The 62,751-nt window shown below is 34.1% G+C and overlaps 3 protein-coding genes across 4 annotated transcripts; 1 reads left to right on the top strand and 2 right to left on the bottom strand.

Annotated features, from left to right (window-relative positions):
- Nucleotides 1–7,189: 7,189 nt before the first annotated feature.
- On the bottom strand, nucleotides 7,190–9,493 carry LOC123886910. Its single transcript, XM_045936181.1, has 7 exons — nucleotides 9,398–9,493; nucleotides 8,215–8,376; nucleotides 8,037–8,132; nucleotides 7,704–7,853; nucleotides 7,544–7,624; nucleotides 7,308–7,457; nucleotides 7,190–7,225 (listed from the first exon to the last, which is right to left on the bottom strand). Exons 1-7 carry the CDS (start codon nucleotides 9,491–9,493, stop codon nucleotides 7,190–7,192), a joined length of 771 nt encoding a protein of 256 aa, XP_045792137.1.
- A 994-nt stretch (nucleotides 9,494–10,487) lies between these two features.
- On the bottom strand, nucleotides 10,488–50,928 carry LOC123883243 (midasin-like). Of its 2 annotated transcripts, XM_045931986.1 has the most exons (77): nucleotides 50,587–50,927; nucleotides 50,064–50,377; nucleotides 49,135–49,201; nucleotides 48,824–49,053; nucleotides 48,517–48,726; nucleotides 48,075–48,244; nucleotides 47,372–47,481; nucleotides 47,143–47,262; nucleotides 45,034–45,109; nucleotides 44,051–44,173; nucleotides 43,852–43,948; nucleotides 43,677–43,770; nucleotides 43,457–43,591; nucleotides 43,327–43,383; nucleotides 43,063–43,239; nucleotides 42,842–42,967; nucleotides 40,845–42,767; nucleotides 40,249–40,313; nucleotides 39,957–40,167; nucleotides 39,721–39,825; nucleotides 38,984–39,289; nucleotides 38,248–38,441; nucleotides 38,027–38,102; nucleotides 37,673–37,823; nucleotides 36,744–36,817; nucleotides 34,527–34,674; nucleotides 34,203–34,301; nucleotides 33,846–33,946; nucleotides 33,412–33,501; nucleotides 33,263–33,328; nucleotides 32,905–33,069; nucleotides 32,429–32,636; nucleotides 31,418–32,301; nucleotides 29,577–31,079; nucleotides 29,341–29,509; nucleotides 29,120–29,191; nucleotides 28,349–28,437; nucleotides 28,018–28,269; nucleotides 27,583–27,718; nucleotides 27,383–27,468; nucleotides 27,198–27,292; nucleotides 26,079–26,220; nucleotides 25,874–25,963; nucleotides 24,632–24,755; nucleotides 24,339–24,499; nucleotides 24,043–24,156; nucleotides 22,613–22,762; nucleotides 21,623–21,802; nucleotides 21,359–21,541; nucleotides 21,158–21,259; nucleotides 20,833–21,057; nucleotides 20,618–20,740; nucleotides 20,015–20,096; nucleotides 19,778–19,908; nucleotides 19,503–19,667; nucleotides 19,211–19,286; nucleotides 19,018–19,130; nucleotides 18,364–18,446; nucleotides 18,148–18,261; nucleotides 17,939–18,016; nucleotides 17,696–17,852; nucleotides 16,829–16,917; nucleotides 16,631–16,743; nucleotides 16,303–16,553; nucleotides 15,936–16,184; nucleotides 15,358–15,579; nucleotides 15,080–15,238; nucleotides 14,770–14,991; nucleotides 14,346–14,687; nucleotides 14,123–14,269; nucleotides 13,787–13,993; nucleotides 11,963–13,687; nucleotides 11,565–11,846; nucleotides 11,271–11,450; nucleotides 11,092–11,190; nucleotides 10,889–11,014; nucleotides 10,488–10,789 (listed from the first exon to the last, which is right to left on the bottom strand). In XM_045931986.1, the coding sequence occupies exons 1-77, from the start codon at nucleotides 50,689–50,691 to the stop codon at nucleotides 10,751–10,753; spliced, it is 16,524 nt and encodes a 5,507-aa protein (XP_045787942.1). In that variant the 5' UTR covers nucleotides 50,692–50,927; the 3' UTR covers nucleotides 10,488–10,750. The 2 variants fall into 2 exon arrangements, with proteins under 2 accessions (XP_045787942.1, XP_045787941.1); XM_045931985.1 differs by having other exon boundaries at nucleotides 11,271–11,846; nucleotides 50,587–50,928.
- A 3,038-nt stretch (nucleotides 50,929–53,966) lies between these two features.
- Nucleotides 53,967–56,756, top strand: LOC123883242 (non-specific phospholipase C4-like). Its single transcript, XM_045931983.1, has 4 exons — nucleotides 53,967–54,967; nucleotides 55,063–55,472; nucleotides 55,624–55,794; nucleotides 56,272–56,756. The coding sequence occupies exons 1-4, from the start codon at nucleotides 54,318–54,320 to the stop codon at nucleotides 56,607–56,609; spliced, it is 1,569 nt and encodes a 522-aa protein (XP_045787939.1). The 5' UTR covers nucleotides 53,967–54,317; the 3' UTR covers nucleotides 56,610–56,756.
- The last annotated feature ends 5,995 nt before the right edge of the window (nucleotides 56,757–62,751 follow it).

Raw genomic sequence — 62,751 nt, 5'->3', positions numbered from 1 at the left:
GAATGTGTATATATATACTTTTGATATATAATAGTGAACGAATATTTTGTTTCCTTCTTTTTTGTATAGTTACAAACTTACAATGTTTTCCGGTTTTATCATATATTTTTATTCATAATTATAGATTTTCTTATTTACTTCCCCCAAGTTTTTAACTCGTCGATACACACTATGGTACCGACCCATGAACAAACGTTTGCTTTGCAGGTTTGAGTTACCAGCATGACAAGCTCTTATTTTTGTTTGTTGATCACATGCCTTCTTTTTTTTAATCTATTTATGACTTTTTTAATCTTAGCTAGCCAAATGATTCAGGATAAGAAAATGTAAGTTTTTTTGTAAAATAATATATGGTAAACTAAAATTAATTTTATGGTTAAAATATCATACCCTATAATAATCTCTATTAATTAAAAAAGCTCCGTTAATCATAAATTAATTGTCTACCAGAACATTCCTTTGTATTTTTTCTACGATAATCTACAACGCTGAAAATTTTAATTCAATCAATCTGATAAACAATGTTATCAATCAAATAACCAAACTTATCATCCCTTTTATGTTCTTCAGAATAAGATTGAAAATAAATATTCTCTTGAATTCTAACCCATCAACCCCTTCTTTTCTTTATATTTTTAAATTTGTATACATTGTTTCATGTCACATGTAACTTACAAATATGGAAAATGGTATAATTAACAAATGAAATGCAACATTGTTTACAATTATTAGTTGCAAGGTATATAATGTCAAGTCTGCTATATATATGAAGTGAATCGATCTTGATTATTCAGGAGCACAAGATTTGTCATTCACAAGCTTAATTTGCATTGCTCAATATAAATATAGGGTATGATATATCACAAACTTAACATATAAAGGCAATTTACACTTAATGTCCTTGAGTTGTGATAATTATTAATTGAGCTACATTTTGAAGACAAGTTCTTTAATATTGCTAACAATGAATGCATTATCCAAAAGTGCTTAGATAAGGTTATGGGTTCAATCTATAGTTTGAACGTGCTTCAACGTTAAAATTCTCACATCTTTGATATTTCTTACATTTTCTTGTTATGTGTTGTTTCATCTTATAATGAGTTAGACATGGGAACGTATGTAATGTTGTCAATATTATGTTAATATTGGTGACATTATGCATTAATTTATTAGGAAGAAAAACTTTCTAATAAAATTGTTTCAATTTGTTCAATGAAAATATAATTGTGCTACTATTTGTTTGCTAGAACAAAAACCAAGGGTGAAAGACATAAGTCATGTGTGTATTACAAACAACATATACAACTTTAACATAACAAATGCATCATTTTAACAAAATACAAAAACAATCTCATCTAATTTTATGATGATTATAATAAAAATACAAAACAAATATTTTTATAAAATCATTGTGAATTTTGGCTTTTCAACAATAGACCGGCCTTTAGAATAAAAAACATAATAGATCGGCAATTTAAGTAACAGTTACTGATTAACAATTTGAATATCGACAATTTAATGTTTCGAACCTCTATACAAAAACTACTCCGTTAGTTTCGGTTTATTTTTTGTTTTGTTATTATATAACTGATATTGTTGATAAAAAAAATAAAATAAAATTGAAATTGATGCATATTTCATGAAGAAGATGAAGAAGTAACTAACAAAAGAAAACAAATTAGATATTTTAACGGCACAACTAATAACAACAGTAGTATGATTGGATTTAAAAAAAAAAAACATGTATGTTTAGAGGCGGCTGCTGCCATTAATGATTTCAGTGACCGAGATCTTGGGTTGTCGACCACCAAATTGAATCAGTTTCTTCATTATGATTATCTCCAACAGTTTATGTAGATCGTCCAGCAGGAGCTCTTGAAGGCAATCTCGCTTTAGAATTTGAGCCGCTTCAAATCTAATAAAAGAAAGATAAATAAAAAAGTTAAAAGTAACAATAGTAACTTAAGCTATATATGGACCTACGGAAAACAAGTAATAAACAAACCTGCTAATAGAGTTAAAAATTGTCATTCTTCCTGAAGTTGAAGCTAAGAATTAATCAATTCTAACCCAAATAGAGAGGGGGAAATGATTTGGAATCACATGATACACAGATTTCAATAGATTCTCATTCTCAAAAGTAGATGCGGTTAGCGAATTCCCACGATCGTGAGGACGACCACCGCAAAGTAAAGTATGTCAGTCCCATACAAATTTGGAATCACATGTACTACTGTTTGTTGTTATTAGTTGTGCTGTTAAAATATCTAATTTGTTTTCTTTTGTTAGTTACTTCTTCATTTTTTTCATGAAATATGCATCAATTTAATTTTTTTTATCAACAATATCAATTATATAATAACAAAACAAAAAAAAATTTAAACCAAAACTAACGGAGTAGTTTTCGTGTAGAGGTTACTAGTTAAGATTGAAACATTAAATTGTCGATATTCAAATTGTTAATCAGTAATTGTTACTTAAATTGCCGACCATACAACGCCCTCTTAAACTCTACCATTATATATATATATATATGGTTGAAGGAAAATTGAAAAACTATTTGAAGTTGCTATCATACATATACATGCAGGACTTCAACAACAAAAATATCATATGATTGGATTAAAAAAAAAAAAAAAACATGTATGTTCAGAGGCGGCCGCTGCCATCAATGATTTCAGTGACCGAGATTTTGGGCTGTCGACCACCAAATTGAATCAGTTTCTTCATTATGATTATCTCCAACAGTTTATGTAGATCGTCCAACTGGAGCTCTTGAAGGCAATCTCGCTTTAGAATTTGAGCCGCTTCAAATCGTAGAAAAGAAAGATAAATAAAAAAGTTAAAAGTAACATTAGTAACTTAAGCTATATATGGATCAATGGAAAACAATTAATGAACAAACCTGCTACTAGAGTTAAAAATGGTCATTCTTCCTGAAGTTGAAGTCAAGAATTCATCAATTCTAACCCAAACAGAGAGGGGGAAATGATTTGGAATCACATGATACACCGACTTCAATAGATTCTCATTCTCCAAAGTAGATGCGGTTAGCGAATTCCCACGGTCGTGAGGACGACCACCGCCAAGTAAAGTATGTCAGTCCCATACAAATTTGGAATCACATGTACTACTGTTTGTTGTTATTAGTTGTGCTGTTAAAATATCTAATTTGTTTTCTTTTGTTAGTTACTTCTTCATCTTCTTTCAATTTTTTTTTATATCAACAATATCAATTATATAATAACAAAACAAAAAATAAACCAAAACGAATGGAGTGGTTTTTGTAGAGGTTACTAGTAGTACTTAAATTATCAATATTCAAATTGTTAATCAGTAATTATTACTTAAATTAAGTGAGACTGAACAATCAAACTAAAAACAACTTTATTTTGTTATGTTGAGTTACATACATTATTATTTTAAATTTTTTGTAAAGGTTTAATTTTATTAAATTATTTATTAGGTTTGATTGATCATCAAAATCAAAATATTATTAACAAATAGTTTTATTTGTGGAGTTTTCGAGTCTATTTGTTGAGTTTTCGAGACTAAAAACAACTTTGTTTTGTAATGTTGAGTTACCTACATTATTATTTTATTTATTTATTTTAATTAATACACGCACGCCCACGCGAACGCACGCGCACACACGTCATGCATGTGTCTTCTATAAAAGGGAAGTAAGGATATAGGATAGGTCACAATATATCTTTATTTCTTCTTACTTCTCTAATTCTCTAAAACACAAACTTTTCAAAATGGCCGACAATGCAATGTTAAAGACACTCGAAGAATTTAATTTGAAGATCCAAGGAATTGATTCCTTAATTGATTGCAAGGGCAGAATGATAAATCAATTAAGGTTGGATGTTGTTAATCCCCCCAATAGGGAGGAAATTGAAGCTAGGATGACTACTGCAATAGAGGAGCTTGATGAACTGGTAAAACAGCGCAAAGTTCTTGTTGACAACAAACATGCTTTGGCAACCGCTCATATGAATAATTAATAATATATGAGCTTGAGATCCAGCAACCACAACAAACAATAGTAGACTATCTTTCTTTTTCTTTTTTTTTTCTTTTTTAGTTAGTAGACTATTTCATTTTGAGGCTAGTATCTAGTATTTCATTTTTTAACAACTAGGTACTTGATTACTACTAAATAACCTTGAATTGAAATAGTCTTTAATTTGTAATGTCTAGATTTAATCTAGTTTTTGTTTGTTGTTTGTCTTGATTTCAAATGTACTACCGTTTGTTGTTATAAGTTGTGGTATTAAAATATCTAATTTGTTTTCTTTTGTTAGTTACTTTTTCATCTTCTTCATGAAACATGCATCAATTTTTATCAACAATATCAGTTATATAATAACAAAACAAAAAATAAACCAAAATCAATGGAGTAGTTTTTGTGTAGAGGTTACTAGTTAAGATTGAAACATTAAATTGTCGATATTCAAATTGTTAATCAGTAATTATTACTTAAATTAAGTGAGACTGAACAATCAGACTAAAAATAACGTAACTTTGTTTTGTTATGTTGAATTATATACATTATTATTTTAAATTTTGTGTACGGGTTAAATTTTATAAATTATTTAGTAGGTTCGATCGATCATCAAGATCAAAATATTATTATTAACAAATCTAATGACTTTTTAAACCAAAAAAAATAAATTAAAAATGAGTCGAGTTAAACTCACTCGGACTTGACTCGATAAAATTTGGTTTACCTTAACACTCGGCTGCATTCGGCTCGTTAGGTTCAATTTATTTTCAAATCAAAATTCAACTCGAGAATTCGACGTAAACTTTTTTAGCTGGTATTCGACTTCATTTGAGTTCGCGGATAATTACATGTGTTATATTTCAAAAAGGATAAATATGAATTATAAGTATATATTTTTTTTTTGATAATGTATTATAAGTATATTTGAGTTACATTAAGTTTCGAGGCAGGGAATGTCCGTATTTATTATATATATACATGACTTAATACACGTCATGCATGTCTTCTATTATAAAAGGGACGTAAGGATATAGGATAGCTCACAATCTTTATTCTTCTTACTTCTCTAATTCTCTAAAACACAAACTTTTCAAAATGGCCGACAATGCAATGTTAAAGACACTCGAAGAATTTAATTTGAAGATCCAAGGAATTGATTCCTTAATTGATTGCAAGGGCAGAATGATAAATCAACTAAGGTTGGATGCTGTTAATCCCCTAATAGGGAGGAAATTGAAGCTAGGATGACTACTGCAATGGAGGAGCTTGATGAACTGGTAAAACAGCGCCAAGTTCTTGTCGACAACAAACATGCTTTGGCAACCTCTCATATGAATAATTAATAATTTATGAGCCTGCCACCACAACAAACAACAGTAGACTATCTTTCTTTTTTCTTTTTTTTTTTTAGTTAGTAGACTATTTCATTTTGAGGCTAGTATCTAGTATTTCATTTTTGAACTACTAGGTACTTGATTACTACTAAATAACCTTAAATTGAAATAGTCTTTAATTTGTAATGTCTAGATTTAATCTAGTCTTTGTTTGTTGTTTGTCTTGATTTCAAATGTACTACTGTTTCTTGTGAATTGCCACCTTACAAGTTGATTATATATCACGGATTGATATAAAAAATAAACAAATAGTAAGATTAAATTAATTGGTAACTGCATATAGTATGTGATGCAACATTTGAACATAAACTATTTCTATCATGCATTTATTATTTCAACATTATAATCATATAGTAACATAACATGGAAGGTCCATCACCATTGTTACCATCTCTAATGTTACTAGTCTTGGGAATGCTAATCTATGGTTCTAGTTTACTATCTCTTTTTGACATGTTAATATCTTTCTATCAAATGGCTTCTGAAGCTGAAGAGAAAAGTTTCACAACTTTAATCCTTGTGCTTCTTGTTCTTTTATTTTTTGTGGTTATTTACTTCCCTTATTCATTTTCTTTATTTAATTGGTCATCTTATGGTACAAAACGTAGTTATGTTAATAGCTCTAGCCATTTGGCTTGGGAACATTGCTCTTAGTTTTGCTCTTTATTATTTTGTATTATCTTTTATAAAGTGAAATTATACTTAAGGTTCGAACATAGGACCTCTCATTCATATTGTTATAAATGAAATGTACAAAATTTAGTGTGCAAGTGAGTTTACGTATATAATATTTTGAGGGCTGCTATTTGAACATAACAAGTAGTCTAATGACAAGACTCACACATTTAAATATGGAAAAACGTGGAATCCTGGGTTTGAATTCATGTCACTCCAATAATGTCACTAGTAGCTACCACTAACTGATAAGTATTTGTCGGATTATTAGATCATTTATGAGCAGCAAAATAGGCTAGCGATACAAAAAAAAAAGGGCTAGTGATGCAAAAATAAATAAATAAGGGGTTTAAAATGAAAAGACAGTATAATATATCAGTAAATAATAGAAAAGACATTGATTAGTATATCCCAACAAAAAACTAGTTTTCCAATTAAAATGCCATCAAACACAAGATCAATGCAGCAAAATAGCCTATTCCAACCAAAAAAACTAATTCCAATTCCAATGCCAAGAAATCAATGCATTAAATAGCTTATCCCAGCAAAAAACTAAATCCACATAGTCACTAAAAGCTAAAACCATTTCAGCTGCATCAAATATAATTTTGATTCAATTAGTAAACCAACAAAGAATATGGCATGAAATGAAGAAATGAAATAATGAATACTTGTTGACGAACACAAACCTCATCGGGAGTCTGATCTGCCTCGATGAGTCGTCCATTGAACAGAAAAGCATCTTCGTTGAAATCAAAACAATACCGACGGCAATACACATCCATAAGCATTTTCAACCGAGTGCTTCTATTGATCCTAAACAAACCTTCAAACTCAACCTACGGTATCTAAATTCCGCCATACCCAAATTAGCACAATACCTCTCATCATGGTTTCAAAATTTGAACCAAATCATGTGATACGTCCACAATATTAAAGTTGCAGAAGTGTCCACAACCGCGTTGGTAACTAGTGTCACAAATCAAACATGGAAATAACATGAACCAACTTTAGATGAAAAAAAGATAAAAAAATTTGTAGGAAAAGACTAACTTGTTGGCCTGTAACGTTGAGGATGATGCATCTGCTCTGACCATACAAGTAGCACCTATTTCATCTGATCATCTCCATCCTCCATTTGCATCTGAAACAAAACATATTTTCAAGGCATTAAGCAAATAACTAGTCTTGAAATAAACAATGAAAAGATGTTGGCTAACACGAACCTCGTCTGGAGACTGCTCTGCTGGTACGCGATGCTCATTATACAGAAAATCAATAGAGCTGAAATCTACGGAATGATGATCACAGTATGCATTCATGAGCTTTTTCAGTTGAGTGCTTTTGTTAATCGAAAAGAATATTTCATTCTCATCCTACAACATCAAGAAACCACAAATTAACATAACTAGCATACTAACATTCGACTATAAAAAAAAAAAAAATCAAGTATGTGACGAACCTGACACTTGACCTTCAGTTTCATGCGTGCAAGTTGATCATAGAAAACGACATCTATCTCATCGCCGTTCACCAATTGCAGCTACAAAAAAACATTTTAAGTCATAAACCAAGAATATAACGGTCATAAAAAGAATGAAAAAGTCTCAGCAAACACAAACCTCGTCAGGAGTCTGCTCAGCCCGGAGGAGACAGCCGTTAAAGAGAAAAGCAACTCCATCAATATCCAACCAATATCGACGACAATAATCATCCATAAGATTTTTCAATTGATTGCTTCTACGAACGTTGGAGAAATACTCATTCTCAATCTACATCATTCAAAATCCACAAATTATCTTATATATAGATAACATACCACTAAGTTTAAGTATACTGAGTTATAACGGTAACAAAGACTAATCGAATGACACTTTCTATTGAAAATTCAGTTCAGTTTGAAACTACTTTCTGTTGAATATAATAATCGAATGATTATTGATCTAAGAACAAACCTTGCCCTTGAAATTGAGGCTGACTTTGAGCTTGACGTAAGCATTCGGATCATAGAAGATGACATCTATTTCATCCCCATCATTCATATGCAGCTGCTACAAAATACATTTTGAAGTCATTAACCAATGATTAACAGAACAAAAGCAAAACAATGAGCAAATGTCGGTAAACACGAACCTCAGCGTGAGAATGATCTCCCTGGAGTTGATTCCCATCAAACCAGAAAGTAACCGAGTTAAGATCTACGGAATGATGATCACAGTAAGCCTTCACTAGCGTTTTCAATTGAGTGCTTCTGTCAATACAAACAAAAATACAAACAAAAATTGCTTTCCCATCCTACATTATCCAAAATCCATACATTAGTTGAAAACACCTTATAACATAAGCTATAAGTGTTGGATTTTATGGATTAACCTTAATCAACAATTAAAATAATAAATTATTATATCAACTATTTATTTATATTCTAATTATAATATTGCACTAAAGTTTATAATTAAATGGATATTTATTAATGGGCTGTGTTTAGGAACGGGCCGTGATGGGTTGGGCCGTTTCTCATAGTAAGCCTGTTGAGAGGTTCCTGCCTCCACTGATGAGTATATATGTTAACCATCCCATCAGGTTAAGATACACATTCTGATAACTACTCTATCTCATCGGTGAGAGGTAGAAGAGCTTTCAACCCCAGTTACTTCTCTCAATCAAAATCTCATACTACAATCTACACAATTCATTTCTTTGATCTATTTAATTGAAGTAGATATGCTATAATCATGTATCTATGATCTAAGACTAATTTGAAATCCTTCAATAAGTCCTTCCTTTAAACTATCTTGGAAAACTTATGAAAATAAGTTGAAAACAGCTTACCAAATGTCATAAATTGTTTTTTTTTTTATATATATATAAATTCTCTCATCTCACAAAAACATCTGATCAATCTATAAACTCAAATAAGTCATTGATACAAACCGGCTTACAATCATTAAATCGTCTAACAAAAACTAAGATTATACTAGTATTAACTAAGATTAATTAATTAGGAAGTGCAAACTCCAGCTGAAACTGCTGCATAATATTGCTAGAAAATAGAAGGTACATATATTATGCATTGATTAGCCAGCCTAGTACTCCAAAGTTAAACTAATTTCATCTAAAATGAAGCATGACAAGCATTTAATCATAACCACTAAACATGTCTTTTCATCGCCATCTTCAATTCCCAGCTGCATCAAATATAATTTGTAGCAGAAAACCAAGAATTATGACAATCAGACAATCATTATTATAAGAATATACCTAACATTTAAAATTTAAATGAAATAATAATGAACAGATGTTGACAAACACAAACCTCGTGTGGAGTCTGCTTGGCTTGGACGAAACGCCCATCAAACAAAAAACCAACTTGACTAACATCCAGATTATATTGATTGCAATATGGATCCATAAGATTTTTCAATGGACAGTTTCTTGGGAAGTTGTACCAAGCATCGTACCAAGTTCAGGTTTCCAAAGCTATGACAATAACTTGACCTTTTATCTTTAACCGGTTGAGACAACTTTCATATTTGTTACAAAGAATGTTTCACAACTCAGCACCACAAATAGACACTGGATGGATTAAGAACGAAAGTTCGTTCAAACGTGTAAACATTTTTAAAGATAAAGGACAAACTTGATACTGTTTTTCCTCTTTCAAAGACAAACAGAAGCTCATCTCCTTCCAAAAAACCTACTTTCGACAACGGAACTTCCAAGTTTTAAATTTCATCCAACCCCATGAATCCAGATTCAAAATAAACCATAAACAAAGCCTCCTAAGTCCTCAAACAACATTAACTTGCTCCGAGTAGATATGACTCAAATATCTTACAGTTAGTACTCGAATTTGAGCATTGTGGATGAAAAAACATGGATAGACCAAAGACCCTAGTAATGGTCTACACCACATTCTTTGTCGAAGAGATTAGCTATCGACAATCTCGGTGAATACTTGGCCTTTGTCAAAAGATTACTAATAAGAAAACATAGCCACCTCAAAATAATTTGCCGCTCATTTAGGTCTCACAAGACTCGATGAATTAGTTAAAGATCTCACTGTTACACGCAAATGATATCTGATTTACGTAAAAAATAAAAAAACTACTACTACTTACGCTAATATTATTGTTATACTATACTACGTACTAATGACGATAAAAAGTGGATGGAGCGGTTAGAAGTTTGCCTAGGAATAGACAATAAAATGTTTTTTTTTGGCTTACTAACGAATACATCTGAAATACTTTTTAAAAATGCTACCTAAAAATAATATTTATTAAAAAAGTTAAACAAACAATAAAATACACATAAGAAGATATTGTCTTGTCATTACGAGGACAAAGTTGAAGAGGCAGTAAAGTGAAGAGAAGTAACGATGGAGTGGAACTGGTAAGATTTCATTGAATGCAGCAAACATGATAATTGTTGGTAACAAATTGGTTACAACTGAATAATTGTTATTAATTGGAGTAGAATCAGTACATTGGATTGTACAACTGTGGAATTGTTATTAATTACTATACAATTTCGTGTACTTTTCATATACAAAAATATTTCAGACCCAAGTAACCCAATAACTTTTTCTAATCCCACTTCAATATAAATCTGCATTCTTGAACTCAAATGGATTTTTAATGTCTTCAATGAGTCTTCAAAACCACACTCAGTAATTTGAATTTGAATACTGCATAAGCTCCAACCACTGAAATAAACACAACAAAATATAACACATTATTTTAGTAATAATACTTTCTTTTCGACTTATTCTAACTCGAGAAAAGGCGGAAGAACTCAAACTTACCTGTCTCAGTAGGTTTGCAAGGGTCCTAGGCAGTGCTTCAATGTTCCTCAAAACAATATAATAGGGAAAGGGAAAGGAATCCATGTACTTAGAAAATTTCATCTTTCCGCCCTCAAAGGATGCTTCCTGTTGTGCAGAAAGTCAAGGTTAGGTAAAAGAAAAAGTATATATCATAAAAATTACTTGTGCCAGTGAATAAATACCATGAGATCCATTATTGAGTCCTGAGAGTTGTCAAGAAGCAAGAAAGCAACCATTCGATTACTGGCTATTGCATCTCGAACACACCGCTTTAAGTTTTCCTGAAAAAGATACAATTGAATAAAAGAGGGCAAAAGTTATGAATATATATAATGAGACAGCCAGATTGTTAATCATATACCTTTTCATGAAAACGACCATCTGCAATTATTAAAACAAGTTGCTGTAGGGGGTTATGTCCAGACGGAAGACGTGCTTTTACAACTGCAGCATCTAGCTTGTTGGTCAAAAATTTCAGCAGATCAACAACTGGTTCATCGGCAATGGTATTCTCTTGCTGGAACGTCAAATTGGAGATCATCTGTTCCTCAGTCAAAAACAAACAATCAGATACTTTCAACATAGTCAACAAATGAACACATATCAAGGTCAAAAAAGGGAGAAAAAAAATTAGACTTGTATAAATCCTGCTAACCTTAACCCCAGCCTCTCCAGTGAATGGCCTATCAAAATCATGCAGCAAATTTATGTTCCCTTTTGTTCCGAAGCTCGCAACGGCCAAGCTCCCCATTTCGAGTTGAGAAACAGCACGACATACTGTAACCAAAGCTTCAATTGCAACATCACCACAGCAGCTCTCCGACATGCTACGTGAATCATCAACAGCAATCACGACTTGGTAATCACGTTTGTTGGGTCTGGTCCGCCTAAGCCATATTAAATCCATACGGAAATAACTTGCTATGAATTGTATTACCTTGCATTTTTTAAAAGGTAAAGGAAGAGGGTAAGCACCAAGAATTCATCAACAGATGCATACTATTTATTATAAGGCTCATACATATTAATAAGAATTAAGAACACATCAGCTACCTTTTTCATATGTATCCTTCTTCCTGTTTTATAATACCCTTGGAGTTTGCTGGCCACCGTGGGCTCCAATACAAGACGCAACTGCTCAGCCAATTCCTGAGATAACTTTGTAGTGCTAAGTTCAAATCTTCTCCAGAGAGCAGCAGCAATATCTTTGACATGATCAGGAACGTCGCAAGGTTCATGGCAATTTCCCAATTCCTCATCATGCACACCATGTACAGAAAGTTGGCTTAATTTATGTGTGTTCTCACTCAAGTATGATCTACTGATAGAAACTACATCTTCCGAACGACTTTCAGGATCAATATTTGCACTAGCAAGAGGATTCACGTATCCATCATCTTGAGACTTCGCTGTGGCTGGCATATTCGATTGATCCCTTTTTTCATTTCTGGGGAGTAAGGAAGAATTACTTACAGAATCTATTTCTGATTTCTCCTTCTCAAACTGCAAATTTGCATCTTCTCCAACACGACCTTCAGTATCCAGCATATCACCATCAATGTTTCTATCAACCTGTTCCAACGTTGCAGGTCCCAAAGCCTGAGTTGTCCCCTTTTCAAATTCAGAAACATATCCATACTCATCGGCATTATCATCATCCATGTCACCATGATTCTCTAGGTTATCCTCAGGGAGATCGCCAGATACATTTATTCTTTCTTTCCTTAAATCAAGTGCATCCCCTGTACTTCGGGAAGGATTAGTTTGTTTTTCTTGAGAAAATGAATGATCGTGCTGTGGACGGTTTGATTTAGGTTGAGATTTACTATATCCCCCAGTATTTGAGGAGTCTGACATCTTAAGATCCATCTCAGACATATCGCTAGAAGGAAAGCCTCCCGTGAGAGCAGGGTTGTCAAAGTCATGATGGCTATTTGACCAATTTGACTCTGATGCTATATTTTCGGAACCAGATGTCTGCAAATCACTCTTGGACTGTGATGCTAAATCAACAGGAGAAACTTGTGCATTAACCACATCAGAAGATTCAGATGTATCTTTCTTTGGTTCCGCGGAATTCATGTCACCATTCTCTTGATTTTCCTGACCTAGATCATCTTTTTCAGAAGAAACATCAACTTCAGTACATGCTTCTTCCATAATCTCATCAGGTGGGCATGTCTCATTATCCTGGTTCTCATTCTCAGCTGAATCATTCTGCCCCCCTTCCGGATCTCCCTCTTCAACAGGATCCACATCTTCATTTGCATTCAAATCCATCTCCAGGTCAGAAGAATGATCTGGTTCATCTGGCTTCAATCCAGTAGCATCAGAATATGCTTCTTCTATGTCCATATTTACCTCTTCTGCATTTTCTTCATCATCAAATTCATTCTGGTTTACAGCTTCATCATTCTGAGCATCACCTTCATCACAACTATCGTCCCCAGCTTCATTGATGGTAGAGTCATCCTTGGCTCTTAACTCCTTGTTGCTTCCGTCTTTATCCTTAACTGAAGGTCCTGATTCAAACTTTTCTTTTGTATCTTTAGGAGCCTCATCTTCATTCTGATCCCAAATTTTCTCTCCAACTGCTTCACTATCTGGTCCCGTCGGACCCATTTCAGACTCAAGCTCCTCATTCTCACCATCACAGTCTTCATTTTCACTAGACTCCTCACTGAGGCTTACTGCATCAGCCTGAAAATCCTGATCCATCTCAATGCCTTCTTTATTGCTACTTGGCACTTCGTTGGAGTCCTCTTGCTTTTCCTTTTGCTGCAGCATTGACAAAAGAACGATGATACATGGCTTAAGAATCCATATTTGATAGGCAAAACTTACCAAATAATACAAAATAGAAGGCCCAAAACTAACCTGTTCACGTGTTCCCAGCAGCTGATCTTCATCAGTGATCTGATCACTGACATCATTTAATCCAACACCTTCCCCCATGCCAGTCCCAGTTGCATCTTCAGATGTATTGACGGTTCCATCTTCCTCATTGTTTTCTGCTGATGTTCCAAAACCTTTTGAAAATAAAGAAACTAGAACATTTGCAATCACATGAGTTGTTACTGCTACCTGCAAATCGATATACAGAATTAGATTATCCAACTCAAACAACAGTAAGTTACTAAAAAAGTTACATAATATGCCAATTACATAACATATTCATGCTATCGGAGAGAGGTAAATGAGTATTAAGCTTACTGATCTGTGCATAGCTAAGAAATTTTTCAAGAGCTCGTCACTGAATTTCAGTAATAGATCCACGAGCATATGAAGATTTTGAAAATGAACTCCTACTTTGCAAGAATGACTGCAAATTTTATTGTCACAACAATTCACCAGATCCTCCTACAAGCAAACATATCATCATTTTAGTCACCTAGCAAGGAAGAATTAAAATAACCTGCGATTTAACAAAACCTACCCCAAAAGTGATTGTTTTTAAAAGATCATCACATAGCATGTTGATGTCAAGATTTGAGGTAAACGATTCAAATGAGTCAAATAGCACTTTCCATGAACCGTCAAATAGCACTTTCCCTGAACCAATTTTTTTCATGGGCTCTTCAACACTAGGGATAGTGCATGGGGAACATAAATTCTGCAACACCGATGCAATGTGTTTATATGTGGACTCGAGGGCTTTATCAAACTTAGTATTAGGCTCCGCACACTGTCTTTTGCAAAAACGGTCCTTCTCAGATGAATCTACAGGACTAGAATTTGCCTTTATTGCAGTGGTAAATTCTTCCTCAATTATTTTTGCCTGAAAAGAATAATATTTATTAATCCCAGGTTTCTCATTCAAATTACTGGACTTCAGAAGGTTAAGTCCAAAGGTTAAATACCTTGTTAATTATTTCTTGAAAATGATGAATCAGAACATTTTTAACTGAGCTGCTATCTGTACCCTGCTCTTGTGGTACAAGAAAATCATTCTTAAAATCCTTTATCACCTTGAAATTTTCATATACCAGCTGCTCCATTTCTTGAGTAACAACAAAAAGACATGAAGAAGCAACTGCAGTGACAGCTTTCGACCCCCCAATTAGGTAACAATCCAAGGATTCCTGTAATTATGTTTTCCATAAATGTAAGGCCATATGTAAGTATTGCAAATTTAAAGCAGTTCACAACCAAAAACCATTATATATTCACCTTTGATTTACAGAACACTGGTAAGAATTCTTCAATGGAAGCAGTCATCTCACTCACTGAAGGTCTTGTTCTTTGACAAGTGTTTAAATGGCTATTTACTATTGTCCTTAGTAAGAGTAATTCTCCATTTGATACAGCACACAGACTATCAAATAATTGCTGCATAATAAAATATAAAATATATATATATATAAAATGTATAAATATAATTAACATCAGATGCTTAAAACACTATAGGAAATACAAGCATCCAAATAAAATTATAATCACAATTTTACCTTCTGTTGCCACATGCATTTGTAAGTAGCAAGCTGATTCGGAACAATAGAGCACATATAACTTGTATTGTTATTAGTGGGAGAGGAAAATGAAAACAACTTTCCCATAGTAGATGCACATTCTCTAAAGCATTTCAATTTCTCGCCAAATGCACTGGCATCCGCAAGTTGCTTCTTTTGTATCTGGACAAGCTGACTGACGAAAGAACTGGACCTATTAACCTACAGAGAACCAAGTTCACATTCAATATATCAAATGCACGACAATAAATAAAAAACACTCAGAAGGCACACAGAAAGAAGTGGGTCATGATATCCAGTCCTACGATTGAGATAATGATGAAAGCAATTAAATAGACATGAAAAATTCCATAGTTAAAGAACTAATCATTTACAATGCAAAGAAAAGTAGCACGGTGATGATATACAATGAAAAGAAGAAAATGTAGAACAATCTGGAAAAAATCAAAATGAAACTACCAAGGGAAAAGAATAAAGAAACTATTATGATGTTAAAAAATTTAAATGAAACAAATCAGAGACCTTGCTCTACCAATATTTAGGAAAAATATGTTTACCTGTTCAAGAGTTATATCTTTATGAGGATTTTGGCATGTCTCCTGCAGAAGAAGCACAGACGTAACACTCTTAAAGTAATGCTCAATAGCTGTCTTCCACTCCCTAAGCGAGCTTTCTTCAGGGACATCAATATCTTTGACTTTAACATCAATTTCCAAGGATGATGGACTAGCGAATCTACTATTTTCTAGAAGTAGACATTGCATGTTCCCAGAAAGCTCAAGGAACCACCAATCTTTACGCTGGTCCTGTGTTTTTGTTTAAGTAAAAGGGTAGGAAGAAAAATAAGAAAAAACAAATAATTTTACCAATTCTTAATAAATAATCTAGACATTCATGAAAAGAAACAGCTAAACATTAAACCACCTTATCAGTTAACTTGTTGGGAGGCAACCCACTACTTCTTAAAAGGTCGAGAAGATCAGACAAAGTTCTTCTCTTCCTTTGACCATGCTTATCGTCCTTCCAAACGTTACCGGAATCCACTGCTTTAATATAAATATTTTCAACCGTATGCCATGCATCTTTCCATCCTTCCAGGTAAAGTGTATGCTGGGAATCACAAGATCTCAATATGCTTCCAATATCGGTACAAAATGCCAGTTTCTCAGAATTTCCTAACAAGAAACAAATCAGACCAAAAAAAACTAGGAACACCAAAAAGAAAGTGACAAAAAAAGAAGAAAAAAAAAACCTTCAACATTTTTCTGCTGTAAAATCAAAACATCATATGCTGATGTTTTCTTAAGATGCAAATTCTGAAAAGCATTGTCTAGCGCCATGCTGCAGTTTTCAAACCACATTGACCTACACCAGCAAGTTCCAACAACTTAAATAGAAAACTAAAAAATATTAAACTACAGCAAGACCATAAGCTGTTAGATAAGATAACCTGTTTTCATCACTGAACAATGGCAAATCAGAAGCGTTACTGATTGAACCTCTATGTAGAACATTTTGAAAAGATTCTTGCAGAATATCCTTCAACAATAAGAAAAGAGCAACATATAAAACAATATTTAAACAACTACTGAAAATACAAATTATGAAGACACTAATACAAGAACTGCTCACGCTCCAAAAATGCTATATATATATATATGAAATTGAAAGTGAAGATAAAAATAAATATATCATATAGCATAAAATAAACCTAATCTAACAACTACTTACTACATTTGCCTAACAGAAATAAAAATTATAAGTTATCATATCCTGTCTAAACTTGGTGCTTGTTTAGACAACATGATTGTATAACTCTACTATGTGTCCTATCTTATTGTGTTCATTTGGTTAAAATTTTGTATCTTGAGAGAAGGGTTGTGCTAGAAATCAACAGGATAGGATTAGAAATTTGTTTCCAGATATACTAATAAAAAGTTATTTAATATCTCATTAAATTTAAAATTTTTGTATTAATATTAAAATTTATTTAGATTCAATGATGTTTTAAAATTGTGAGGAACCAAAACCCTATACGAATCCAATAAAGCTATACAGAAACATATGTAGACAGAGATCTAACATGAAAATTACATACTGAATACGTAAGAACTTGAACAATGTATCACAAACATGAAATTCAAAACAAGATTCTTGATAAATTACAAAAGAGGCTGAGCTCACTCAATTATTAGATTAGCCAATAGTTCACATATAAAACTAAACCAAGGGCAGGCACAGTGAAATATGGTAAAAAGATCAATCCTAATTATCACATCTGTTTTTACATAACCAAATAGAAAGCTTTGATACTTACGGTATACTTCTGTATAAGTTTTTTCAGCTTCTGCCGACTCTTTTTCAAGTTTTCAATTGATGAATAACTCTTATCATGCTCCCATCGACATAGTTTCACCAATTCTTTCAGTTCAATTAAAATTTCTTTCCTACTAGCATCAATGTACTTCGATACACTGCACAGTTGCATAATTATGAATTCACATGCATAAAGAGACCAAAAGACAATAAATTGGACAAACAAAAACCAAAAGGAACTCACATTGGTAAGAACTGCACGTAATATCCAAAAATATTGTACAAGAACAAGAATGTTGACTGTTCCATCCAACAAGGACGACTGCAGTGTTCAGCAATGAAGAAAAAACTTCGTATTATATTCGCATATAAAAGTAATTTCACAGAATACTAAAGATTTGCAACAAATTATCTACTGGCTTCGATAAGCACTTTCATTGTTTTTACATATACCTGGAATTATTTTTCAGGCATGCACTCATATGGTTTTGACCAAGGAAAGCATAAAGAAGCTGAAGACGTTTCCCGAATTCCCCAATACTGGAGGTCTGAATGTAGTCCTCCAGGCTACAAGATTCATATGGGGAAAAAAGTTACTCCAGAAAACAAGCCACAAAATCTAACAGATGAAACGTCAAATTGCCAGGTTGAATCTTAATTATAACTTACCTTTGGACAATTGCTTGATCAGAAGTACTGGATGGAATATCAGAAGTACTGGGTAGAAGAAGCGAGTATAGAGGAAACCACAACTACAACAAGAGTGGGACAACAAGAAATAAGCTATTGCGACATAAAATAAATGAGGATATCACCAAAGAGAATGAAGTAAATGAACAACTTTCCCTAGTTCTGAAATACATTTATAATAACTTTATGCGTCGTTATTTTAATACAACCAGCAAAAGAAGCTAATGATAATTTAATGCACTAGATTAGCAAGTCAAGTATTAAAATCACACTCTAGGTATTGGTTCCTGATTATCAAATTATTATTAACCATACAACCCACCCACTCTCCTGTTTTTCATCATTTTCCATATTTAAGTTTTGCTATTATTCTTATTTCTCTTCATTTTTCCTTTCCAGATAAAATCAAAGAGCAATAGGTGCAGTCATTGGAGAGATTTAAAAATTCTTGATATGGCCAACCCGCTTAAAATGGGAAACGAAATTCCTAGCAGGGCCATCACTAGCGTGTTTTTGGTTCTTATCATAACTTATCATTTCAAAAGTGACCTAGTACTATAAAGATATCAGGCTACAAACCATTATAAAGTCCTACAATACAAATATAACAAAAATGAAGGACATGCCACTTACTTTTTTAGCATTGTTCTCATATTGATCTATCACCTCATCAAGCAGTGTGGGCCAAGAACCCAGTTCCATCTTTTGCCATGATGACATCAGATCAAAAACAGATTTCAACTGATCTACAGGTCATTAAAACCATAAAATTAGTAAAACATGATGCAGACCATTGTAGCTACATTAATTGAAAGAAAATTCGTACTTGAGAAGGAGAACTTTGAATTATTTTCTTGCATAACTTGAGCCTTGTGAAGTAAAAACTGCAACCCCGAAAAAACCTAAAGAGGAAAGAATAGACAGACGAGTCATGGATGAAATCAATTTGCTTTCTATTATATCTATATATATATAAAGGAAAAGTGTGCTACTGCATATAAGTATATGACAATTTCATTAGCAATAGAGGTTCACACACTTTTCAAATTCTATTAATCTCTACAATAGGAAATCAACTGTAGTAAAAGATCGGAGTCTATTCAGTAATTAATAACTACCTTCGCTAGAGGGATATCAGATGGAAGAGTCAGGAGCATGTCAATGACATCCAGAAATTTCTGAAGATCATTCTGTTCTTCCCACTCATTTAGAAGAGAGAAAACCTGCTGTCTTAGTGGTGCAAGTACCTTCAGCATTTGTTCAATCTCATGAGCATTTGAATCCTGATCCATAAAAACAAAAAAAAATGCACATGCCATGAGGCAACCATTAAAAGAGGAAGAGAAGGATGTCCAAGGATCTAAAATATCAAAAAAACAGAACTGAGAAACACCTTATAAAAATTGAATCTATTAGCTGATTTGGATGACGAAAGAAACTTTCTTCTATAGTCAATACAGAGATAAAATAAATGTTCTGGAATCAGTTTAGCATCTAAACTGGCCAAATTTGGAGAGTGGACACCTGAGCAGAAGAAAAAAATTAAGAATTAGAAAATAGAAAATATAATATAAAGTCATAAGCAGTGCCCAGATACAAAGTGGAAATCATAATCAGAAGTTATTATTACCTTTGATTAAATTGATACCCAATTTATATGACTCGCTGAAGGAATGCAACCGATCTTCGTCAGAAATTTTGAAGATTCCGGGCTGAAAAAAAAGTCATTATTATGAGACAAAAAAAATACTGCAAAATAAAAAAAAAAATTAAACAAAAAAAAAAGCACTAGGAAAGAAGGACGACCACTAAAAACAAATGATCAGCACATATTATATAAAAGTCATATAACTCACTTGGCGTGATCGTTAAAAAAAAAAATATCAAAATATATATATTAAAATACAAGAAAACAAACCACTCTAATCTTGATGAATTTATTTTGAAATACAAATCAGTGTTAGATTATGGCCAACCCATAAAAGTCAATATTTTGAACCAGTAGCCAATGAAGCTCGAAATCTGGGTTATTAACCACGAAATGTATTTCACAAAAAATCATCTAATATACAGCCATGGAGATCATTATATATAAGACTCGATTATGTTTACAACGCCAAATTGCAAATCATATTCTAACTTATAAAGAAGTCAATAAGTCATACAAATCTTTCAACCCCAAATTGCAAATCATATTCTAACTTCTATAGAAGCCAAGGCTACATAGACTCACATCTTGGACTAGATCACCAGATCCAAATAACTGAGTGTGAATGAGAACCACATTGTCGAGGATAGACTCTTCCAGGTACTTCCATTCTTCGTCCGATATTTCATATTCCTCTGAGGATTCCATCTGATTAATTGAACAGATTTCAGATGACTAATACATAGAAGATGGAATCAATTAATTAAGAACATACATTTAGCATAAAAAAACAATCTTACTTTGTCCGTGGATTTTTCTTCATAAGAAAATTCTTTCCATTCAGAAAATGCTTCAGTTGCACTTGAATTTGCAAGAGCTGGTATTTCAACATCAATAACACTCTCAATTTGGAATGCTCGAGACTTAAACTTGAACTGTTGAGCATCATATTCGCTTTTTGATTTTGCATAACCTTTCATACTCATCCAAAGGCTGGCAAACTCGTAAAATATCTCTTGCAAATGCTGGTAGAGAAATATATGGAGTTATAAGCAAATTATTATTTCAACAGATTCAAATAAAAATGAATCGGTCGGCACAAAAAACCAGAGCATGGACACTGACCATATAAGATTCACGGTCGATTATTTTTGCATTTGATATAGAATATGCAATTTGAACGAGAATGTTCCAATAGATGGCAGCTCTATATCGCATCACAGATACCTGTTTTCAAAATTCAAATACACGCTAATTAACAAAACAAAACTTGCACAATCCATATTATTATATTAGAAATAGAATCTAATCCGATAATTAACTTACCTTCTTATCTGTAGAAACGCCACTTGAAAGATTATTAAGCCTTTCCATCAAACCCATATTCAAATTAAAGTCTTCCCCAAAATCTAGCTTGTATGATGGATGCCAGTCTAATCCAACATACTCAATGGAAATGAACTTGCATGACACAGCTCGGGGGAAGCGCATAAGTACATATATCATTTCCTGAAAAGTTCATAATGTCGGCTTCCAAATAGAATATAAATGAATTTATACATGCAAGTATTCAATAAATGACAAAGTTACCATAATCAGGTTGATGTTTTCATGCCCAACTTTTCTCAAATATTCTTTCTCCAAGGTGCTTGACAGAACCAGTGATAACCCAAATTTCATCTCATACACAGCGACTTGAATGGGTTGAATAATGTCATTATATGCTGTGTACTCATCCGTCAATCGATTAATGAAACACATTGCTGTTTCCTGGAATTCAAAACCAGAAATAAAGATAAATGACAGTACAAGGATAATAACTTTCACTACAGCCTTCTATCCGGAGAGGTGGTTCTAAGAAAATGACAAAAGGTCATTATTTTCAAATTTGCCAATGAAAAATCTGCTTCTACTTGTTTTTTAACTCTCATCCGTTTTGTACCATGATAGACTTTATTTAGTTTCAAGTAGTAGTACTAGGGATCATCTCATTACTTAGGTGGCAAGTTAGTCTCAAAACAAACACTAAGAGAGGGTTCAAGTATTTGCATTTAAGATTTTTAGCTCGTATAACTTCTCTTACGTTTCCATTAAATCTAAACACTACTATATATTGAATTCCATTACTTTATCACTTCAAAATATAATTAAGTTTGATAACTTCTATTTTTTTTATGAATAAGATAATCTTACTATCAGTTTATTATATTTTTAAATCTACTGATAGCAAGATGATTTAAATAAAGGCAAAAGCTAAAATGTGTCCTAAGGGCACATGATAAGCAACTTAATATAGAAATATTCTTTTTAAAAGTTGTGTATTTCACTTTTCAAAAGTCAAAATATTGCATTTTCCAATACAATAATTCTACTTTTGGGTTCCTTAACATGTGCCCTTAGGGCACACATTAGCAAGACCCTTAAATAAAATATATTTTCTTCAAATATTACAAACAAAATATGCATTTATCATAGTCGTATGACCATAAGCTATAATACTAACATTTAAATGAGAAAAATAAATATTTATACATAGTATTCCAAATTAATTCAACCTTAATGACATTCCTAGAAAGTTACCTGCCAACTGTGAGTGCGGTCGATAACCTGTTGTAGATCCTCTGCTTCAAAATTACCGACCAGAACTTCCAAAGCAGCAACATGTTTGAGAAACTCATCGCATTCATTCATTAACTTCTTGTATTTCCAGGATTCAGAGCGAAACACAATCTGAGTACAAGACAAATATATTTATAAGTAATGGAAAACAGCAATGAAGCACTCCCACAGACATAAAGCAAGATAATTTTCGCATTTCCAGTCAAATTACAGATAGAAACAGGGAAAAAGGTTTAAAGGATATGCTCGAAGAAAATAATAACGCATTAATAACACCAGCATACTCTGCAAACATATGCGAGTAATGCTGGTAATTGGACAAAAGAATAAGCCCAATTTTCTATTTTAACAAATTTAGTGATAACATACATTAATAATAATTTAGCAAAAAACCATACTACTCCCAAATAGGAAATGAAATCTGGTGATAGTACAATAAGACAAGTATGACATTTTCATGTCCCTTGGGTCTATCATACAAAATGATGAGAACATGAGGGTGTAAACCAAGAGGATCGAAAATGAGCAGATGAAATGGAGGAATATTTAGTGTCTGATGTGCGATAGAAAAAGTACACTCAAGCTTTAACCAAAACTCGAAGGTAAAAAACTATAGGACCTGCAATACTATAAAGGATGTCGGGCAGTAAAAAGCCACCAATGAAGTAAGCTCGGTGTTGCAAGACAAGGTTCAATTAAATATGCAATCATTGGAGAGAAATTTGGGATAGTAGCTCCCATTACAGAAAAGATTTAAGTTTCAATATAGGTAATTATACATCAGGGTAGAGAACTCATAAAAGCACTTTCAAGAGAATTGACCAATTAGAGGATAATAAAATAATGCATGGTCTATATGGGAACATAACATGTGACATTAAAATACAACATTGTTTGATCCAACTTGCTGACTGCCAGGTGAGACAAGGCTTGACTTTTGTTGTTGTTACTAACAATTTTGCACTGCCTAGCCCAGAGGTAAAAGACTGAGCAAAGTTCAACTATAAAGGCACCAGAACACATTGCCATGTGATATTGCCAGCAATAACTAATGGGTAGTTGCAACTATAGAGGAGGAAATACGACAAAGGAAAAAATGGGTAGTTGCAACTAGAGAAAACCATATGCAGAAATCAAGAACTCGGTATGACCAAGCTATAATTTAGAGATGAGGTGCCATTTATATTTTGCAAATACTTCATATCAGCCAAGATTAAATATTCAATGCACTTCACACAAACTATCAACAACAATAAACAGGCATCATTTAATAAAAATACTGAGTTTATACTCAAACATCCATATTCCATCATAAAATCTATAATTAAATATGCATAAGGAAAATAGTTCAAATAACTAGATAGACAATCAAGAGATAATAATATAAAAACCTTTCTTTGCAGCTTTTTACGCTCTGCTTGAAGCTTTTCTAGCCGTTCAGCTTTCCTTTTATCAGCTTCTACTGTCAAAAACTGTCCTGCTAAATACCCACACTCTTTCCGCACCTGAAAATAATTTAATAAATACAAACTAAATTTCTCAAGAGATGTACAGAGCTATTTCAGTCAAGAATTGTGATAGATGATGAAAAATACAGGATGACGTAGTAAACACTAAACAAGGAAGAGCATAATATAATAGAAAATCAAAATGTTATCTGTGAAATCAAAGCACTTTTTTGGAATACCTGAATTTCAAGTTCAAGTGATGATATTGTTTCTTCAAGCTGAGTGTACTTGCAATAGTACTTCATGGCAGGATCAACCTCATTATAGCTAAGCAAGAGATGAATGCGTAAAGCTCCAATGTGTGCCCATCCACAACCAATCGTATAATTGAAATTGAAATCTGATATATATAAAGAAGAGAAGTTAGAAGTAACATGGTTTAAATCTATGAACCAAAAATATTACACTTCTCTGGCCATAGTTAAAGGAGCAATAGCCAGTAATTTTATATTTTGATTAAGCAAATAATTACCAGCAGTAGTGGAGTGAAGATACAGCTCCCTAAGCAGAGGAACAATGAACTTATTTACGGAGTTTTTCAATCTGTGGTGTCGTGATGAAGCAACAAGGGTGCTCACCAAATGGATGCTTTCTTCCTAGATTCAGATAACAAGGGAATGAGAATACAAAACGAAGTATCAAGGGAAAGAGGGTGCTCACTGAAGTACCGTATCATCAAAATTCAAAACTACTTGAAACGAATACAAAATCAAAAATGTAGTATTCAATAAAATCCAACATGAACCAAAAAGGTGTTGAAACAAAGAAAAAAGAAAGATACACGTAATGAATTTCATGTATCTCATTTATTATCGCACATCCATATCCAATACAGTCAATACACATATACACACATTTGGATGTAGTGTCAAACCAAGCTCATCAATAGTACAATATAAATCACACATACATATCCAATACAATCAATGTACATATACACACATTTGCATGTATTGTCCAAATAAGTGCATCAATAGTACAACATAAACTGGAGTAATATATGATTTCCTCCTGTTATGAAAACCTTCCAAAAGCCTGACATAATTTTTAACTAAGGGATTAGCCCATGACAAATTTTAAGTCAAATGTCCTCCCTTAGTTATTTGGCAATACATGTTCAGAATATCAGAAGAACACAGACAATTCAATTCAATGACACCAAAACATATTTTTCTCATTTTCAAAACATGAGGTTCAACTAAAGAAGCAATGAGGTTGAGGTCAAACATGAATTGAGTTCCTTATGTGTTTGTAGTGTTCGTCAAAAACAAAATGTGTATTATTTTTTATATGCATATCCACATGTGTGATTTTACCAGAGAGCATCCCCATAGGCATCTACGATTGCTTAACTTCACCTAAATTTTTTCATAAGTATGGATATACATTTATTAGTTGGTTTAACTGTAGCATTATTCTGATAAATAAATTATGTGTAGGTATCATCATAGAGGAAGAGAATGTGCAATAAATAAATGTTGAAAAAGTAGTTAAACACAGAGTTCTATTGACCAATATCATTTGGTTCCGACAATTTGCCTAAATAATTAGGGAAACAAACAAGCAATGCCCAACCAACATCATTGAAGTACTACATCAATATACACAATATAGGATATTTTCCAAATGCTCATAACTCTCTAATTTCCGAATCAACAAAAGCAGTTAAAAACCATATAAAGAATGTTAATAAAAAAAAAAAAAAAAAACATACTGTAGCCATATTTCTCTCGAAAGAAGAAAAGTTATATTTAATTCCAGCATATTGATCTGCATCAAACGATTTTCTGTGCGCATAAATAATCTGCATTTAAAAGCCATAAACATGAATTAGTTTAACGACTTCAGATAAACTATGTGCAAAGGATAATAAAGATAAAATATACAAAAAAAAAAAAAAAAAAAAAACTAAATATTACTTGCAGAAAAAGGGAACGAGCAGCAGACAAAAGAAATTTAGGCAAATATGCCCCAGGGTGAGAGGAATTCCACAAATTGGACAAGGAAACTCTACACTTCAGACATTGCACCCAAAACTCCTTGATAGCATGTGAGCTTTCCCTGAATATATCATGAACAAGGATGAGAAAATTTGCAGGACATTTAATGATGGATATTCTAATCTCATGACATGGCTCTCAATACAGGCAAGATGACAAGTACTCATACAACAAAAAAATACAATACAGGCAAGATGCACATTGACTAGTATTTAACTAAAAAGTAATGGAAGAAAAATAGCTGCCTTCAGATTTAAATTCAATAGTGAATTTATCTACATAAGTATTGGTAAAACAAATTCTCGTATTCAGGAGAGTTTAATTGTGGTTGTTAATTAGGATTTGAACTGTATTTTTTCTTATATATTTTCAAATTTATATAGTTTCCAAAAATTAGAAAAGTATCTCGTATATATTCATTGCAGAGGATTTCCTCAATCAATTTAGATAGTGTATCTGTATTAATAATCCTACAGTAACTGTGTTTTACTTGCTGTTCTTGAGGACAGTAAAACACTCTTCTTTCTCTCACAATGAACCCCAATATTGAAATTAGTAATGAGTATTTGAGCGTATGTACTTGTTATGTATAGCTTCTGTTTCAAACACCTGTCTACAGCTGTTAGTTAGAAAGATAGTTATGCAGTTGTGTAACTGATGTAGTCTAGAACCTACTCCAAAAACATAGTGCGATTAATACTTGTAATCTTGAGATTCAATTCATAACAAATCAGAAAGACTTGTCCATTCATCTACCGTATTATTTCACTTTCGAAAAAAATTAGAAGACACGAGTGTAACAAATCTTTCATATTATTTCACTTTTGTCACATCTTCAAAATTTTAATTTTTTTATTTGAGATAGAATTGCTATACTTCCCTAAATATTTATTAAAATTATAAAGATTCATAAAAATGAGACTAATGAGGTTTTATACAATTGCATCCAACATCCTAAAAGGAAAACCATAGTATATTTTGAAACAAATAGAACCGGTATAAAACAAAAAATCTAAATAACAAATAAAATGAACTCACGTGATCTGTAAAACAGTTGAAGCACACACAGGCTGAATGAGCATGTGGGGTAGTGCAATACTGATATTATCAAAACCTTCGATCTTTGAGAAATTCTGGTGCAAGAACAAATATGATAAATGGGTCAAAAAGCAGACAACCACGAAAATCTAAAAATGAAAAAGAGAAATTGCACGAACACATACCTTCACAAAATCAGGTAAACATGCCCACAAAGATTCATGCCAGTTAAACCACATCTCCAGAATAAAGCTTGCAATTTTAATATTCACTACAACCCAGGCCCAGGAAAAAAATCCCAAAGAAAAAATAAATTAAAAACCTCATGTGAGCACCATTCACAAAGAAAAAGGTTAATGCGACAAATCGGAATTCGTGCACCAACCTGCATCCATTGAAGTCCATGCATTCAAGGTCCACGAGATCTTTTGATGTGGAGAAAACATTTGTGGGGGTCTTGATGAGAAACTCAGAGAAAATTTTAAAGCAGAGTCCAAAAGGTAGGAAAGACGTCCCACAACCTATAACCAGATAAGCAGAGAAAATTGTGTTTAAAACAATCCATTATACATACTTGTAGTATAACAGAAAGAAAGTGATCTAATAAATCAATTCTTCATTTAAAACCAAAGTGTAGGTTCTCTCAGCATATACAGTAACTACCCAATAAGAAGGAAATATCATTAAAACTGAAACAATTCATGACAACCAAACTTAAATAAATTAAACAAGTAATTAGACATGCATACTTAATTGAGTATGCATCTAAACAGACAATATACCAATAAACAAGTAAATACAAAATTGTTCTGAATATTACTTGGTGTAAGCCTTCAAGGTCGTCCAAAGGCACAGATGAGAGCTCCTTTAGTAACTCCATGTCCCTGAATAGACTGGTAGCGTCTGCTGGAGGAAATGTATCCTGCCATCCCTCAGATACAGAGTTTTGGCACAACAATTCCGGTGTTGACAAACAACAAGAAGCTAGACTATCAGCATAGGCTGAAAGATCTTTAGATCCAGTATTCGTTTGCAACTTGTGCTGTTCATGTTCTAACCTTCCTAACAGAACCTGTAAAACAAGTTCAGTAACAGATCAAAGAGAAACACGGGCATTTATTGTATTCGATGACAATATAAAAGGCACAAACCTGATATGCCTCGTCTAACTTCTCAATAATATGAGCACCATCATCTTCATGACTCCGTTTTGCTATCATAAACGAGGAGTTGGAGATATCTACATGGTTACGGAATAAAGAATGAAATGAGATACATTTGAAACTAAACAGATGGAGCAATATATCAATGGTAAATAAAATTGGCATGTGCACACCCAAAGTGACATAATCGAAACATTCATGCTACTTGTTTTAAGAGGCTATCACATCTTCCATGGGTTTTTATTGTCAAGCATATATAGGCAGAAGAAATGATTAAAATTTACAATCATCAAAGATGGGTTTAACTTCATAGTCCACTGGGCTAAGGTTTCTCATGAGAACTATCATGATTCGTATAGATAATTACTATAGAAAACATATATTCAAAAAAAACAAAACACAGTTTGTTTGTCTGATTGACCAAGAGCTGCTCTAAATATGTGCTTGATGACAACTTTCAGATGTCAAGTCAAGTAAACTACATATCTTTCGAATAAATATTTAATCATCCTAATCAAAATGAATAATAAAAAGGATAACTCCTGCACCACCAGAAAACTACTGGAACTACAAAACTATTTGGAAAGATAAATCCAATAATGATTGCCTTAAGGATATTATCATGGCTAGTTAATATTTGAAATATTAATGAGAGCGGTGAGACTCCAATTAACTGTCTAGAACATTTATATGTCTAGAACATCAGATGTCAAGTCAAGTAAACTACATATCTTCGTATGAAATATAATGCCAACATACCTTGCAATACAAGGAAGCGAAGGTCATGATCAAAAGCTACGACAGCATCGACATGATGGCTGCTCAACATTCCTGCATTTTTCCAACAGAGAAGTTTTTTTGAAAAGCCAAAATGAGATATATATTAAAAAAACCGAGATCGACTACAAGAGAAGTTAATCCAGTTAATTTGAATTTCAATATACAAGCTAAAACTAACAGCAAGGAATGCAGAAGTAAACCTTGATTACTGTTGTTTGCTCTCTTCCTAGGCCAAAGTGCTTCATACAATTTTAGAAGCTGCTGATGTTTATCATGTAAATCAGACGAGGTGGGCAAAAATGGGTGACCACCATGAATCCACAGCAAGGACTTTTCTGATGAAATTTTTTTCAATTTTTCGCTTTCCACCTATTTAAGGGGGGGGTTAATTATTTTCTGAGAATAATAGAAAATATAAACATTATGATTAGCTTACCAAAAAATGGTTTACAGCTTTAGGACAGATAGTCATAAACTTCGCAGCATCTTTCAGCAAAGAATGCCAAGAAATCACCATCTGGTCAAACATTGAAGAACTGAAGTAACGCCAGAATAAAACATGATCCTCAATAAGGTCAGAGTATAACTGTATTATATCATCAAAAGATTTATCTTCAATTAGCTTAGGAGTTGACTCCACAAGTTTACTAAGGAATTCTTTTTCCAACGCATGGAGAGACTTTAAAACTGGACCAAAGCAACCCATTGCATCTGTAAAACTATACTGCCTCTCAGTAATCCATTGCTGGTTAGTTAACCTTAGCTGATCGAAGCAACGAATGGCATTACAGAGATATTTAATTTCACTATTTGGTGCTGCCAAATCAACTAAATCAAGTGATAACAATGGCATCAACTGCATATCAACATCTAGTTTCCTGCGGTCTGAAATATATTGCCAAATAGGATGTTCAATCATCTGTCCTATAAGATTGTGGAAGTAACCAAAGAACTGGCAGAAAGGCTGCAGCTGAGAACTAAACCAATCAAACCTGAGAAGATATAACTTAAAATCACTTTCTGTTGCCTGTTCAATTGTCCAATTGGCTGCAAATAAGAGCATTTTGTTTGCCAATTCTGAGTCGAACTCAAATTCACTTTCAGAGTGTGTGATTATCCCAATTGAAGTCTTAGGAAACATAATATCATGCAACATCCTCATATCCATTAAATATGGCCTCCCATGATCAGCAGTAGTTTGCAAACTATCTCTTGAGTACCTTCTCTGAGCAATTTGATATTGTTGGGATGCAAATTGAGTTCCCAGGAACTCCAGATACATGCAATTCTGTTTGATTGAAGCTTCTTTTGAGTAATATATATAATCTCTTAAATTTAAGGTCATTGGCCATCCTCCTGACATGCCCAAGGGACAGTCTGTCAAAGGATCATATCTAGACAAACCAGTTACTGATAAAAATTGTGTTTTGGCAAAATTGATAATTTGTTCCCCTTCGACATAGAATGATGAGAGGTATGTATGCTCCCAACTCAATTGTAGACTCCAGATGGGACAACAACCGTTCTTGAGAAGCTGCCAAAAAAGATGGACCCAATGCGAAAGTTCAAGATATGTAATGTGAACATTATTAAGCTTTGAACCTTCACTTTTAGCATACATGTGGGCTCTGGCCATGGAATCAATCAATTGAGTAAATGGGATACCCGCTAAACTGAGAAATCTCTTCACATCTTTGGATTCGAAAATCTCAAGGCTTCCACTTATATCATCCAAAGCCCAGTACGGCTCCATCATAAATATTTCAACTCCTCTGTTACGCATAGCTCGAGAAACCTCACCGTAGCGAGGATTAACTGTGAGAAACATGCGGAAATTTTGGTGTGGGTGGATAACCAAGGGGTTGCCATCAACAATTCCACGCTCATTGACCGTGATTGATCCACTAGGTTCAACCAAAGAGTTAATCCTATCAAGAACCTGGAAACAAAAACAAGTAAAAAAATTAAAAGATACAGATTGACATTGCTATGCACAATAACTTACGACAATAATTTTATCCAATGTTATCAATGGCAGACAGTGGATAATGGTGGCAAGCCAAAATTCTGCCATAAAAATGATAGATGGCACGGCACTGCAGGCCTATGACAGAAGTATGGCTGCTACAACGAAAGTACAATACACAAAAATTACCAAAAAAAAATTCTGCAGAATATAATAAAAATATCTAACTATAGAACATACAAATCCAAACTGATAAGCACAACTTCACACCCAAATACAGACAAAGCATCAATATTATATGCATCACATACCGTGGGATTACAAAGATTTGCATTCTCCAGTACAATCCATTCCCCTCGCTCTATTGCCTTGATCAGTAATCCTGTAACCCATTCAAATTTTGTGGAAACCAACTTTTTCTGATCATTTGCTTTCAGTTTTAAAATGGTATGCTTGACAAAATCAAGATCCCGAATTGAATAAGATAAGAAGAGAGAATTATTTTCTATAAACAACTTTAGTTTTTCAATGATCTCGTCTAACAAACTAAGAGAACAAATTATATTCCTCCAGTTTTCAAGATAATTTGAAGCAGAAGCTATGATGTCAAATTTCGACGAAAAATCAGTCCATCTTCTATATAAATCTGTTTCCTTAAATGCTGCTCCATTCAAAACCTCCAGTTGCAAACTACAGTACTCGTTAACATAGCCCTCAACTTGAGCAACAACTGTACGAAAGTTACGCAAGGCATCATATTGTTCAAAAGATCCCAGTAATTCCGAAATATCAGTTGCAGATGAAAGATTTACTTCATTCAGTACATTGCCTGTTAGGGCAGCTAGTAATCGTAACAATTTAGTTTTTCCTGAGCATGATGGGCCAACCAAGATACATAACCATTGATGCTCTACACAAAGAGCTGCAGCTTCCAAACTTTGACAGATTTTAGGTTGTATCAGGAGCTGACTGCTCGAGGCAGTATAAAATTGGGTGACATTCCTCTTAATAGCAACATTGCCCACAATTAAATTATCTGAATTGAGCTGAACACGAGGATACGGATTTATATACGGTATCACCTTAAATACCTCCTTGAAGACCTGTATGACTTCCTTCCGATCAGCTGCAGTACGCATTCTTTGAATGTAGACAATGTTCAAGAAGGAATGTGCTTCCAAAGGCTTCGGTGCACCTAAATTAAACATAATGAAATTTCAAGATAACAATTCTACATGGGATATCGGTAATAAAATGAAGAAACCGGAGAAAAAAAGTGACAAATCAGAAGTATAATAAGTATAAGGAATAGAATAACAGACCTTCAATTATTTCACAAGATCGAAACACATCACGAAGATTAAATTCCCATGGGAAGCCATCCTTTGCAAAATTTTGATTCAGCATAGTTTCTTCATGCATCCTTTTATTAAATAAGATTAACATTGAAAGTAAAGGCTCCGGGATATTTGGAAATTTTGATTTGCAAATGGACAGATAATCGTCCTCCAGTAGCTCATCCACATATACCTATCGTCAATGACCAAAAAACAATTAATACAACTTGCAAATTGAGCACACAAAGAACATATTTACCATCAAAATTGGAAGTTCATTTCTGCGATCAAGTAATAAGATTTTCTTATGGTTTTTACAAGTTTTTAAATAACTTCAGTAATACAGCCAGATAAATTTGGAGTTCGGACTTCAGATTTTTCTAGGTAACTTGTTTTGAAGTCCTCCTACCAACTTCTAGAGGCTCACATTTAAACACAAAATTAATATACGACAAGCATACCTTGGTAAATCGATTTAGGAAGGATCTTGGAAGGCCTTTCCGGCCACCACCTTGATGTGATGGATTCTGACACGCAAAAATTCTAAATGATGGTGGACACTTATAAGTATTACCCAGCTCCGGTATAAACACCTCAGCTCGATGGTCCAGAATAGCATTCAAACCCTGTGTGAAAGAACTGTGTTACAACTAATATTGTATACTGGTAAAACTCTTACCTCCCAAACAAAAAATTTGAAGAATAAGAATCAGAAAAGCAATAATAAAGGTAAAAACAATGTAATAGTGCTCATAAAGAGATGATGAAAAATGAAAACAAAGAAGAACAAATAGAGATCAACATTTATCAAGTATTTACCTCTAAAACAGATTGTGGGGCAAGATTAAGCTCATCCAGCAAAACCCAACAGCCTTCCTTCAAGGCCTGCACAGACAAGATAGTTCGAAGTTAAATACAAATCAAAAGCAGAGAAGAACACAATAACATTCATTGCAAGACATTTCGACCTGCAGTAGTATCCCATCAGACCAAGAAAACTTCATTCCTTCATCACTTTCCACAGGTAAATCAGACCCCAACAGATCCATCATATCAGTCTGCACCAAAAATAAATAGAAAAATAAAAATCTGCAAAGGACTTTGCAAAGACAGAAAATGTTAGGAACCCAAAATTTTGTATTGAAAAGTAAGAGTCGGGTAAATACCCTCTCTAATTTTGTATTGAAAAGTAAGAGTCGAGTTTAAAAGTAGAGGTAATCCTCCCCTTACAAGCCAGTTTTATAGGGTTGAGTTAGGCCCAATCGAAAATTCTAAGAAGACAAGATAATGTAACTACCCCATTAGCTAATACTTCCCAAACTAACTCCTTGGATCAAATCCTAACACTATCCTCTTTATTCTATATCCTAACAGAAAAAGACTTAGATAAATTATTACTGACCTGCTCAGATAAGTTTATCCGTACAACTCTATGCCCAGAATATTTTCCCAAGGCAGTGATTAAACTCGTTTTCCCCACACCTGGACTACCTTCAAGTAAAACTGGAAACCAGCATCGAATTAAAACACAAATATAATTTAAATGAGAAATTGTTGATCGAATTGAAAAAGAAAAGAAAAAAGAGTAACCAAATGGTATAAAACTCCATTTACAGTGGAGTCCAGAACGAAGCCTGACACTTTGTGGATTAAGGTCTATTGTGGACAGCCTTACCTTGCATTTGCAAGAGACCAATACCATGATAACGTAAGTAATAGCTAACAGAATATAAGGACGACAAGATGTAACTAAACATACCAGGCTTTGGAAGCTGCATAGCTCGCAAAACTCTCAAGGCATTTTTGCGGGTGGTTGGCGCTTTGAATTCGAACCCACCCTCCTCACAACTGCTGAAACCTATATAGATAGATCACCAAAGTCACAGAATAAAGCACCAGAGGCAAAATATCTACATGATTGTATTACTGAGGGGGAAATACTAAAAAAAACACAGAGGGGTGGTGGGGGAAGCTATACAAATATATCCACACTACTTGGACCAAATTATGCTTAATTTATGTGACAACAAAACACTGAGCAAACAAAACTAAATCAAGTAACGGTATAATTTATATTCATTACCTTTCTTGATATAGAACGGATCGATGCCAAATAAATCATCATGTTTCTTATCATCACTGTGTGACACATCCATGTTGGCACCATATTCACCCCAACCATAGTTTCCCATTCTTGAAAGCTTTGAATATAGTAAATTACTTTCATCGACCTGTAGCAATAATCCAGTCGCCATTTACATCCAATTTCTAAATATAATAATAATGTGAAGAGCATGAATTAGAAACCATAAAAGTGCCATTGTCACATGAGCTCAATATCAATATTTATCATTACAGAATATGATTATTAAGTCCATCCGAATACGACCCAAAACCAGAAATACAAAATCTACAAAAGAACAGCACCAAAAACTGGGCCATGAGTAACCCTGACCTTATAATACATTCAAACAAACTGGTTCACATAAGAGTAGAAGTTTGCAATGTAAAATATTTTTCAAGTTAGAGAAGATTTAAGGTAAAACTGTACGTAATCAACCCACACACTGACTGCATATAGCACCAATTACAGGAAGAACTAACCAGCAAATGAACAATGAGTCACTCTGATCATACTGTACTTCTAACCTAGCAAATTACGTGTTATAAATCATGTAATTCCAACGAAATCACCTTCGCCGTTGAACTATTAATCTGCCAGTTCATTATAATAAACATAACCATACAGTGGCTATCATAGCCAAAGCTAGCAAACATACTCTAAGAACTCAGTAAAAATGAAGGAATATGATCAAATAGACCAAGCACACATCCAAAAAGCTTCAAATCAAAACAGACGACGGGTTGCATAGGATATACAAAATCTACAAAAGAACAGCACCAAAAACTGGGCCATGAGTAACCCTGACCTTATAATACATTCAAACAAACTGGTTCACATAAGAGTAGAAGTTTGCAATGTAAAATATTTTTCAAGTTAGAGAAGATTTAAGGTAAAACTGTATGTAATCAACCCACACACTGACTGCATATAGCACCAATTACAGGAAGAACTAACCAGCAAATGAACAATGAGTCACTCTGATCATACTGTACTTCTAACCTAGCAAATTACGTGTTATAAATCATGTAATTCCAACGAAATCACCTTCGCCGTTGAACTATTAATCTGCCAGTTCATTATAATAAACATAACCATACAGTGGCTATCATAGCCAAAGCTAGCAAACATACTCTAAGAACTCAGTAAAAATGAAGGAATATGATCAAATAGACCAAGCACACATCCAAAAAGCTTCAAATCAAAACAGACGACGGGTTGCATAGGATATACAGCCAAGTAGCCTCTGTTAGAAATTCATAGAGAAACAATATACAAAGGGTGGATTTAACTGGAAAAGGACCACTGAGCACTCCAATGAAGTAAGGAGGAAACTAGAGACTTTTTACTGAACAACACACAAAAATGGAAACAACAGCAAGTAATTGGCCCAGCTGTAGAAGGTAAAATCTGAAGGCTGGCCAGGCTAAGAGTTTCAAAAAGAGCACAACTAATTGAAATTTGAAAGGTGAGTTCAGAATATCCAGATAAAATGTAGAAAAATGTGGTAGCACTGGCAGGTAAGTAAAACAAAACCCAGCATAAACAAGCCAGCATGTTGATAAAAAAGGAATGAAGATTTCTGGAAATTGCAGCTCATGAAAGCAAATCTTTTTGCATTGGAATGAAGCACCAAAAAAAACAACTGGACAAACACAACGACAATTGATTGAAACTGGGAATAAAAACAGTATAAAATCAATTACAATCAAAAGGATTCCAAATTTTGAGAGCCTGGTAGTGGAAAATATTGTGTAGTGGAAGATATTTACTATGGAATATGTTATGCTAAGAATACTCTAGAATATATTTACAATAATATTAAATATCAACACAACCCCTCAAGCTGGAGCATATAAGTCAAATGCACCAAGCTTGCCACATATGTAGTTGATTCTAGGACCTCGTAGTGATTTTGTAAAGACATCTGCCAATTGATCATTAGTGATTCCGATCTAAGACATTATACATGTGCTGTAAATCATTTGATCAAAAACATTCGGACCTAGGTCACCCACCAAAAGCAACAGTTCAAGGACATTAGACCTCCTGATAACCTCCAATGTAACATCAGTGTTGATCTTATTAGTAGCTCCGCCCAATCAGATGACTTAACCTTAGAAGACTTGGAAACGAAAGAGAGATAGTGTAATGGTGATAACAAGGAGAGAAACATACCCTCAGCTTTTGTAGAAGAAAGGATAAACACCTCTCCCTAAGCTCTCCAGCATCTGTTTTTGAAATTCCTGTCCCTGATAAGTTGGGAAACTGTCATTAGATCAGAAACAAAAAGGAAAATAAAATGTAATTGCTCAAGTGATTCAACGCATGCAATAGACTATGTAGAGTCAACAAAATCTGTGAAATTTCTATGTAGCTAGATAGTGTCTCTGCCTTGAATATCTGTAGTCCAAAAAATGGAGAGCTTACATGAAAGATTACACAAATAGAATGCCCCTGATATTTATTCTTGTGAAATACTTTCAACATCTGAAGCATTCACTCCCAAGAAGTGTATTTTACGATAAATAAAAATCTCGGAAACAGCATTCATATTTCGTTATTTTTGTACCTTAGCCACTTATGTTTGGAAGAAGTTGATCGGACTTAGGGCTGTTGATGAATTATTAATATTAAACCTAAGGGACTTGACAAGACAGCTCTACTAAAACCATATCCATCACAGCTACAACAGCCATGCCACTAAACACCACTGTCATACCAATCCTTCTAACAAAATATCTCATTACCAATATCAATATCATAACCACAGCAACCATAGCAAAATATTAATTTCATATACTTTTAAAAATTTTACACACCAAAGGCAATAATATTGTAGATTTCTTCTAAAAAAAGTAGATCATTAAACCAAAACTCGTTCAAGTAAGGAGTAAATTATTCCAATAAAAACAGCACTCATGCATCAGAGTCGTTATTTTATTATACAAACAAACAGATACTGAAATTGAATGAATGCATAATATAGGTTATGATAAATATAATTACGATATCAAAAATCAAGTAATCAAAATCGACCATTCAATATAGTAATGATACAATAAGATTAGTTGAAGAAATCAATAATCACTGCAAACTAAGCATACCTAGACTTAACCCATCAAGCAAAACAAGAAATGCTCCATGAAGAAGTGCGTGTTCAGGTCCTAAACTTTCTCCCGTTATATCGAGAAAAGCAACCCATGAAATGAGATCTCTGACGGTAAGCATTCTCCCTGGATGTAATTTGTTGAACCACTGAAAAACATAAGAATAACAAACCAAATTAACAATAATATATGACAAGTCAATGAATTGTAATTGTAGAATAGCAACGCAAAAATATGCATATATGCTGCAAAAATGCAAAGCAAAAACTTAGAGACAACCATAACAAAAGTACACGGGAGAAGATTCTGCTTAACTAGCCAAATAATAATATAAATTTCCACATAACATACCTCCCAAAAACTAATCATAGCATTAACAATGAGTAATAGTCTTTCTTGATATGTGGGGCCTTTAAACTTGGAAATTCTGCATATAAATCAAATATATCAGAATTAAAATGTGTCCATCCAAAAAATTCCTCTAATAGTTATATATATATACATATATATATATATATATATATATATATATATATATATATATATATATATATATATATATATATAGGTACCTTTCCATAGCAATTCCTTGAAGCTCATCTAAATCAATAACAGGGGGAACCCATATCTCTGTGAAGCGATTGCGTAGTGCTGGAGACAGCTCTTTCTTACCATAATCACCACCAGGGTTCATTGTTGCAAGAACAAAGAAATTTGGATGTGCCACAACTTTCTCTAGTTCAGGCCCTCCTTTCTCAGCCAAAGACTGCAGCAACAGAAAAGAGTGATTGAATTATGACAAACAAATATGAAAAGAAAATATCTACCACCGCCAATAAATAAATTAAATTTACATAAGCAATTATTGTGTGTAGATACTCATGTCAAAAATATGCTCAAAATATTATATTTTAACAGTTTCCACAGATAACATAGATTCTGAAGGGAGAGCTCTCTTATCTAACCACATCTTTCTGCATTATGAGTATGGTTTAGTTGAGAGAGATGCCATGCCATCCTCTTATTTTGTAAAACATTACTTCCTACATTTTCATTTAATAATAATACTATTAAAACCAGCACAAAAGAGCTCCCATCCCCTGGTAAATCTATCCGGATACCCTTTTTGGGCAAGCAGGGACAAGGAGCCTCCATCATCTTATAATTTCAGGTATATTAATTATATTTTGAACACACGTATAAACCCAATCATCATTAAACCAATACAAACAAGTAATGACACCGTCATGAATAAAAGCAGCTAACAGCAAGTTCAAAGAAAAATGTCTCCATATATAATTGACTTACTAGCGTCCTTTCTGGCTCCAACACACTATTCAATCTCTCAAGTACACTATCATCCGCCAATGATATCTCATCCACAAGAAAGAGATTGCCATCTTTCATTGCTTTTACAAGGGGACCATCTTCCCACTCAAATATGCTCTGCCACTTTTGATGCAATACACCGAGGTTCAACTTTAATTGCTCAAAAGCATAAAGGTCTTCTTTGCTGACATTAAAGCCACAAACTTTACCCTCTTTATATTCTCTTATCATAAGATTCAGTAGATCAATAGTTGCAGAAGCTTGATCTATGCAAGAAGAAATAAACTGTGGCAGAAAATGACAAATCAGCACTTGGTTTTTAAATAATAGACAGTCAGAAGAGAAACGTAGAAAACATGTACAGAAAAGAATAACTTTCTGAATAAGAGACAGTGAAGAAGAGAAGCGAAGAAAACGAGCATAGAAAGGAATGGCTTTCTGAATGCAGTGAAATATTATAATACATGTAACAGTCAACTTAAATGCCAAAAGTCAAATTAAAATCCCAAGTCTGATTTGGATGGAAAATAATCATTTTTCTTTAGATCTACTTGTTTCGCTCCGATAGTATCATAACTGGAGTCAATGCATAGGAAATGAATGCATTTCCATACTATTAAGTTAAATGAAATACATAGGAGTTATATCACATTACTTATTTTACTGGATATTACGGAGCCGGTTCATGCAGGATATAAAAGAAAGAAGACACTCACGTGGTCTTTTGGATAGCATGTAAAAGCCTTCAGTTTCTTCAACTGTTCAATCATCTCTTCGTAGTTAGAATTCAGTCTAAATTTGTCTCGAATAGGACGAAAACCCTGCAAAACATCTTCCAGTCAATACTTCTACTAATAACAGTACATAGAAATAAACACAAATACAGGTCTATTTCTAAGTATCCATATAAGATATAAGAATACAAGGAAGAAAAAACATGAAAGGAACCAACCCCTATAAAATCAGATGTTTCTGTATACTGATGACAATTTAAGATATGTAACTTCAAACTAGCATTTAGTAACTGCAAACGAGCATGCAGTAACTGACAAACCGTGGTCTTCCCTCCACCTGTTTCCCCTACAAGTAGCACAGGCTCACGTAGTTGAAAGCAGCGTTCCACAAGGAAGTATAGCTTCTTCATACTTTTGGTCATGAATACACTGCATATGCAAAACCATCAGTACGAGATAATGAACCAAGGATTTTGGTCAAACACAGAAAATGCAGCAATAAGCCAATACCGTCCAAGACTCTTCGAACCTCCTAAACCAACAATTGAATTGGAAGAGCTCTCTTCAGACAATATCTGAAATACAGTTAAAAAAGCTTGCTGAGGATATATATAATTTATCTTTATTAATTCTTTTAATGAGAGTATTGTACAGGCAAAAACCTGATCTAAATCTTAAAAAAGGGAATTTTTCAAGTAAAAAGCAACAATAACTCAATCCTAAAACAACAGAAATTACCCTGATGGCCCATAATCATTAAAATAGATAGGTACTCTGAATTTAAATTCAAATTACATGATCCAATATCAGCAGAACAAAAAGTGTGTATGAGAAAAGAAAGAAAAATGGGAAAATATAGAGAATCTTTATGGGAATTTCACAACAATTGGAATGATACAACATGAACTATATTGTGCAAAGTTAAAATTTAGTCAATAAGCATGCACTTCACAGTGCAGCTAAGTCAAGGAAAGCATATCCAAAGTGACCACAAAAATACTGATTACTCAGATAAATCAACACTCCAGAAACAATAAAGGGTATGGACAAGCAGTGGCAGCTCAACACAAACAGTAACTATTCAACAGTAAGAAAAATGACCATACCTGACCGTATAAATTTTGTATGTTTAGTTTAACCCGAAAATGTTTTTCCAGAACTTCTTGAACAACAGATTTCTCATCCTCATCCCGTAGCCGTTCTGCCAAAAGATAATAACCATTTTTAGCCAAGCATTCTTGAGATTTACCAAATTCCTCGTAACGTTTAGCCCAACGAAACAAGTCTCGAGGAGTTATAAATCCATGTTTCCCAGCAAAGACTCTGCTACTCTGTCTATGCATCCGAAGCTCCTTCATTACTTCAACCATTTTTGAGGCATAACTTAATGGAATTTTACATCTCTTCTCCAATATTGTGCTCAGCTCGTTGTCAGGAATCTCGCCAACTTGAATCTCTATGAAACGGTTACGAAATGCCCGTGACAACATTTTTCTCCCACCATAATGTGTAGGCGGATTTTGAGTTCCAAAAAGCATGAAATTTGGATGTGCTTTAATTGTTTCTTGCAGTTCAGGAACAAAAAGCTCTCTGTTATCATCAAGTAATCGGTTCAATGCTTCCAGCACATCAGAGGGAGCCAAGTTAAGCTCATCCAATACAATCCAGTAACCGTTTCTTACAGCTTTTACCAAAACACCTTCATTGAAAACAAGCTTTCCACTAGCATCAGTTATATAAGAACCTAGATACTCTTGCAAATCAGTATGTTCATGATTATTGATTCTTACAAACTCGTGCCCAGTTACAGAAGCAAGATACTGAACAAGGCTAGTTTTCCCACTTGACGTTGGTCCCTGTAAGAGAACAGGGTATCTCTTAACTAGAACAGCTCGAGCCAAATTACCAAGATGCTCCTGGACACTTTCCGTTATAACATATCCCTTGCTAGAATCTCGGCCGGATTTGAAGGTACTTAAATATTTGTCAAAAGGAACACATGAAGGCATATTCCCCCCCAATAAAAGAGACAATATTTTTTGCCTCATCAAGTCAGCACTAGATTCATCCAACAATGTGAGAAAAAACAGACTAAAGCCGTCATATAAAGCCTTCTGAAATCCAAACTGTCTCTCTGCTTTCCTTGTATACTCTAGAGCGCGATAAAGGGACCTTAAACTGTATTGAGGTTTCTGATTAGCACCATCCTGCAACTTCTCTTCAGATTCCTTTTTTGATTCTTTATAGAATTGCACAATTTTATTCACCAGCTTTATATGGCCACTATTAATGAACTCACTAATAAACAGACTCAAATCATTATTGTCCAGAACATCATCAACAAAATATTCAGTAAATCTACTCTTCAATGAAAAGGGCAAATCTCGTTTCCCTGCATCAGTTGCTGGATTCATACAAGCAAATATACGAAAGTTTGGATGACGGTGTATATAATCAATATCACCTCTTTCAGCTAAACACAGTGCCCCATTTTCCCCTTCTAGAACACCAATTATTCTTTGCAAGGTTTCTGGAGGAGACAAATTCACCTCATCAAGTAAAATCCACTCACCCTTTCTAAGAGCAGTAACAAAACTTCCTTCTACAAATGAAAACAGCATCCCAGAAGATGGATTACTTTTACAGACACTGTCAAGATTTATAGAAAATCTCTCCCAAGCTTGACGGATTTCTTCTCCTAATGGACTTTTACGCTTTTCGGATGGTTCATTATTTATCTGCTTAATCCTTGTAGGCTTTTTGGATGGCTCAATACTTATATGATGATGGGTTTCTTCTCCTAATGGACTTTTAGGCTTTTTGGATGGTTCAATATTTGTCTGCTCAATCCTTGTAGGCTTTTTGGATGGCTTTTTATGGATTTCTTCTCCTGATGGACTTTTACGCTTATTGGGTCTACGTATAAGATCTTGTGCCTGTTTAACTTCTCGTTGAAGTCCTTTAAGTAGCTTTTCCCAATTCTTGTTACATAAACACTTCTCTAGATTATCATAAATTCCTTTATTTTCCTGTGCCATCAAAAAACAAATAGAGCCATTAATGGAAGTTACACACAAAATACAAATGAAAATATAAGAAATACCTTTTTAGAAAATGTCCTAGCAAATAGAGCCATAAATTCCCGACAAAGATTTGAATACACAAACTGTTCATCCACAGGCTTGAATCCTCCAAGTAAGTCAGCAACATCACTTTGCTGACTCATGTTCTAGAAAAAAAATAAACAGCTTTATTTCTTACACCATAAAAACCTTGATACAATTTCAATTAACCGAGCAAATAATAGAGCAATATGCAACAGACCAAAACAGTAAGCTTCTGATCGAGCCTTAAAGCCAAATTTTGAACAAGGGTAGTCTTTCCAGTACCAGTTTCTCCAACCAAGAGTACAGGTTCATTATGCTTGACAGAGCACGCTATACGCTCCAATACAAACAAAGAACTACTGATTGCAACAAATGGTATTACGCGTTCATGTAACTGCATATAAAAATAAAGGCAAAGTCAAAGAAACATTAGACCTTTCCGCATAAGTTTTATATCATCTAGTCAAATGACTATACTTACATGTTCTTTTTTGCATGGGAGGAAAACTCGACCTATTTTTAAACCTTTGACAGAATCCTGCATTTACCATCAAAATGAGAAACTAATGAGGCAATATGATGAAGCAAAGACTAAACTTCAAGAAATAAACCTGATATATTGGTTTGTCGAGGGGATATAAGGTCTCAGCAGCAGAACCTCGTGCTTTCCAAATATTTCCTATCTCTTTCATTATTGATAATCGGTTATCAAATGAAGCTGGAAATGCCGCAAATACATCAACTGCCTGAGATACAATACAAGCTACACATGAAGTAACTCCAAATTATAGGATAAAAAAAAGTGAAGAAACAACAAGAAAAGAAACAGACCTCGGTATATATATTATTACATTGCTCTTCTGACAAGCTACCATCAAAGCAAAACCCTAAACCGGTAATTCTTTTACACCATTTCAAGAGATCTCTGCCATGGAGAACCAAATGGCACATTAATCATAAGAAAATTAAGAAAAGCACGGGCAGCATATAATATAACTCTTAATACCTTAACGAGAACCTGCCGAGAGAATAGACAGAAGAGCATTCAGGGTGGAAACCCACTATTTGAAACATGGAAATAGAGTTGACCCTTTCAAAGGTTTCTGCCAAAAATATTAAATCATTTTATTGTAAGATAAAAACAAAGTTTGTGTCAATCACTTATGATTAAAAAAAACATTATATAAAAAATTGTAAATCAATACCTATGAGTTTGCCTGCATGAAGCCCCAAATCAGGATACCTCGCTTTGACTATCTCTTGCAAATCTTTATTTTCCGGTGGTTGAATTATTATTCTTCTCCAAAGGACACTAAGTGCATATTGACCTTAAAGTACAACTGAAGTCAGCATCTACTTCATAATCTCGAAAAGTAAAACAACAGAGTTTTACAAAAATAGCAACCAATTATTCCCAGCATGCGAAGTCTAATAACATTGATCAAGAGATATCAGTAGGCTCTATCAAAAACAGGCAATGGACTTTTTAATTCTTTTAAAACCCTATTTGTTAGAACTTGCAGATATTTATTTTAATGATTCAATGCTATCATGTGAAGGCTTCATTTGAGTTGAAACAAAGCTGGAAGAAAGGATGACACAAAAGAAGAGAGTGAAAACCGGTTGAAACAAAGAAGAAAAAGAAGAGGGTTCAGTAAAATAAATTATGAATACAACTATTATTAGTTACATGCCCAAACTTTTGGGAACTCTTCATTCGAATAGTGACGAGACAGTGAAAGAACATAACCCATCCAGAAGGTATACTATGAATTGCTTGTTGCAATAATGATGTAGTTTCTAGATAGTTTTCCCTTCATATCCATTTAACTACCAAAGCCTGTTTCCAAATGCCTTGTCCATTTCAACTCAAATTTGGAACTGTAAAGAAATTAAGAATACAGCAAAGCTGCTCAATCTCTTTGCCAGACAACCAACACCCTTGAAACAGTCAATGATGCACGCATCATGTTTCAACCAAGTGCAGAAAGGACCGAATTTACCAATGCTCAATGGAAAAGGTTATATGAAATTACAAAATTAGTATGGTCACAGCATCAAATTGATACATAGTTAGCACCCCCAAAGTTTAAATGAATTTATGGTGAGGAAGTAAATGAATAAACAATGTGATATACATCAACACCAATCATATCAATTAAAATCATGAATGGTGAAGGGTAAGAACCTGCACTCTCAAAAGAGTCAAACTCAGAAACAGCAATAGTTGAAAACATCCTAAAACTCTCTGCCACCTTTATGACCTGCAAAATATGTAACAAACAGTTAATGACCAGCACAGAGGAATTGAGATGCAAATAGATATTGAATGGTCGAGTTTAATACATCTAGAATTCTGGTAAGGTGTTCTATCAAAAAAAAAAAGAATTCTGGTAAGGTGTACATTCATTTCCAAGAAAAAAACCTTTATAGTATGAATTGTAATCACTAGTTAAGCAAGAGGAGTGGAAGATGCCAAGGGATTCGTTTATTGTTTAAGCATAAACACGACCTCAATGTTGCTTTCATTTAATACATGCATGCATAAACAGGGACGGAGGCACCTATAAGACTATGGGGGCACATGCCTACACAAATGTCTTGGGAATTTTTTTATACTATATTATACTATGTTGTTATAATAGAAAGTTGTTAGGAATCAGGATCAGAGGCACATAGTTGAGATAGTAGAGAGTCACATCCATCACGCACAACATAACGTGATCATATCCCATGTATAATAAAATAATGAAAATTTTAACTAGTGCTCGAGATCTGTTGAGGAGACTAAAAATAAAAATGGTGAGCTTAGCTCGGTTGTAGAGATCTCGCATGTATCATGCAGAGCTAGAGTTCAAATCCGAACACTCCACTTATTTATTTTTAAGGTGAAATTTCTAGTCACTAAGCTACTAAATAAAAAATAAATAAAAAGTTATCTTAAGAATCATCAACCTCAGCAAATGTATCGGTATATATCCACATAATATGTGTACCAAAAAATTCACATATATATAATGCTACAAAATTATATATGTAGTGCCACCACTGTTGAAAATTTCTGGCTCCGTCACTGTGCATAAAGGACAAATACAACAGTTCATCAACAAATCATGCAATTGAACAAACCCAACAGGGTAAAATCTCTAACATAAATTTCCTCCTCTGCCCTCGTTAATGAGATTTGCTTATATTCTAGACTCACGATACGTTTTGGCCAATGGTTATTTCTGGAAAGTGTTTTCAGCAGAACCTTCTCATTATCTTTTTTACCCTGTCAATAGACAATTATTCAAAACAGCAGGATGCTTCATACTCACCACTGAAACTTTTTTTCCCATTCCTTTCATAGACTCTTTTATCCCAAAGGAAATTTTGTCAAACCAAAAAAATTTACTGAAGATAAAATAAAGTATACTGCTCTGTGAAGGACGGGATATTCTTTTAAACAGAAAACTATTCACTCTAAATTACAAGTACTTTTAGGTTCAGCCTCATTATCTTGTCAAATTCTATCAGAATACATCATGAGAAATAACACCAAGGTGTCAGGACAACCAAGCATTTACTAGGAACTACAAATAAAGTATTCAATAAAAGAATTGCAAAAACAAAACAATATTAAAATAAATAGCTACTGTTCCAAACTATAGCTGCACACACACACACATCATAATGATCAATGTTAAGGATGCAGCCCGCAAAATGCAACATCTCATTGATGATAATTACATGGACCAACTGCAAGAATAATATGATCATCACATACTGCTACATGAAAAGGTGAAGACCTAAATTTCAAATTTTCAAGTCTTGTGCCTTTTTTGCAAAAAACAAAAATTAAAAAATTGGGAAGGGAAACTGTTATCAATAATGGTGACAATAATGGCCATTTTACAACTGTCTCGGGTGGGATTTGAATTTTGTCCCTTGAGGTTACAAAGTTTGGCAAAGGCCTCCAACCTTAATTTCAGTCAAGAAAAAAAATAAAACTAAGAAAAATCAGAGATCTTATGCCTTCAAACATGGTCTTGTGCTAAAACTTGTTGTATCACTTTAATCACTTCAATGATAATGACTAACAATGCCATATTGAAATAATTTTTTATTAATTGAGGTAAGAATAGAATGCATCATCGAATCCATCCAAAAGTAACATAAAATATGAAAGAATTAAGAAAAATTAACAATGAATTGTTGCATCTTATGAAATGATCTTCATGGAGTTCATGGACCAGAAAATTAACACAATTTACTTTATTATTTAAGAAACGAAGCAAGCAGCATAAAAAATCACCTCCCCATGTCCTGTCTTAAATGAATCTGCTCCTTCCAATAAAGGCAACAAAATGGAGTGTACATCAGATGGTGCTTTGTTTAGATCCTCAAAAACAATCCAAAATCCATTCTGCACAGCCTGCGATAACGAAGACAGTATACAGAGATGAGATTCTTATTAAGTTGTCTAAGCACGGATATTACTACATCTGCATGAATTAGATATGAATGCAATAGTCATATCAAACCTGAGTAAGTGACCCAGGCTGCCACCTAAACTCCCCAGACCTATCTGTACAGACATATCCCCCTTCCAATGTTCTGCCATCAATCTGATCATCCATCTGGATAGATATAACTGCATAAGAAAATACATTTATTAACAAGATGATATTTATTGAGATTAAGAGACAGAATTACGAAGACTAAAGAGGATAAGAAATCCTCCTAAAAACAAAACATGACAGATGAAAACAAACATAAAAAGGAGAAACCAGTGAAAGCTTGCCAACCCCTCAACATATCCATTGCAGAAACCCCAAAAAGAAAAACCGTGAGCTTTTCACACCTTTTTGGCGGACCATGAATTCAAAAAATGAACAGTAATTCACAGGAAACATAGTTAAAATGGTTTCGAGGATAGTGCACCTGCTTACATGCTATATTGTTTTTCTTCTGTTAACTGTGTTTGAGTCCTAATGGATTTTAATTTGATTAAGAATTCATAAAAACAAACATGTTTGAACATATTCCACCATAATGTGTGTATAAAAATAGACACAATTATCATTTTCACAAAAGATATAATGACTAGCTAGCATTCAAAAATAGAGGGGCAAAAGGAATAGAAAACCCAATATATATGATCTTCCAACACGCTGAGTCAAGTTATAGCCATGAGCAAACAAGAAATAGAAACTAATAACATAACAAGGAAAATTTATAACTTGCCTTGGTTGCCACTATCCTCAGCCAGCTTAGCAATAAGAGTCGATTTTCCAGAACCAGAGGGACCACATAAAAGAACGGGCCACTTCTGACTTGCTGCCAATAGAACTCTTTCATAACTTTTCTTCACTGCTGATGTCAATGTGAATGTATAACTTGCTGATATATCATCCCTACAATTAAATAGAGGATATCAAAAATTAAGTGCTAATTAAAATGAAATATGAAGTATCAGTAAAACAATCCAAAGAGACACAAAAACAAATAAAGGAAAATCATATAAAGGGGCATTTAAAAAACTTCAAACAATATAATTGGAAACAGCTAGACAGAATTCTTTTTTTATTTCCGATAGGTTCTCTCCAGAGTATTCAAGTTAAACAACTGCCAAATAAAATTATGCAAAGCGGAAATAGACCAAAGTATAGAGTATAATAAGCTGTACCTTGTGGCAAGCCGTGTGGTCCCAAAAGGTGGCTGCAACCCGTTGCCTTTTGGAGAACCAACAGGATGATAATTAAATCTTAAGGAATTTAAACAGATCTCTTGATTGAAATCCAAGCTTCTATTAGGAGAATCACACACATAGTCTGCTGTTGGTTCAACAAACCAACCGGCTTTCTCTAGTGCTGTGTCCCCACAAAACTCTTCCCAACTGAATAAGGCAAGTTGAAGATTATCATTGAACATGCATTGCATTTTGAGTACAGCATCAAAACAAAACCCAAAAAAAAAGAAAATACAATACTGACCGCAACAAACACGCAGATGCTTCCTGTGCTTCAATATTCAAGCTCTCATTGGCTCTTGAACCTGATTTGAGCACAATTCTTAATATCTGACCCCTGCACCATATCAGGTCTGATTTGCATGGCTGGAGTTCCAGAAAACAAGACCAGTCCCAAAGCTTTGAGAAAATTTCAGGTTTCAAAAGAAGAAAGCGGTATGATATGCGAGCAACACGCAAACCATGGGGCTCAACCTGAAAAAAGAGGACATTACGGTAATACAGAAAAACATATCCCAAAATCTTTCCCCAAAAAATAATCACAAATGCACTGACCATAACTTGTTTCCCTGACAATCTTTCAAACGGAGCAGGTGCGAATTTGAAATAGCTTAATACAGAACTGCACCAAAGAGCATATCAAATGAAAATTTTGTAACTTGTTAACAAATTAACAAATACTATATCCACATCACTATAAAATAATACCATACTTGGATCATTATAAATCAATAAGCAAAGCAATGAATATCTATTATGAAAAGGGTATGCTACTTGACAAAATAATACCATACTTGGATCATTATAAATCAATAAGACAAGCAATGAATATCTATTATGAAAAGGGTATGCTACTTGACAAGATACGGTGATAGATGGTAATAAAAGTACACAAAACTTAATATCAATACAACTATATGCCCTCCAAAAAGTGCCAGCAAATTATTATTATTATAGTACAAATTTCCAAATATAGAAGGAAAGTTCAGTTGTTGATAATAATCATCATTCCCTTGTGTTTTGAAATATCATTTTTTTTTTATAAGTAGTTTCCTTGACAATGCTAAACTGGTGGGGAAATTATAAAAGAAGAAAGCTAGCTTCTTTTAGACAAAATGGAAGAGTTATTACAAATAAACATAAATTCTATCCATGCACTCATGTGCACCCACACGGGATTACACACATAGGAGAATTGTTGCATTCCTGTTAACATTATTCAATTTAAAATTGAAATATTCAAAAAAAAAAAATTATATCCTCCTAGGAGAATGTATGGAGAAGAGATATAGAAAAGGAAAACAAAGCCAGTAATACGATAAATCTCTCTCCAATTTTACTTCATGAACTAAGTTCAAGGAACCGATTGTCGAGTCGAGTCTCGAACTGTTTGGGTTGGCTCGGTTCATAGCCAACCCTAGCTAGAGACATTAAAAAACTCAAAATTAGACTCTTACTAGTGTATTTTAAAAGAAAATACCAACCTTAGTGAAAAAGAACTCATCTCAACAGCACGACAGAATGCTAAACAAACGTGCTCATGAAGATCAAGACCCCTTCCTACATAGTGATCTACAAAATTGGCAACATCGTCCAAGACAATGTCAGAGTCAACTTCCATAGCATCATCCACGGTATTAGACCTCAAATTTGGTACCAAACGAAGCATAGCAACAGCTTTATCTACAAAATTTCTAGCAATTGCCCGGAAACATCCCATCAATGGAATTGTATAACTAGGATTCAGAAAAACCCCCAGTAACGCATTAACCACTTCCTCTTCCGTAACCAAGTTCCCCTGTACACACCAACAAACAAAAATTAAATTTTTATTAAACAGCATATGACCATGTGTACAAGGGCTTATACATAAGCTATTTCTATAACGGGAAAAGTAAAGTTAAATTCTTTTCAGTTTAAACTTATGAAAATAAGCTGAAAACAGCTTATGAACAATGTCCTAAGTGAATTGCATATAAAAAAGTGAATTAAAGATTGAAGCTATGCCTTTTGTGCTAACGAAGCAATCTGAGGAACAGATTGAAGCTTTGGACAACGATCGAGCAATCTCCGAAGCGACAAATGAACACTGAAACTTCCGTCGATCGACATTTCAACCTAAAAACAATTCTCTAACAAAATGAACTGTTAACAGAGTAATGAGTATATATATTATATAAAAATAAAAATAAAAAACAAAAAACGATTAGGGTTTAAGATGATTGAAGTTGAAGAATCGGAGAGTTCGTTGATATTGAAAAGCTCGGAGAAACTTTGCGGTGTTTGTGCCGTGCAGGGTTTCTGAATGGCGCGGTGAAGGGTTCTAGGGATTTTAACAAAAGTATATAAACCCTACTATGGGTCCGTTTGGCCCGACTTTTTTATCGTCTAAAAGCTACTTTAAAATAAAGTTCAAAATAAGTGCTTTATAAATAAAGTTAAAGTTGTTTGGTGATTTTATTTTTGAAAAACTTACAATAAATTTAATTTAAAAATTTTGGTAAATATTTTATAAAAGATAATATTATAGTACTTTATATTTCTTAAAAAAGAAATGTACTGTAATTATAATTATTAAAAAAGCATGTAATAAACAACAGTATAGTGAATATTAGTCTTCGCAGTTGCGCACGGATGATACCTTTTATTTTAAAAAAAAACATGTGTTATTATAATTTATATTTAATAAGAATAATATATTAGTCTTTCGATTATCAAAAAAGAAAATATTAGTCTTTTAATAAAATTTGGTAAAAAATAAAATATTTCGATAACATGACTTTTTTTTTGTTTACAACATTGGCAATGATGATCGAACTTAAGACGTCATGCATACTATCAAAATCTCTCGCCAGTAGACCAAATTAACCTAGTGGCTTCGATAACATGGCTTTGTAATATATATTGTTATTTATTTTTTTTGTTTTAGAAAGTTAATTTATAATATATAGTAGTATTAACATTAGATATCATAAAAAAGTAATGTAGTCATATTTTTCTAAAATCATCAAAAAAGTAATACATAGTCATTTATTTATTTATAAAAAAGAAAAGGTAATACCTTCATGAAATAAAAATAAAAAATGAGTATTCGTTGAAAAAAAGAGAGTATATATGATGTGGTTAGTGGTTACTGGTTACCTTAGCTACCAGCGTTTTCAATATAATACAAAAGGTTAAAATTGTTGGAATCGGGTATCGAAGGGAGGACACTGAAAAAAGGAGCCGCAAGTCATCTATAAGTTAATATTTTTAACTTTTTTTTGGACTCCTTATGCATTGTTTTTCTTCAATAAAAATAAGTCCTTATTTTTTTGAAGAGCTTCTTTTAATTTGTGTTTGGCCTGACTTCTACTTAAAACAAAAAAAAAGTCATAAAAAAGTCGGGCCAAACGGTACCTATGTAAAAAAAGAGTGCAGCTTTGCTCCTTTTCTTCCTTTTCTTTTTATAGATTGAAGACATGTGGCAAAATTATATCTGATGGCTGAGAATTAAAAGGTAGAATTAAGTATTTGTTTTAATTAGAACACGGAATATCCTTTCGTCTTCTACCTCCCATCACTCATGGAGGCCACCCTCTTCCTCGAGTAAAAAAAATATATACTATATTGTAAAAAAAAAAATCCTAAATATATATTGTAACATTAAAAATTAGTTTAACAATAAATTTAGAAAAATATTCGTACAACATAAATTACGCTATACACCCTTCGTGTTCGTGATAATATATAAGTAAAAATCATATTTTTATATTTATTATATGGGTCATGCTAACTAGTGCCCCCGGGGCACTAGTTAAGGATACAAAAAAAGTAATTTTTATATTGGAAATAACATTTTTTATACTTTACAAACATTGACTACACAAGTTTCAATGTAATTTTACTATAATTAGTATCCTTAACTAGTGCCCCGGGGGCACTAGTTTGCATTTTCCTTATTATATATTTAATGTATTTGGTCTATATTATAGGACAATACATTAAATATGCAATGAATTTAAAAATTATTTTTTCGTATATATTGTCATGGAGTAGTATTACGAAATACTTCTTTATAGGTTACATTGGAAATGTTATTTGTATCTTCATAGTCTTCGTCGATAATCAATTTTTTTAATTATTCTCTCGATGTAACTCTTGAAATTGCAACAAATAACTGACTATGTGAAAATATCGGCGACAGAAGATATATCTCAACATGTTTAAGATATTGTGACTCTTATTAATAGTCATCGCAGAAGAAACGATTAAAGAAAATTGACTTCGTTGAAGTTTAAAAGGGATTATTACGTTAGATGGTGTCAGAGACAATATAGATATGAAAATTTGATCACCAATATTACTTCCTGAAATAATTTTCCTTCGATAACACGTTTTCTCATTCTTGTAATAGTAAGTCATGTTCCATTGAAAAATCCTAATATTTTATTCAAATTCCTTAGTAGCATCACCGAAACTCCAACTTTAAGTCTCAACTTGTTAAAAAAAAAAAAAAAAACTCCGACGTAAAAATCGTGTTAAAAAATTCGGGAGTGTGAACATCATCCACTACCTAATCATCTAAGTTGTGTGCGAATGGAATATCATAACTCAAATATATTTTTATATTTTTTTTAATCAATAATTAAATTTAACATATAATCATTTATTATTGTGTCGACTATGCTACAATCAACTTGCCTGCATATGCTATTTCAAAGCTTTAAGGCATCAATAATCTCATCTGTTGAGCCAAAAGTGTAGAAACCAAGCATTCACAACATTAAATGGATTCTTGAAGGTTGAGTATAGCTTTGTGAATTGCCACCTTACAACTTACAAGTTGATTGTATATCACGGATTGATAATGATATCAACAATAAACAAATAGTAAGATTAAATCAATAAATAGTCATACTAAATTAATTGGTAACTACATATAGTATGTGATGCAACATTTGAACATAAACTATTTATATATTCATTCACAATAATTGGAAATTGTCACTAGCTACTACTTGCACGTTTGGTATATACGGTTGCATGATTCTTTGGCATTACTACTTGCACGTTTGGATGTCATAAAAATAGTATATAACTTAGTACTATCAAAATATTTAGTATTGAAATATATGTATTTGTTACGTCGTTATTATTGGCTTGTGAGATGATCAATTAATTATATATTGAAAGAAAATTCAATTGCGTGAACATGATCGTTGTCGTATAATAAATGTTAAGGTTCCCCAATTGCCAACTAACAAGCCACCTTGTCACATTTCAACATAATTTTCTTCTTTCTCTGTTTTTTTCTTATCCATTTTCCATCACGACAAGTTAAAGGAACAATGACGTTTTCTTTTCTTTATAATATTTTTTATTTTTTGTTACGTACTCTCTGTTTCATAAGAGAATGAATCCTAGTAATTCAATATTTGGTGTAGACGTAAGTAAAATTTGATTAATAATTATTTTATTCAGAAATTGAGTTCAAATTTTTTCGAACAATTTGTCCTTTGATTGAATTCATTAACCAATTAAATTCAATAACTTAATTTATATATATAGATATAATCTAGTAAAGAAATGTGTGCATGATAGTATATTATTTATGCTTCACCAACAATATAACTTCATCACATGATTTGAATGTGTGTGTGTAAGAAGTGTATATATATGTCTCACTTTCTCGGATTGGTATTCACATTTGAGAATTAATAGGAAAGTCTACATAAAAAAAAGAAATTTTCAAGAAAATGACTTCAAATTCCAACACTAGTCATAGCTACCCCATCAAAACGGTGGTCATTTTGGTTCAAGAGAACCGTTCCTTTGATCACATGTTGGGTTGGATGAAGTCCCTCAACCCGAAAATCGACGGTGTTACCGGCTCAGAGTCAAATCCAATTTTCACAGGTGATTCTAACTCGAATCGCGTTCAATTCGGTGACCGGTCAATCTATGTTGACCCAGACCCCGGTCACTCGATCCAGGACATTTATGAGCAAATATTTGGAGAACCATGGAGCGAAGCCTCGGCAGCAAAGAACTTGCCACCAAAAATGGAGGGCTTCGCTCAAAATGCGGTGAGGCAAGAGAAACCAAAAGACGCAACGGTGCCAATGACAGAGGCAGTTATGAATGGGTTCAAACCGGATTCGGTGCCGATTTACAAGGAGTTAGTTAAAGAGTTTGCGGTTTGTGACCGTTGGTTTGCTTCGGTTCCTGCGTCAACCCAACCGAACCGGCTCTATGTGCATTCCGCCACGTCACATGGGTTAAGTAGCAATGACACAAATAAGCTCATTGGAGGGTTACCTCAAAAAACCATATTTGATTCTTTGGGTGAAAATGGATTCAATTTTGGGATTTATTATCAACAACCACCATCCACCCTTTTCTACAGGTTTGTTCATTTGATCATTTAGGTATCTTAATATATAATTAATTAATATATGTTTAATTTCCTCATTTAGGATTTATTTTATTAATCACTTTCAGGAGTCTTAGGAAGCTTAAATACATAGATAACTTTCATGAATATGGCTTAACATTCAAGAAGCATTGTGAAGAAGGGAAGCTACCAAACTACGTGGTGATAGAACAAAGATTTTTCGACTTGTTATCGATACCTGGGAATGACGATCATCCATCTCACGATGTTGGAGAAGGACAAAAATTCGTAAAAGAAGTGTATGAAGCACTAAGAGGTAGTCCACAATGGAATGAAATGTTGTTTGTGATTACATACGACGAACATGGAGGATTTTACGATCATGTGCCAACGCCGGTAGACGGAGTTCCTAGTCCAGATGACATTGTTGGTCCTGACCCTTTCAAGTTTAAGTTTGATAGGCTTGGTGTAAGGGTTCCAACCATCTTTATTTCTCCATGGATTGAGCCAGGAAAAGGTAAGAATAAGATGCTTATATGCATGCAAACAAAAGCTAAGTTATTATGTGCATTATTTAAAAATTATTAATGCTACCTTTAGTTAAAATTTATACCATAGAACACAAATATTAGTACATATATTAATCATAACATGGTTTTATTATACAGTGTTGCATGAACCTTCTGGACCATTTCCAACATCACAATATGAGCATTCATCTATACCAGCAACTGTTAAGAAGATATTTAATCTCCCTAATTTTTTGACAAAGAGAGATGCATGGGCAGGAACATTTGAGGGCCTTTTAACTCTAACAAGACCAAGAACTGATTGTCCAGGTAACATATTTTGGGTCCGTTTGGATTTGACTTATTTTTTAGCTTATGAAAATAGTTTATACAAATAACTAAATGTTTATTTTAATTCATAAGTTTTTACTAATAATTTTTTTTATAAGCTGTTTTTTCATAAACTATCTCGAAAAACTTATAATAATACATAAAAGTTTATTTATTTGCATAAGCTGTTTCACATAAGCTCAAAAATAAGTCAATCCAAATGGGCCCTTTATCTTATTGTGTTCCAATGCATAAGAAATTATTTGATGTGTATTTTTTGATGAACTTAGAATAAAATAATGTTGTTAGCTCGATTCTTGTTTGGATCAAACCTCTTCTAAAGTGAACGATGTTAGAGTTTTCAGTAATATCAATCATTATTTAATGGTTGATTTTGATGATTGATATTACATGTACAAGAATAAAAATTCCAACCATCAATCGTGTTTCTTGACGATTTAAGTGACCATTGCGCAGAGAAATTACCCGACCCGATTAAACTAAGAGAGGCTGTTGCTAAAGAACAAGCCAAGTTGAGTGAATTTCAGGAAGAATTGGTACTAATGGCAGCTACTCTAAATGGTGATCATAGAAAGAGCATATACCCGAACAAGTTAATCGAGAACATGTGTGTTACGGACGCAGTTAAATATGTCGAGGATGCATTCAATACATTCTTGAATGAGTGTGAGAAAGCAAGACAAAATGGTGCTGATGGTTCTGAAATTGTTGATTGTGCTGATACATGTAGTACACAACCAAATTCCAAAAGTTTTTTTCACAAGATGTTGTCTTGTATAACTTGTGATCGATGAATAATTAACTTTGCACATAATTTATTTATGAAACAAGTGGTGTTGTGTGTATATAATTGGCAACATTGTTAATGAATTTATGATGAATAAAAAGTTTGTTCATTTATATTTTTTTTATATAAAACAAGTGTTGCTGTGATATTTAAAGTACACATTTTTAGCCAAATAAATAAATTAATTCGATATTTTTGTCGATTGTTGGTTTAACTCTAGTTTATGAAAGTTAATTCTCCCTTCGTGATATAATATAAACAAAATTTATTTTTTAGGTGTGATTTTAATTAGTGGCTAAATTTATACTAAAATCTCTAGTCATGAAATTGTGTTTCATAAAAGAAATTATGAGTTTTTTCCTTCACAAACAAACAGTTGAAAGAAAAAGAATAGTTATTTATTTATCGTGTAACATAAATAAATATTATACAGAGTAATATGAGAGGACATATGTCCGACATGACGAATTCAACAAATGTTAATGCTCCTAATTTATTCTTAATGTTTCTTCAAAAAAATAAAATGCTCCTAATTTACTCTTAATGTTTCTTCACTCAGTTTTATTTTGCAGTTTAAAAATAATTCAAAAAAAAAAAAGTTCACTTTCAATAGTCTCCCAGTAAAGAGAGTTGAGACATAAAGTTTAATTATATTTTTTTCTCAAAAAGAAAAGTTAAATTTTTTTTTGAGGTGCTCAAATCAAAATCAATCCAAATAAAAATCGTAAACCGATCTAAAAAATCAAATATTTTTTAATGTGTTTAAATTTTCTTTTGTGAAAACTGCCGGATCGGATCAGATTTTAGATTTATTTTTTAAAAATCGAACTAAACCGCGCGCATACATATATGTTAATACTTATTCAATTTTTTATTAGTATGCTATATTTCATTAACATATTATTTGTTGGTTTTAATTTTCTTATTTGTTGGATCACATTAAATTGAATTTTTTAATTAGTCATCTAAAATCAAACCGAACCACAAATTTTTTTTTGTTGAATATTTTTTTTAATTCTTTAGATCACATATCTCAAAACCGATCAAAACTGAACCGCAAACACCCTTAGTGTCTATATGTATCGTCTTCCATTTCCTTTATTACCGTACTCCTGTTTTAAAGTCGATTTTCTTTTAAAATATTTTTTCATTTCTAGCGTATTAAAATAATATAACACTCTTGAACACAAAAAATCACTAATATTACCAAAAAAAATAAGGGTCATGCTAACCGGTGCCTCCGGGCACTGATTAAGGAAACCAAAAAAAGAAACTTTTAAATAAAAAATAACATTTTTTAAATTTTTAAGAGTTGACTGCACAAGTTTCAATGTTAAATTACTATTTTTGCTCTCTTAACCAATGCCCCGGGGGCACTGTTTAGCATTTTCCAAAAAATAAATAATACTACCTCCGTAACTAGGGGTGGCAAAGTGGGCATGCCCGCCCCGTTTAGGCCCGCCCCGTTTAAGCCCGCCCAAAAGCGGGGCGGGGCGGGGCGGGGCAACTTAGGTGTCCGGGCTCAACAACTCAAGTCCGCCCGTTTATTGGCGGATTGGCGGGTTGGCGGGCCGGCCCGCCAAATACTTTTTTTTTTTTTTTTAACTATTTGAATTATAACTTCACAATTCTTACCTCCTAGTTGATGTTAAAAAAAATACTACAAGAAACGTTAATAAGTAATTTCTTACAATTACCCTTAATTAAACTAATAGAAACATCAACTAAGTTAATAAATAATTCATTACAATATAAGATAAAGGATAAATACTAGCAAGTGATAATTCCCATTTGAAACAAGCAAACAGCCTGTGATGCATCCAGTTCCACCAAAACATGGCTCAAAAAATTACAACTATGTCAATACCAAAAAGCCAAAGACCACAACATAGTTAAGGAAATTCAGGGACACAAAACATAAAAAACTAGCAGCAATTAATCAATCTCAAAAGCTCTCCATCACAAACACTTCATCAATCATCTTCATCATCATCTATGTCATAAACATATGATGCTTCAATTGATGTCGTAGTGACAGAAGGGAGAAGGAAGAAGAACAAAACAAAAGCGGTGGCTTGATGGAATAGAACGACGGTGGAGTGGATTGAGTTTCACGGGGCGAAGTGGAAGAAGGGAGAAAACGGCGGATGAAATGAATGAAACCTAATTTTGGAAGAAGGGAGCATACGGTGGAAGTGAAGTTTTATATGAGAGAACATTGGATTGAGATTTGGGCTTTCATTCCAAGCCCAATTTTCAATTAAAGCAAAAAATTATAAAAAAATTAAAAAGCCCGCGGGCTAACCTGCCCCGCCCCACCCCGCCCCGTTTTTTAGGCGGGTTAGGCGGGGGCGGGCCACCTTAAGGTGGCGAGCCAAAAACCTCAGCCCGGCCCGCCAAAAATGGCGGGTCAAACGGGTCGGCCCGGCGGGCCTGACCCGTTTTGCCACCCCTATCCGTAACTAAATATAAGACCCTCAATCTTTCCCTTTTTATAAGACTTCTTTCATATTTTCAAGGACATTAATTATTTCTTTCCCAACATACCCCTAATTAAATTACATATTTTTCTACAATCTATAATAAATACTTTAAAAAAACAATAACTCATTATCTTTCTCGAAGGATAAAATTGTAAAAACAATATCAATTGTCAACACATTTAATAACACGATTCACTTTCTTAATCTCCACAATTTTTTAATGGGGTTTTATAATTAGGGACCGAGGTATTATAACACTAAGGACTAAGGAGTATGCATGTGTCCATCTCTCTCTGCCTATAAAAGGACATATACCTCTTGTTTGTTTGTTACCCATTCTTCTTCACCCTTCCTCTTCTTCTTCACTCTTCCTCTTCTTCTTCTTCTTCTTCACTCTTCTTCTTCTACTAGTTCTAACTAACAAAAATGGCCGATGAACTTGCCAACTTAGATGCAAAAATGATGGTGCTTCTGGAATATATTCAATACCTTCAAGCTGATCTTGCTCATCCTCCCACCCAGATGGAAAGAGAGGCAAGGGTGAGGACCGCCATAGAAGAGCGCAATAATTTATTAGCTGCGCGTCAAACCCTAGTTGAAACCAAGCATGCTATTGCAGCGAGCCAATTCGAGGGAGCTGGACCGTCGAAGAAGAAGTGATAATAATCAGCTATTTTATCATGTTATGTTTGTTGTTTTTAAGATATTGCTTTTATGTTGTGTGTTTTATGTTATTTTGTTTGAGTGTTGTGTTGTTATTGTTATTTGTTTGCTATCTTTATGACTACCTATCGATTGAATGAATTTCCGTTTTTCCTTATTCTACTTTCAATGTCAATTTTGTTTTCAAAAAAGAAGGAGAAAAAAATAAAGATATTCTAGCTTGTAGAATAAAAAGGAATTAAAGATACAATAATTAAAAGGACCATCTTACGTTATTTCAAGGGACCATCTAAATTGTATAATGAATATCTTTTGAATTAGATGAGATATTAGCCTAAAGAAAGGATAATAAAAGGATATTAGTGTTCTGGACTAGACTAATGCTAGTCCACCTAGACCCTCACAAAGTCCACATGGCTTGCCCAACCACCTCCATGTCAGCATGGGACAACCTCTCCACCAAGATAGGGTAAAATTACTACTCTACCCACCATCTAAGGGTGATATCTTGGCAGTCCCTCTTAATGGGCCTTGGCTGATCCAACCCATTAAGAGGACCTTTGGCCCAGAGCTGGGGGCTATAAATACTCTCCCTCATGGGAGAGCAAGGTAGACACTATTCATTCCATAATTACTCTCTCTCTCTAACTTCTCTCTCTTGTATCTCTCTTGCTCTCTACCCTCACTGACTTTGGCATCGGAGCACCTGCAGGTACAACCCCCCCCCCCTCCGTGGTAAAGCTGCTCAGACCGTCGTCTACCACCTGCACCTAAGGACTACAGCTGGCCATCCACCTGTTCTGATCAACAGTTAAGATCAGTGGCGCCGACTGTGGGGAACTGAGTTCTCCCCTTCTTTATTTCGTCCAGAAACTAAAGACCAAAACCAATCATCCAACTTTCATCATGGCCAGTTCGTCCCACTTCAACAACGACATTGAAGATACGAACACTGCAGCACTCCGGGCATCTCCCCGGAATACAGTGCTATCTCCTGTGCTCATTTCAGACCACCAGGCCCTCCCCGAGTCAGACTCCAGGGACGGGCAGGACCTCTCCTGGGGCTCCGAGGACGGCTATCTGGTCGTCTTGACAGAAAAGCAAGCTGGCAAGCTCCCCCTTACCGAGCAGGGTAAGCCAGCAGAGACAGACTTATCAGCCTCTTCGGTTACTAACGCCGAACTAGCAGCTCTTATCGCTGCCCTCAAGCAAACCAATGATGCTCTCCAGGGCCAGAATCGCCGCATGGACGAGCAGAACCAAAGACTTGATCGTTTGGAAAGGAACCAACGATTTTCTAGAAGCTCCCCTTCGAGGAGACACCGTGCTTCTCCTTCCCCTCCTCGACAGGAACTCGTCAAACAACGACGACCTGCTCTTGAGAGGATCGAGCAGCCTGGCAGAAAGAGGGATCATACCTCCCCTCCCCGCGAGGGCTTGGCTTCCCCGAATGGAAAGAAAGGAAAAACTGTCGACCGCACACCACCTCGTCGTCATTCTCCCCAAGGACTCACCTTGATGGCCAAACAAGGGCAGCCAGTAAGCCGCAGCTATCACACTGACCAATTTTCCAGGAGTCCTACTCCTGATCGTGAGGGCTCACCTCCCTTCGACTCACAAGAAGGGGAAGAGGAGGATCCTCGCTGCCCCTTATCTCATGACATCTGTCAAGCACCTGTTCCAAAGGGATTTGAACGACCACCTGCTCTTCCATCTTATGACGGACTTACTGACCCAGATGAACACATCGCATCAGTCAATGCTACCCTGAACTTCTTAAGAGTCAGTGGAGCAATTAGATGCAGAATCTTCCCAACTACATTGAGAAAGGGAGCTATGGCATGGTACCACAGCCTAGCTCCTCGTTCCGTTTCTTCATGGATGGACCTGACCGATCAATTATGTAGACACTTCACTGCTTCCCGCAAGCAGCCAAAAACTGAGGCAGTCCTGGACGCCATCTTTCAAGGTGATAATGAATCTCTCCGCAGTTTCATAGAGAGGTTCAACAGAGAAGCCGTCCAGGTAGAAACAACTGATGACATGAACAAATACCTGCTCCAGAGGGGCCTTAGACCAAACAGTGACTTTGCAAGAGCTGTTGGAATTGAAAAACCACGCACCTTCAGTGACCTCCTCCTTAAGTCACAAGCTTACATTCAGTATGAAGAGCAGCAAGCTGCAGATGCTGCCCGTTATGGACGAGGAGGAAACAATCAGTCTGCTCCTCAATCAAATTCAGAGCAACACTCTAACCGAGGAGGGGGCAGACGAAGAGGCGAAAGGCCTAGAGAACCCCGTGGACCTCCAAGTACATTCATCAACTATACTCCCCTTAGTAAAACTCGTGAAGAAATTTTCAAAGAGTGCAACTCAGCTGAGTTCACTAAAGCAGGAATTAAATTTCCAAGACAACAACCATCAAAGCCTGGCCAAGATAAGAGCAGGTTCTGCAAGTACCACAAAGGCTACGGCCATCTGACTGAAGACTGCATCCAGCTAAAGGATGCCATTGAAATCTTGATTAGAAATGGGCAAATCAAACAATATGTCAAAAGGGGCAATGCTCCCCGGGCAGAGACTGCTGAAGCCAGCAACACCGAAGAAGCTGCACTAGATAAATCCGGGCACAAGCCAGTTGCCCTTGCCATCTCCAGACCCGAAGACTTCTTCGTCCCTGACTACTTGGACGACACCTATGTTGCTCCCACACTGAACAAATGGGACGCACTTGCCCAAGCTATGGTGATCTCTTGTGGAGGTTTTGACAAGCAAACTGTAGGATCCATCAAGAGAAAGTTTGAAGAATTGATAGATGGCTCTTCCAACCTGAATGCAACTTTGGACAAACCGAGAGGGCAATCAAAGCCCTTAGCCTTCTATATGGAGGAGCTGCCCGGTGGAACTGCAAACTCCCAGATACCCCTGCTCATCAGAGTGGACATGGCCAACATGGACGTCCGCAGGGTACTGGTCAACCAAGGAAGCTCCTGCGACATCATG

The sequence above is a fragment of the Trifolium pratense genome, linkage group LG5 (genome assembly GCF_020283565.1).
Source record: "Trifolium pratense cultivar HEN17-A07 linkage group LG5, ARS_RC_1.1, whole genome shotgun sequence".
Classification (NCBI taxonomy): Eukaryota; Viridiplantae; Streptophyta; class Magnoliopsida; order Fabales; family Fabaceae; genus Trifolium; species Trifolium pratense.
This window is presented reverse-complemented; position numbering and strand designations above follow the sequence as displayed.

Excerpts from the sequence above, each read along its gene's own strand:
- LOC123886910 (XM_045936181.1), bottom strand. The coding sequence starts at position 9,493 with ATGGATCCATATTGCAATCAATATAATCTGGATGTTAGTCAAGTTGGT. Across the intron at positions 8,133-8,214 it reads GAGATCATTCTCACGCTGAG|CAGCTGCATATGAATGATGG; the intron begins GTTCGTGTTTAC and ends TGTATTTTGTAG. Across the intron at positions 7,458-7,543 it reads AACTGAAGGTCAAGTGTCAG|GATGAGAATGAAATATTCTT; the intron begins GTTCGTCACATA and ends TTGATGTTGTAG.
- LOC123883243 (XM_045931985.1), bottom strand. The coding sequence starts at position 50,691 with ATGTCGATCGACGGAAGTTTCAGTGTTCATTTGTCGCTTCGGAGATTG. Across the intron at positions 39,290-39,720 it reads CATGCTATCCAAAAGACCAC|TTTATTTCTTCTTGCATAGA; the intron begins GTGAGTGTCTTC and ends TTTCTGCCACAG. Across the intron at positions 14,992-15,079 it reads CAGTGTTCTGTAAATCAAAG|GAATCCTTGGATTGTTACCT; the intron begins GTGAATATATAA and ends ACATAATTACAG.
- LOC123883242 (XM_045931983.1), top strand. The coding sequence starts at position 54,318 with ATGACTTCAAATTCCAACACTAGTCATAGCTACCCCATCAAAACGGTG. Across the intron at positions 54,968-55,062 it reads CCATCCACCCTTTTCTACAG|GAGTCTTAGGAAGCTTAAAT; the intron begins GTTTGTTCATTT and ends AATCACTTTCAG. Across the intron at positions 55,473-55,623 it reads ATGGATTGAGCCAGGAAAAG|TGTTGCATGAACCTTCTGGA; the intron begins GTAAGAATAAGA and ends TTTATTATACAG.